The following is a 72,089-nucleotide window of genomic DNA, read 5'->3' as shown; positions in this document are numbered from 1 at the left end:
TTTTCCAAACTGAGTTTCGGAAAAAGTATATCAGTCAGAGATTTGTTGATCAAAAACGGAAGGAATTTCTTGAGCTTAAGCAAGGCTCCATGTCGGTTACTGATTACGAGCGAAAATTTGTTAGACTTAGCAAATACGCTCGGGAATGTGTTTCGTCCGAAGCTATTATGTGTAAACGCTTCGAGGATGGGCTGAATGAAGATATAAAAATGTTCGTTGGCGTTCTTGAAATACGAGAGTTCGTGGTACTTGTTGAACGAGCTTGTAAAGCCGAAGAGCTTAGAAAAGAAAAGCAAAGAGTTGATGAGGGAACTGGAGAGTTTCGTAAAAGATCCTCGGGAAGGTCTCTTCAACAGACATCGAAGAGATTTCGAGATGATGCGGGCCAGTTTAGAGGCACTTCGGGCCTTTTTAGACGAGATCGTGATCGACCCCCTGTGGGTACACGAGGCACTTCGGTCGCCAGTGTTGGGAATGAACGTCGAGATAGAACGAAATGTCGATATTGCGGTAAATGGCATTCGGGGAGTTGTAGATTCCCTGACCGCTCCTGTTACAAGTGCGGATCAGTTGACCACTTCATTAAAGATTGCCCGAGGTTGTTTGAACAGAATGAAAATCAGAGTGGGAAACCGGGTGCTACCACTGCTCGAGGTAGACCATCTGGAAATACGGGCAATGCTAGTGGTGGTCAGAGAGGATCTAGAGATGATATAACCAGATCCGAAGCTCGTGCGCCTGCTAGAGCTTATGCTATACGTGCCCGCGAGGATGCTTCTTCGCCTGATGTTATTACCGGTACATTCACTCTCTTTGATACTAATGTAATTGCTTTGATTGACCCCGGTTCTACTCATTCTTACATATGTGAAACCTTAGCATCCAGTAAGACTTTACCTATTGAGTCTACTGAGTTTGTAATTCGGGTGTCAAATCCCTTGGGTCATTACGTGCTTGTCGACAAAGTGTGTAGAAATGTCCCTGGAAATTCGAGGTTCCTGTTTTCCGGCGGACTTGATGCTTTTGCCGTTTGATGAATTTGATGTTATCCTTGGTTTGGATTGGTTGACCGCGCATGATGCGATTGTGAATTGCAAGAGCAAGACTATTGATTTGAGGTGCGCAAATAACGAAGTAGTCCGAATTGAGTCTGCGGACTTGGAGGGGATGCCAGCTGTAATATCAGCAATGTTGGCACAGAAATATGTAAGAAAGGGTGCGAAGCATACCTTGCGTATGTACTTGATGACAAAGAATTAGAAAAGAAACCCGAATCTGTGCCGGTGGTTTGTGAATACCGGATGTTTTTCCGGAAGAATTGCCGGGTTTACCACCTGTTCGGGAGATAGAGTTTGGTATTGAGCTTGACCTAGGACTACGCCGATTTCGATAGCCCATATCGTATGGCACCAACCGAGTTAAAGAGTTAAAAGCTCAGTTGCAAGAATGACGGATAGAGGTTTGCTCGACCAAGCTTCTCACCTTGGGGTGCACCAGTATTGTTCGTGAAGAAGAAGGACGGAACCATGAGGTTGTGTATTGACTATCGTCAACTGAATAAAGTGACGATAAAGAATAAATATCCGTTGCCGCGCATCGATGATTTGTTCGACCAACTGAAGGGAGCCACAGTGTTCTCAAAATAGATTTGAGATCGGGCTATTATCAGTTGCGAATTCGAGAATCGGACATACCAAAAACTGCCTTCAGAACGAGATATGGTCACTATGAATTCTTAGTGATGCCGTTTGGGCTCACTAATGCCCTGCGGTATTTATGGATTTGATGAATCGGATCTTCAGACCATATTTGGATCGGTTCGTAGTTGTGTTCATTGATGACATTTTGGTCTATTCAAGAGATGAGACCGAACATGCTGAGCATCTGAGGCTAGTGCTGCAAATTTTGCGGGAAAAGCAGTTATATGCTAAGTTCAGTAAGTGTGAGTTCTGGTTAAGAGAGGTTAGCTTCTTGGGTCATGTGGTATCCGCGTCGGGTATTCGAGTTGACCCGAACAAAATTTCAGCCATACTTGACTGGAAACCTCCGAGAAATATTACTGAAGTTCGGAGCTTTTTGGGGCTCGCCGGTTATTACCGACGATTTGTGAAAGGTTTCTCGATGATAGCCACACCAATGACGAAGCTACTTCAAAAGGATGTTAAGTTCGAGTGGACGGAGAAATGTCAGAAAAGTTTCGACCAACTGAAAACTCATTTGACTGAAGCTCCAATTTTGGTGCAACCCGAATCAGGTAAAGAGTTTGTCATTTATAGTGACGCATCCCTACTTGGGTTGGGTTGCGTATTGATGCAAGAAGGTCGAGTCGTGGCCTATGCGTCGAGACAATTGAAGCCACACGAGAGGAATTATCCGACCCATGATCTCGAACTAGCTGCCATCGTGTTTGCTTTAAAAATATGGCGACATTATCTGTTTGGTGAGAAGTGCCATGTATTTTCGGATCACAAAAGTCTCAAATATTTGATGACTCAACGAGACTTGAATCTGCGACAAAGACGTTGGCTTGAGTTGTTGAAAGATTACGAGCTTGTCATTGATTACCACCCGGGAAAGGCTAACGTGGTTGCGGACGCCTTAAGCCGGAAGTCATTGTTTGCTTTACGAGCGATGAACGTGCATTTGTCTGTTCTACCAGACAATGTGTTAGTAGCTGAATTAAAAGCTAAACCATTATTGACTCACCAAATTCTGAAGCTCAGAAAGTCGATGATGAATTGGTTGCAAAACGGGCTAAGTGTTTTCCGAACGAGGAATCGGAGTTTCAAATTGATGATGATGATTGTTTGAGGTTCAGAAATCGTTTGTGTGTTCCAAGGAATTCGGAACTCATTTCGATGATTCTGAACGAAGCCCATTGTAGCCGAATGTCAATTCACCCGGGGAGTACGAAAATGTACAACGATTTGAAACGTCAATTTTGGTGGCATGGTATGAAACGGGACATCTCCGACTTTGTTTCGAGATGTTTAATATGTCAACAAGTGAAAGCGGAACATCAAGTGCCTTCAGGATTACTCCAGCCGATCATGATACCCGAGTGGAAATGGGATCGAGTCACAATGGACTTTGTGTCCGGACTGCCCTTGTCAGCAAGTAAGAAGGATGCGATATGGGTTGTTGTTGATAGACTGACTAAGTCGGCTCATTTCATCCCCGTACGTACGGATTTTTCATTGGATAAACTAGCTGAATTGTACGTTTATCAAATTGTGAGATTACACGGGGTACCTGTTTCTATCGTGTCGGATAGAGATCCGAGATTCACCTCACGATTTTGGAAGAAATTGCAAGAAGCTCTGGGTACCAAGCTGCATTTTAGCACTGCTTTTCACCCCCAAACCGATGGTCAATCCGAGCGGATAATTCAGATACTTGAGGATATGTTGAGATGTTGCATCCTCGAGTTCAGTAGTTCATGGGAACGTATTTACCTTTGATTGAATTCGCTTACAACAATAGTTTTCAATCAAGTATTAAGATGGCACCTTACGAGGCTTTGTACGGTCGTAAATGCCGTACACCATTGTTTTGGACCGAGCTCGGTGAAAGTAAAATTTTCGGAGTTGATTTGATTAAAGATGCTGAACAGAAAGTAAAGGTAATCCGTGAAAGTCTGAAGGTAGCCACGGATCGTCAGAAGTCGTACGCAGATTTGAAACGAAAAGACATCGAGTATCAGGTGGGAGACAAAGTGTTCCTTAAGGTTTCACCTTGGAAAAAGATACTCAGGTTCGGCCGTAAGGGCAAGTTGAGCCCAAGATTCATTGGGCCGTACGAAATCTCCGAACGAGTTGGTCCGGTTGCGTATAGATTGATTTTGCCCCCGGAGCTTGAAAAGATTCATGACGTCTTTCATGTTTCGATGCTTCGACGCTATCGATCTGATCCATCGCATATAATTAGCCCATCAGAGGTTGAAATTCAAGTCGACATGAGCTATGAAGAAGAACCGATGCGTATCCTAGCTCGTGAAGTGAAGGAGTTGCGAAACAAAAGAGTTCCGCTAGTAAAGGTGTTATGGCTCAAACACGGGATCGAGGAAGCTACTTGGGAGACCGAGAGCTCGATGAAAGAACGATACCCAAACCTATTTACCGGTAAGATTTTCGGGGACGAAAATTTCTTAAGTGGGGGAGAGTTGTGACAGCCCAAAGTTGACCCTAGTCGGGAAGTGGTTTCGGGACCGCTAAACCGAGTCACCGAAATGTTTGAATGTGATACTTATTGTCTAGAATATGTAATTATGAATGTGTGAAAATTTCAAGCTTCAATTTGGTTGATTTCATGTGAATTTAGTCAATAGGACTTATGTGAGAAAATTCTAAAATGTGATAGGTCAATGTGTGAGGACCTATTAGTGCATGTGGACAAAGGGGGGACTTGCATGTCAAATTCCCCCCTACTAGTAGTGGCCGGCCATGACAAGCATGGTAGACCAAGTTTGATGGCCAAGACATGTCATAGACATGTTTTGTTGGTGCATCATGGGTGGAAAAAATAAAATAATAGGCATGGAAATTAAATAATGAAAAGGAGTATGATGAATACACAAAAAAAAAGTGTGTAGTTGATTTTTTCCCCCCCATTGCCGTGAGCTAAAGAAAAGAGAGGAGAAGATCTTTGTTCATCCTTTTCTCACCTTCATTTAGCCTAAATTAGAAAGAAAAACAAAGAAAAAAATTTTCTCATCCTTTGGTTCATCCTTGGCCAAAAATTTTAAGGAGGAAAGAAGAAGAAAGGTGAAGAGATTCGGCCATGCATGTAGCTAGGCTAAGGTATGTTTGATGATGTTCCATGAGATGCATGCATGTTTTAGTTGTTAGCTTGAGTTCTACCTAGCCCATGGTCTAAATCTTGCTATGTGATGGAAATGGCACTTGACCATGGATGCATCATTCTTGGTTGGTGTTTGATGTTGTGGTGATGAGGCATGAGGATGAGTTAAGATTCGGCCTAGGTGGAGGTTGTGTTAATGCCATTGCATGCAAAATATGAAGCTTGTTAATGATGCATGTGATGATGGCTTGATGATTCTTGAACCTCCTTTTTAGCATTTTTGTGTGAGCACATATGTGCATTGGTTGCTAAATGGAGAAGAATCGGCTAGCAAGATGTGTGCTAAGGCCGAATGTAACTTTGCATGTTAATGAGCAATGCATGTGTTAAATTGATGAAAAGGGGGAGGATGCTTTACTAGTGTGTATATGTGTGTATTAAGTGTTGAAATCGACCCCAAAAATAGACATGCATATTCGGCCAAGGGGAAAGAAATTAGCTAATATGTTGTGTTGATGCATGATTTTTGCATGTATGAGACTTTAATGTCTAATGTATAAATATGGGCTAAGTGCCTTGTGTTCATCTTTTTGATGCCTAAATGATGAAATCAATTTATTTGTTTAATTAAGCTCAAGAGCAAAGGGGAAATAAATCCGATAAAGGGAAGGAAAAAGTGGTTGAATAGCTAGCGGAATCGTTCGACAACACCCGAGGTAAGTTCTTGAGTAAGAGAGCTTAAATTACGATGTGATTAAATCATGCTCTATGTGTGGCTATTGAGCCGAATGTGCAAGGACGATATGTGCCTTGTGTTTGAGTTTCGCAAATGAAAATGAAATATGAATGTGCCATGAATTATTGTAGATGTGCATTATTAATTGAATGCTGTCCGGGCTAAGTCCCGAAGGCTTTGTGCTAAGTGAATATATCCGGACTAAGATCCGAAGGCATTTGTGCGAGATACAAATTCCGGGTTAAGCCCCGAAGGCCTTTGTGCGAGATACTAAATCCGGGTTAAGTCCCGAAGGCATTCGTGCGAGTTATTAAATCCGGGTTAAGTCCCGAAGGCATTGTGTGAGTTACTAAAACCGGGCTATGTCCCGAAGGCATTTGAACGAGGAGCTATATCCGGTTAAATCCCGAAGGTACGTGATTTGGTAATGAATGAGCTTGCTGTAAAATTCCAGCGAATACTCGAAAAACATCCCAATATGGGGATATGTTACGTATGTGTTGAATTTAATCGAGCCCTTACAAATAAATGTTCGCTCAGTTGATAAACGAGCTACCGGCCTTCGGCTAAGTTAGTCTATTGTGTATGTACATAAGGGTTGTTAATGTTGTGAAGCAAGTTTGATATCGGTAAATTGCGTATTATGAAATATTCCGTTTAGCTAAATGTGTGTTATTCTTTGTTTATGCTGGAATTCCTTGCTCAAAACTTACTAAGCATAAATTGCTTACTCGTTACACTGCTCCTCTGTTTTATAGATTTTTGGTTCTCCAGCTATCGGACTCGGGATCTTGAAGTCGAAGTCGCCCACACTATCAAAGGCTCTTTTGGGTACTATTTTGGTTGAATTTTGATATGGCATGTATAGGACTACCCATTGTTGTTTTTCGAGTACTTTATGAAATGTATAAGTGTACAGCCATGCGAAAATGGCTTGTAGAAGTGGAGTATGGCATTAGACCATTCGTGTTTATGAATGTATAGATGGTTTCATGATGTAACTATAGTTGGAATGGAAGTGTTGAGCAAATGATCAGCCATTGGAATGGCTAAGTATGATCATATGTGGGCATATGTATGACAAGGCCCTAGTTGGTCCATGAAACCCCGAAAATAGGTAAGGTTTACTTTGAAAACAGAGGCTGACGCAGCAGTGGTGTGGATTGGAAAAATCACAAGAATTCGTAGGAGTGGAATTAAATAGTGAATAAATTATGTAATCGAACCTTGATGAATCTACTTTCATATGAAAGTAACGAAACAATCATATGAACAGTACAGTAAGAGATATTCGGGTTCTTGTGGACAGGGCCAGGACAGTTTCTGGATTCCCTGTTCCGACTTTGGAAATTCACTATAAATTGACCAGAGATAATTAGGAGTCATACATATATGTATGGATTCCTCTCTGAGTCTAGTTTCCATAGAAATAAACGGCATCAGTATTGAAGCTCTGTGCAGAGAGATATCCAAGTCGTAATGGGAAAAGGTCAGTGTAGTCGACCCCTGTAACATGGGAGACTTTGACTAATAAACTGTACTAATTGGCCCGACCAAAAATTCTAGAAAAAAATACATAGGTGGGGAAATGAGTCTAGTTTCAGGGAAAAATCACAAAACTGATTTTCGAGTTGTGAAACTCAACATATGATTTTTGAAGCGACTAGTACTCAGACTGGGCAGTGTCTGGAAAAATTTTTCAAAGTTTGTAAACATCTCGTGTCCGACTCCGGTGTCGGTCTCGGGTTCGGGGTGTTACATTAAATTGGTATCAGAGCTACGTTTAGTCGATTCTAGGACTACCGTAATGTGTTGGGTCTAGCTATACATGCCATTTTATGTGATTACTTGATAGTGTGGTGATTTCTGACAATTGTAAATGTGTTTATAGTAATGGATCCCGATCGTGACCGAGAGGTAGCTGATGATCTTGAGAGTGTAGCGCCTGCTCCCGCAAAGGGACAGTGCCGCAGACTCTCAACCTAATGCTAGTAATCCGAATGATGAAGCTAGACAAGCATTCTATAGCGTGATGAATGATTGGTTCAACCAATACATTCGAACTAATATGGCTGTTCCACAACCTCCATTCCCGACAAATACTACCCCGCACCTACAATACCACCGGTAACGGACCAAATAAGGTCAAATAAGCCCCCAGTTGACAGAATCTGAAAACATGGGGCTACTGAATTTAAGGCTATGGATAGCGATGATGCCGAGCAAGCTGAATTTTGGCTGGACAACACTATCCGGGTACTCGATGAGCTATCTTGTACACCCGATGAATGCCTAAAGTGTGCTATCTCCTTGCTACGTGATTCTGCCTACTATTGGTGGAGTACTCTGACTTCTGTTGTGCCCCGAGAGCAAGTAACTTGGGAGTTTTTCCAAACTGAGTTTCGGAAAAAGTATATCAGTCAGAGATTTGTTGATCAAAAACGGAAGGAATTTCTTGAGCTTAAGCAAGGCTCCATGTCGGTTACTGATTACGAGCGAAAATTTGTTAGACTTAGCAAATACGCTCGGGAATGTGTTTCGTCCGAAGCTATTATGTGTAAACGCTTCGAGGATGGGCTGAATGAAGATATAAAAATGTTCGTTGGCGTTCTTGAAATACGAGAGTTTGTGGTACTTGTTGAACGAGCTTGTAAAGCCGAAGAGCTTAGAAAAGAAAAGCAAAGAGTTGATGAGGGAACTGGAGAGTTTCGTAAAAGATCCTCGGGAAGGTCTCTTCAACAAGCATCGAAGAGATTTCGAGATGATGCGGGCCAGTTTAGAGGCACTTCGGGCCTTTTTAGACGAGATCGTGATCGACCCCCTGTGGGTACACGAGGCACTTCGGTCGCCAGTGTTGGGAATGAACGTCGAGATAGAACGAAATGTCGATATTGCGGTAAATGGCATTCGGGGAGTTGTAGATTCCCTGACCGCTCCTGTTACAAGTGCGGATCAGTTGACCACTTCATTAAAGATTGCCCGAGGTTGTTTGAACAGAATGAAAATCAGAGTGGGAAACCGGGTGCTACCACTGCTCGAGGTAGACCATCTGGAAATACGGGCAATGCTAGTGGTGGTCAGAGAGGATCTAGAGATGATATAACCAGATCCGAAGCTCGTGCGCCTGCTAGAGCTTATGCTATACGTGCCCGCGAGGATGCTTCCTCGCCTGATGTTATTACCGGTACATTCACTCTCTTTGATACTAATGTAATTGCTTTGATTGACCCCGGTTCTACTCATTCTTACATATGTGAAACCTTAGCCTCCAGTAAGACTTTACCCATTGAGTCTACTGAGTTCGTAATTCGGGTGTCAAATCCCTTGGGTCGTTACGTGCTTGTCGACAAAGTGTGTAAGAAATGTCCCTTGGAAATTCGAGGTTCCTGTTTCCCGGCGAACTTGATGCTTTTGCCGTTTGATGAATTTGATGTTATCCTTGGTTTGGATTGGTTGACCGCGCATGATGCGGTTGTGAATTGCAAGAGCAAGACTATTGATTTGAGGTGCGCAAATAACGAAGTAATCCGAGTTGAATCTGCGGACTTGGAGGGGATGCCAGCTGTAATATCAGCAATGTTGGCACAGAAATATGTAAGAAGAGGGTGCGAAGCATACCTTGCGTATGTACTTGATGACAAAGAATTAGAAAAGAAACCCGAATCTGTGCCGGTGGTTTGTGAATACCTGGATGTTTTTCCGGAAGAATTACCGGGTTTACCACCTGTTCGGGAGGTAGAGTTTGGTATTGAGCTTGTACCTGGGACTACGCCGATTTCGATAGCTCCGTATCGTATGGCACCAACCGAGTTAAAGGAGTTGAAAGCTCAGTTGCAAGAACTGACGGATAGAGGTTTCGCTCGACCAAGTTTCTCACCTTGGGGTGCACCAGTATTGTTCGTGAAGAAGAAGGACGGAACCATGAGGTTGTGTATTGACTATCGTCAACTGAATAAAGTGACGATAAAGAATAAATATTCGTTGCCGCGCATCGATGATTTGTTCGACCAACTGAAGGGAGCCACAGTGTTCTCAAAAATAGATTTGAGATCGGGCTATTATCAGTTGCGAATTCGAGAATCGGACATACCAAAAACTGCCTTCAGAACGAGATATGGTCACTATGAATTCTTAGTGATGCCGTTTGGGCTCACTAATGCCCCTGCGGTATTTATGGATTTGATGAATCGGATCTTCAGACCATATTTGGATCGGTTCGTAGTTGTGTTCATTGATGACATTTTGGTCTATTCAAGAGATGAGACCGAACATGCTGAGCATCTGAGGCTAGTGCTGCAAATTTTGCGGGAAAAGCAGTTATATGCTAAGTTCAGTAAGTGTGAGTTCTGGTTAAGAGAGGTTAGCTTCTTGGGTCATGTGGTATCCGCGTCGGGTATTCGAGTTGACCCGAACAAAATTTCAGCCATACTTGACTGGAAACCTCCGAGAAATATTACTGAGGTTCGGAGCTTTTTGGGGGCTCGCCGGTTATTACCGACGATTTGTCAAAGGTTTCTCGATGATAGCCACACCAATGACGAAGCTACTTCAAAAGGACGTTAAGTTCAAATGGACGGAGAAGTGTCAGAAAAGTTTTGATCAACTGAAAACTCACTTGACTGAAGCTCCAATTTTAGTGCAACCCGAATCGGGTAAAGAGTTTGTCATTTATAGTGACGCATCCCTACTTGGGTTGGGTTGCGTATTGATGCAAGACGGTCGAGTTGTGGCCTATGCGTCGAGACAATTGAAGCCACACGAGAGAAATTATCCGACCCATGATCTCGAACTAGCCGCCATCGTATTTGCTTTAAAAATATGGCGACATTATCTGTTTGGTGAGAAGTGCCATGTATTTTCGGATCACAAAAGTCTCAAATATTTGATGACTCAACGAGACTTGAATTTGCGACAAAGACGTTGGTTTGAGTTGTTGAAAGATTACGAGCTTGTCATTGATTACCACCCGGGAAAGGCTAACGTGGTTGCAGACGCCTTAAGCCGGAAGTCATTGTTTGCTTTACGAGCGATGAACGTGCATTTGTCTGTTCTACCAGACAATGTGTTAGTAGCTGAATTAAAAGCTAAACCATTATTGACTCACCAAATTCATGAAGCTCAGAAAGTCGATGATGAATTGGTTGCAAAACGGGCTAAGTGTTTTCCGAACGAGGAATCGGAGTTTCAAATTGATGATGATGATTGTTTGAGGTTCAGAAATCGTTTGTGTGTTCCAAGGAATTCGGAACTCATTTCGATGATTCTGAACGAAGCCCATTGTAGCCGAATGTCAATTCACCCGGGGAGTACGAAAATGTACAACGATTTGAAACGTCAATTTTGGTGGCATGGTATGAAACGGGACATCTCCGACTTTGTTTCGAGATGTTTAATATGTCAACAAGTGAAAGCGGAACATCAAGTGCCTCCAGGATTACTCCAGCCGATCATGATACCCGAGTGGAAATGGGATCGAGTCACAATGGACTTTGTGTCCGGACTGCCCTTGTCAGCAAGTAAGAAGGATGCGGTATGGGTTGTTGTTGATAGACTGACTAAGTCGGCTCATTTCATCCCCGTACGTACGGATTTTTCATTGGATAAACTAGCTGAATTGTACGTTTATCAAATTGTGAGATTACACGGGGTACCTGTTTCTATCGTGTCGGATAGAGATCCGAGATTCACCTCACGATTTTGGAAGAAATTGCAAGAAGCTCTGGGTACCAAGCTGCATTTTAGCACTGCTTTTCACCCCCCAAACCGATGGTCAATCCGAGCGGATAATTCAGATACTTGAGGATATGTTGAGATGTTGCATCCTCGAGTTCAGTAGTTCATGGGAACAGTATTTACCTTTGATTGAATTCGCTTACAACAATAGTTTTCAATCAAGTATTAAGATGGCACCTTACGAGGCTTTGTACGGTCGTAAATGCCGTACACCATTGTTTTGGACCGAGCTCGGTGAAAGTAAAATTTTCGGAGTTGATTTGATTAAAGATGCTGAACAGAAAGTAAAGGTAATCCGTGAAAGTCTGAAGGTAGCCACGGATCGTCAGAAGTCGTACGCAGATTTGAAACGAAAAGACATCGAGTATCAGGTGGGAGACAAAGTGTTCCTTAAGGTTTCACCTTGGAAAAAGATACTCAGGTTCGGCCGTAAGGGCAAGTTGAGCCCAAGATTCATTGGGCCGTACGAAATCTCCGAACGAGTTGGTCCGGTTGCGTATAGATTGATTTTGCCCCCGGAGCTTGAAAGAATTCATGACGTCTTTCATGTTTCGATGCTTCGACGCTATCGATCTGATCCATCGCATATAATTAGCCCATCAGAGGTTGAAATTCAAGTCGACATGAGCTATGAAGAAGAACCGATGCGTATCCTAGCTCGTGAAGTGAAGGAGTTGCGAAACAAAAGAGTTCCGCTAGTAAAGGTGTTATGGCTCAAACACGGGATCGAGGAAGCTACTTGGGAGACCGAGAGCTCGATGAAAGAACGATACCCAAACCTATTTACCGGTAAGATTTTCGGGGACGAAAATTTCTTAAGTGGGGGAGAGTTGTGACAGCCCAAAGTTGACCCTAGTCGGGAAGTGGTTTCGGGACCGCTAAACCGAGTCACCGAAATGTTTGAATGTGATACTTATTGTCTAGAATATGTAATTATGAATGTGTGAAAATTTCAAGCTTCAATTTGGTTGATTTCATGTGAATTTAGTCAATAGGACTTATGTGAGAAAATTCTAAAATGTGATAGGTCAATGTGTGAGGACCTATTAGTGCATGTGGACAAAGGGGGGACTTGCATGTCAAATTCCCCCCTACTAGTAGTGGCCGGCCATGACAAGCATGGTAGACCAAGTTTGATGGCCAAGACATGTCATAGACATGTTTTGTTGGTGCATCATGGGTGGAAAAAAAAATAATAGGCATGGAAATTAAATAATGAAAAGGAGTATGATGAATACACAAAAAAAAAGTGTGTAGTTGATTGTTTTCCCCCCCATTGCCGTGAGCTAAAGAAAAGAGAGGAGAAGATCTTTGTTCATCCTTTTCTCACCTTCATTTAGCCTAAATTAGAAAGAAAAACAAAGAAAAAAATTTTCTCATCCTTTGGTTCATCCTTGGCCAAAAATTTTAAGGAGGAAAGAAGAAGAAAGGTGAAGAGATTCGGCCATGCATGTAGCTAGGCTAAGGTATGTTTGATGATGTTCCATGAGATGCATGCATGTTTTAGTTGTTAGCTTGAGTTCTACCTAGCCCATGGTCTAAATCTTGCTATGTGATGGAAATGGCACTTGACCATGGATGCATCATTCTTGGTTGATGTTTGATGTTGTGGTGATGAGGCATGAGGATGAGTTAAGATTCGGCCTAGGTGGAGGTTGTGTTAATGCCATTGCATGCAAAATATGAAGCTTGTTAATGATGCATGTGATGATGGCTTGATGATTCTTGAACCTCCTTTTTAGCATTTTTGTGTGAGCACATATGTGCATTGGTTGCTAAATGGAGAAGAATCGGCTAGCAAGATGTGTGCTAAGGCCGAATGTAACTTTGCATGTTAATGAGCAATGCATGTGTTAAATTGATGAAAAGGGGGAGGATGCTTTACTAGTGTGTATATGTGTGTATTAAGTGTTGAAATCGACCCCAAAAATAGACATGCATATTAGGCCAAGGGGAAAGAAATTAGCTAATATGTTGTGTTGATGCATGATTTTTGCATGTATGAGACTTTAATGTCTAATGTATAAATATGGGCTAAGTGCCTTGTGTTCATCTTTTTGATGCCTAAATGATGAAATCAATTTATTTGTTTAATTAAGCTCAAGAGCAAAGGGGAAATAAATCCGATAAAGGGAAGGAAAAGTGGTTGAATAGCTAGCGGAATCGTTCGACAACACCCGAGGTAAGTTCTTGAGTAAGAGAGCTTAAATTACGATGTGATTAAATCATGCTCTATGTGTGGCTATTGAGCCGAATGTGCAAGGACGATATGTGCCTTGTGTTTGAGTTTCGCAAATGAAAATGAAATATGAATGTGCCATGAATTATTGTTAGATGTGCATGATTAATTGAATGCTGTCCGGGCTAAGTCCCGAAGGCTTTGTGCTAAGTGAATATATCCGGACTAAGATCCGAAGGCATTTGTGCGAGATACAAATTCCGGGTTAAGCCCCGAAGGCCTTTGTGCGAGATACTAAATCCGGGTTAAGTCCCGAAGGCATTCGTGCGAGTTATTAAATCCGGGTTAAGTCCCGAAGGCATTGTGTGAGTTACTAAAACCGGGCTATGTCCCGAAGGCATTTGAACGAGGAGCTATATCCGGTTAAATCCCGAAGGTACGTGATTTGGTAATGAATGAGCTTGCTGTAAAATTCCAGCGAATACTCGAAAAACATCCCAATATGGGGATATGTTACGTATGTGTTGAATTTAATCGAGCCCTTACAAATAAATGTTCGCTCAGTTGATAAACGAGCTACCGGCCTTCGGCTAAGTTAGTCTATTGTGTATGTACATAAGGGTTGTTAATGTTGTGAAGCAAGTTTGATATCGGTAAATTGCGTATTATGAAATATTCCGTTTAGCTAAATGTGTGTTATTCTTTGTTTATGCTGGAATTCCTTGCTCAAAACTTACTAAGCATAAATTGCTTACTCGTTACACTGCTCCTCTGTTTTATAGATTTTTTGGTTCTCCAGCTATCGGACTCGGGATCTTGAAGTCGAAGTCGCCCACACTATCAAAGGCTCTTTTGGGTACTATTTTGGTTGAATTTTGATATGGCATGTATAGGACTACCCATTGTTGTTTTTCGAGTACTTTATGAAATGTATAAGTGTACAGCCATGCGAAAATGGCTTGTAGAAGTGGAGTATGGCATTAGACCATTCGTGTTTATGAATGTATAGATGGTTTCATGATGTAACTATAGTTGGAATGGAAGTGTTGAGCAAATGATCAGCCATTGGAATGGCTAAGTATGATCATATGTGGGCATATGTATGACAAGGCCCTAGTTGGTCCATGAAACCCCGAAAATAGGTAAGGTTTACTTTGAAAACAGAGGCTGACTGCAGCAGTGGTGTGGATTGGAAAAATCACAAGAATTCGTAGGAGTGGAATTAAATAGTGAATAAATTATGTAATCGAACCTTGATGAATCTACTTTCATATGAAAGTAACGAAACAATCATATGAACAGTACAGTAAGAGATATTCGGGTTCTTGTGGGACAGGGCCAGGACAGTTTCTGGATTCCCTGTTCCGACTTTGGAAATTCACTATAAATTGACCAGAGATAATTAGGAGTCATACTATATATGTATGGATTCCTCTCTGAGTCTAGTTTCCATAGAAACAAACGGCATCAGTATTGAAGCTCTGTGCAGAGAGATATCCAAGTCGTAATGGGAAAAGGTCAGTGTAGTCGACCCCTGTAACATGGGAGACTTTGACTAATAAAATGTACTAATTGGCCCGACCAAAAATTCTAGAGAAAAATACATAGGTGGGGACATGAGTCTAGTTTCAGGGAAAAATCACAAAACTGATTTTCGAGTTGTGAAACTCAAGATATGATTTTTGAAGCGACTAGTACTCAGACTGGGCAGTGTCTGGAAAAATTTTTCAAAGTTTGTAAACATCTCGTGTCCGACTCCGGTGTCGGTCTCGGGTTCGGGGTGTTACATAGCAAGTTTGTACAGTTTCAATATGTTAATAGCAAGTGACATGTACCTATGTTGAGTTGGTCTTTAGTTTGAGTTGTTATTTTGGTATTTATGTTTAGAAATGTTATACTTAAGTATGATCACATGAGTGTTAATCTAATTGTATAATGATATGCTTTCTTATCCAAGTTATGTGATACTATGATTTGAATTTAAAAACTTACTTGTATGCCAAGTGAATTATTGTGATGCTAGACTTTAGAACGAATAGGTATGTACTTGAGATCATACACTTATAAGGGATTGATATGTTGAGAATGATGAATTGACATTTGAATTAATGCCTAAAATGCTATGTGATGAGTTTTTGGGTCATTTTGACCATTTAGTATTAGTGCTTGATAGTGTCGTGAATCGAGCCTCTATTCTTGTAGTCACGACTCTCCCTTGCTGAGATCGCGACATTGAGCCTCATGTCCTCAAGGTCACGATGTTTCTCTATTGAAGTTGTGACGTCAAATTCTTGTTTTCAAGGTCGCAACTTACCTCAGTTGAAGTTGCGACATCATGCTTCCGCCCTCAATGTGACGACATTCATCCTTCAATGTCGTGACTTAATCCCTGAATTGGTAAATGTTATATTTTAGTCCTTCATTTGTTACCGATGTTTTATAAGAGCTTTCATAAGCTCACTGATAACTCAGATTTGAATAAATAATGTGTTTTTATTAAGATTAGAAACTTGATTACTTGTATGACTTGTCTATTTGATATTAAAATACAATCATAGTTGCTTCGATAATGAATGTGGCATTTCACATCTCGGATCTGACAATCTGGTCGGGGGTAGGGTGTTACATAGTCTATTAATAAGCGTAAATAAAAAAAAGCTATTAGCTCCTTCTCTTTTCCTACTACTTGTTTTTCTCTACTACTCCAACAGATTTTTCGCGAGTATTTTTTATGCATGATTTTTTAAATTTATTCCAAAACAAGTTAAATATATATATGATTTTATATGTGCATTATTATATTTAGAAATATATGTAAAACAATTTTGAAACAATTAAAATTATAAATTAAAAAAATAATATAGAAATTATCAATTAAATTCTATTATTAATATTTAATCTAAATATTTGTTAAGAATAAAGTTTATTATAAAAATTAAAGACATGATATAAGGGTAATTTCATAAATTATCATTATATTCCTAGGAAGATGCTTAGTGAGTCAAATGTGATAATATAATTTTTCTAGTGTTATACAAGATGCCTCTTTTTATTTACTTCAAACTTTTAAAATACCAATTCACCTCCTCTTGAAGTTTTTTTATTGTCAGATGTTTATTGTTTTGTGGTGGGTACAAAGATTCTTTTAATTTTTTTTCTTCTTTTTGCGATGTACTAATTTATAAATTTGTCGTAGTATTTACAGGGAGAAAAGAATATGCATTTAGTGTTTCTTTCTAATTATGATTTGTTTTTTTTTATTATAACTTTTCTAATTTTTTATTTGAAAATTTTTAATTAAGTTTGAAGAAATTCTAAAAATCGGTAAAAATATTGGAAACAGGTTTCCACTTTCTACTAATTGTTTTGAAAAAATTACTCTTTATTTCAATATTTTTAATTAAATAAAATCCTAATTAGAATCTAACAGTATATTTGGTTCATATGAATGGCAATGTCATTCAAGCCATATTCGACGCGATCTCTCCATTCAGTAGTTTAGTTGTAGATAATATCATTGAGACGAATAGGTGATTACAACCCACTTCAATAAAAATGCTGAATAGCCATTCAGGGCATCACCCTCCAAATGACTATTCGGTGTTTCTAGGAATGCAACAAAAAAAAAATATTCCCGTTTTACCCAACTCAACACATCTTGTAGCAACATAACTCGCAAATTAAAAAGAAAAAATAATAAAAGAAAATAACTTTAAAAAAGAGAGGATATAAGAGCTTGGATTTAGTTTACAAAGACAAATCCGAACAAACCTGTCTAGAGATTGGCTATATCAAGGCTTGAATTCCTTATTCACAAGTTGATGGAATTTAAATTGATGACCAACAAATGATGACCAACAAAGCTTGTGATCTCGCTTCCATTTATGTTCTTTCTTTTCCTACAAAGTTCGTTTTTCTCCTTAACGATTTATGTTTGTTTGGCCAAAAAATATGATTATGAATTTGAGTATTTTCAGTGAACTTTAAAACTTGAAACCTTAGGGGAAAGGAAGATAATAGAAAGAAAAATAACATATCAAAAAATGGAAAATGACGGTGAGTTTTGGGCCAACATTTGATAAATAGTGAGCCGGTGACAGTGGGAAACAATGCTTAATGGTGGCAAGTTGCAGGTTTTTGGAAAATTGTAGAAGGGGACTCATGAGGTAAAGGTAGAGGGAGAAGAAAATGGGAAAAAAAAAAGGGAGAGAAAATTTGTTACAAATAATCATGTTTTAATATAATTTAATACGTCAGTAACTATGAAGTTTGATAAAAATAAATATTGATATAAATAAATATATTGAAACATGATTAAATTATATATTATTTTATTAAATTATATTTAATAATAATTATGTTAAAATTAGATGTGCTCATAGGCCTGGTTGGGTTTGGGCCGAGCTTAACTAAAAATTTAGGCCCATTTACTAGGCCCGGGCTTGGCCTAACCCAAAAAATAGGCTTAAAATTTTGCCCAAGCTCGACTCAGATAAAAATGATAAAACTCGGGCCCGAGCCGACCCGACAATATTAATTTTTTATATTATTTTTATATAAATTTTAAATATATATAATACAAAAAAAACTAAAAATATCAAAATAATTATTTCCCAACAAATTAAAAATAAATTTTAAAAAATATGTAGAATTAAATAAGACTAAGATAAATACAACTTAACAAGCAAATGTCTCTAAAATAATAACAAAATTAACAAATATCTTTAAAATAATAACAAAATTAACAATAAAATAAGTTTTATACGATATTCAAACAAAAACAATAAAATAGTAACAACATAATAGTAAAATGGTAGCAAAATATGGAGAAAACAACAAGAAAATAACATTCAAAAAATAAAAAAAAAAACATATTTTTTTGTCTTTTAGTGAATTCGGGTCGGGCCCGAGCAAAAAAAATATTACCCGAGGCCCAGTCCTTTTTTAAACAAGCCTTATTTTTTTATCCAAGCCAATTTTTCGGGCCTATATTTTTGTCCAAACCCTACCACATTTCGAGCGGGGCTTTGGGTCGGGAGGTCTAGTTAAAATATAATTAAATTATTTATTTTTATTAAATTATATTTAATAAATTTTTTTAAAATTTAATAATAATAACAATAATCATCTAACTACAAAAATATTTTAATAGTACTCTGATCATTTAAATCTTTTTATATTATTACAAAATCTATTTTATTTAGTTAAAATACTATTACAACTCTATTTTATTTTATTGAACTAAACAATTAAATTACTAATTACAATTCTATTTCATATCTCAATTCTATTATAACCTTATTTCGTCCTTTCAACTAAATATGCCGTGAGAAATAATTAGGGAAATTATTATTCATATTACTATAATATTTATTGAAAGAATCTATTAAAATTTTCAAAACTTTGATTAGTAATAAATTCTTTTTGGCACTACACCAGTGGTTGCGGGCGTAATGTATAGGGGGAATTACAACAACGACCGCTAACGTGCGCCTCTCACTCTCCTCGACAAATTCCATTAACGCCACCGTTTGCACTGCTCGTCGTCCCTCTGGTAGGTCTGTTTTATTTTCCAATCTCTCTATCTCTACCTATTTCTTGAGGTATTTTTAGTTATTTTGGAAACCCTAGATTTTTGTTATTTCTTTTTCATTTATTCTTTTCGAAATCTTATTTCCCCATTGGGTTACGTGCAGTAGAGGGAGAGTAGGACCTAGGCATTGACGATAATTTGTGAAAATTCTTTAATCGGAAGAAACTCTATCCATATTTAGCTGTAAGTAGAATTTTTGTGAACATTTCAGGATTGGTTGAGGCTTAGAACTTTTGGCTTATGGCTTTAGTTGCTTATATGAAGGATTCGAAATTATGAGCTTTGCGTTTTTGGTTGTAGAGAGATGGAAAGTGATGATGGTTCAAACTTGAAGGCAGGTCCACCGTTTGCAATTTGATTTGGGAATAATGTTGAGCTAGGGTTAGGAAAGGTTTCATTACAGAATTCCTTTGAAAGTTAGGGACTAGAAAATGGATGGTGGTGGGGGCTCTAAGAAAAGATTAAAGGTCACAGCGGCGGAGGTTGGTGTTGATTCAGATGATGATGAGCCCATTTTGTCTTTGTTGAAGTTAAGGAAACCTAAGAATCCTAAAAAGGATAAGGCTGGATTGGAAGGCAGTGCCGGGAAGTGCCAGAAGGTTGAAGTTAAAGCAGGTAAAACTGTGGATAAAGATGAGGAGGATTTTGGGGGAATGAATGATACATTGGCCAGCTTCAGAAAGAAGTTAAAGGATCCTAAAAAAGATATTGATCCAGGAGCAATGAGGGTAAGGAGTTATTCTTTGAATAAGTCTGTGGAGGGTGGTGGAATTTTGGATGGGAAATCTGTGTCGAACACTGATGTGAAAGGTCAGGATATTGGTGAAGACAGGTCTGATGTGGCTAATGATAAAGTTGTTGGAAAAAAGCGTACAGGGAAAGTAAGGAGAACCAAGTCAGATTCAAAAGCCACGCCTAGTGAGGTTGATGATGAATCTGGAGCTAAACTTGAGGAAGATCAGAATGAGGGAGGTTTGTTGCCTGGGGAAGGTTCGTATCAGTGTTCTCACAAGGCACAATCTGGTTCAGTAGGGAAATCTTGCGCAATTTTGAGTTTGAAACATAATTGCGAGGCTGCTCATCATGCTTCTGATTCAAAGAATCCTAGCAGAAATTATGGTGATAGTTCTCATTCAGTTTCTAGCTCAAGCTTCTCACATTCATCCTCCAAAGAATGCAACACAGCTGAGAATCAAGGATTTGACCATAGTTTGTGTCAACAAGAAAGCATTTTGGAACCAGGTGACGTAACTGTTCAAAAGGATCCTACAGAGCATCCATGTAGGTCATCTAAATTTTGTGACAAGGAAAGATATTGTCATTCCAACATTGAGCTCAGGGACAATTTCTCAGCAATTGACCAGAGGAGTAGACCAGGAAGTGAAAGTTCACAACAAAATAAACATAATCTGTCACTGTCTGTTGTTGATTCACTGAATATGGAAGAAACTTGCACTGATGTTCCAAATTCTTGCGCTGAGGAATACTCTTTAGAAACTTCCATTCATCCCAATGAACTTGTTGCCTCCATTCAGAGGTGCAACTCTGCTCTGGATCAACCTTCTGAAGACGCAAGCCATGGTGCTTGTGGTCCCAGCCATGATACTGTTTTCATCAGCAAAGAGGCCAATGTTGACTCTCCCATTTCAACACCTGATGAAAATGAAAGTTTCCATGAAGATGCAGTCTCTCTCCCTAGTTCAGAAATAAGAAACAGCAAGTCATCAGCTGTCCAGCGAGGTGGGCGCAATATTAAAAAGCGTAGACACGGAGATATGGCTTATGAAGGGGATGCTGATTGGGAAAATTTGCTAACCGAGCAAGGTTTTTTTGGAAATCAACAGTTTGTAGACAGTGATCATTCCTTTAGAGCAAGAGAGAAGTTTGATGAGGCAGCAGTATCATCTGGACTGAAAGCTCGTGCTGTGGGGCCAGTTGAGAAGATCAAATTTAAGGAGGTGTTGAAGTGTAGAGGTGGGCTACAGGAATACTTGGAATGCAGGTTTGTGAATATGTATATAGTTTTATTTGCTGTTTATAATTGTTATGAATGTTTATAAGTATTGGTTCCTTTTTATGTTCTTATTCTGTTTTTGTTTTAAACGATAAACTATAGCTATTAATTACACTGAGACCTTGGGTGCCAGCTTGCCAGGTAGCATCTTTTGTAGTAATTTTTACTTTTATGATCTGTGGTTTGGCATCTAGAGTCATTCATAAAATTTAAGGATTTGTACTTAGTCACTTCCTTTGATAGGAGTTGATATGATTGCTAATTTCCAATGTGCTGCCTTTGAATTTTCTATTTTATAAATTATGTTTTCTTCAATGGAATTTAATTCCTTGGTGCTGCAGGAATCATATTTTAGGTCTTTGGAGCAAAGATGTTAACCGCATTTTGCCTCTTGTTGACTGTGGTGTTAGTGACACTCCTTCAGAGGGTGAACCATCCCGAGCTTCTCTAATTAGGAAGATATATGCATTTCTTGATCAGGGTGTAAGTGTTTGCTCTGAAATGAGTGAAAATTTATCTAGGTGTTAGTTGATGGATATTTTTTTGGATCATATTTTAGTACCTTCGGATTTTATGTTGAAGTTTGGATAACCTCTCTTTGCAGGGTTACATAAACTTTGGAATTTCTTCAAAGAAAGAGAAGGCTGAGCTTAGTGTTAAGGACAACTACAAACTTCTTGAGGGAAGAAGAAGTGATGGTAATTCTGTTGCCTCTGTTGCTGATTCAGAGGATGGAGTTGCCTTTATCCTGGGTCAGGTCAAGAATTCTAAAGCTTCTATGGATGCAAAGACTGGTGTTAGAGTTGTTGATGAAAACCAGGCATCTGAAGCCACAATAGCAATAGCTGAAGTATTGGTTGATTCGATCACACCAAAATTACCTTATATATGCCAGCAAAATAGCAGCGTTAGTGCAAAATTAAACACTGGATTGATTAGTTCGCAGGTTTCAAGTACTGATCTATCTTGTGATGCAATTGATGTTGGAGTAGCCCCTGTAGTAACTCCAGAAGAAAGGAATGACTCACAGTATGTTCAATCTGCAACTTATGATAAACCTGACGGGAATCATCAGCTGCTGAATGATTCAGAGGTCAGAAAGAACATCATAGTTATTGGAGCTGGTCCTGCTGGATTGACTGCTGCACGCCACTTGAAACGTCAGGGATTTTCTGTAGTTGTACTTGAGGCTAGGGATAGGATAGGAGGTCGTGTTTATACTGATTGCTCCTCTCTTTCAGTACCTGTGGATCTTGGGGCTAGCATTATTACTGGAGTTGAGGCTGATGTGTCAACTAATAGAAGACCAGATCCATCCTCATTGATTTGTGCACAGTTGGGGCTAGAGTTAACTGTGTTGAATAGTTCCTGTCCTCTTTATGACATTGTATCTGGTCAAAAGGTTCCTGCTGATCTGGATGATGCTCTGGAAGCTGAATACAATAGTCTTCTTGACGATATGGTGTTTCTTTTTGCTCAAAAAGGTAAAAAAGCAATGACAATTTCTCTTGAGGATGGTTTAGAATATGCCCTAAAAAGGCATCGGATGGAAGAAATAGGAGTAGATATTGAAGAAACAGAATCACATTCTTCAGTGGATGCTTTCTATGACTCAAAAGAAAGCAATATCTTTGGATTTCCTGGAAAAAAACGTTCTGAAGAGGAGATTTTGAGTCCTCTTGAGAGAAGGGTCATGAATTGGCACTATGCTCACTTGGAGTATGGCTGTGCTGCTTCGCTTAAGGAAGTTTCTCTTCCCAACTGGAATCAGGATGATGTTTATGGCGGCTTTGGAGGAGCCCATTGTATGATTAAAGGGGGTTACAGTACGGTGGTTGAGTCTCTTGGAGAAGGGCTTCTGATCCACTTGAACCACGTAGTCACAAATATTTCATACAGCCCAAAGGGCCCGGGGGTTGATAATAGTCATCATAGGCAGGTCAAAGTTTCCACATCAAATGGCAGTGAGTTTTCAGGAGATGCTGTGCTTATCACTGTGCCACTTGGTTGCTTGAAAGCAGGAGCCATAAAGTTTTCTCCTCTGTTGCCCCAATGGAAACATTCTTCCATACAGCAGCTTGGTTTTGGAGTACTTAATAAAGTCGTCTTGGAATTCCCAGAAGTTTTTTGGGATGATACTGTGGATTACTTTGGAGTGACTGCTGAGGAAACAGATAGTAGAGGCCATTGTTTTATGTTTTGGAATGTCCGAAAAACTGTTGGGGCTCCTGTTCTTATAGCCTTAGTGGCTGGTAAGGCAGCTATTGATGGTCAAAATATGAGCGCATCAGATCATGTAAACCATGCTGTAATTATTCTCCGTAAACTTTTTGGAGAGGCTTCAGTTCCTGATCCTGTTGCCTCAGTTGTTACTGATTGGGGAAGGGATCCTTTCAGTTATGGCGCTTACTCCTATGTTGCCATAGGAGCATCTGGAGAAGACTATGATATGTTGGCCAGGCCTGTTGAGAACTGCTTGTTTTTTGCTGGAGAAGCTACCTGCAAGGAGCATCCTGACACAGTTGGTGGTGCAATGTTGAGTGGGCTTCGGGAGGCTGTGCGATTAATTGACATATTTACCACTGGAAATGATTATACAGCCGAAGTAGAGGCAATGGAGGCTGCCCAGAGACATTCAGAATCAGGAAGGGATGAAGTTAGGGACATAATTAAGAGACTTGAAGCAGTTGAACTTTCTAATGTCTTGTACAAAAACTCTTTGGATCGTGCTCGGGTTTTAAGCAGGGAAGCTTTACTGCGGGACATGTTCTTTAATGTGAAAACCACTGCAGGACGATTGCATCTAGCCAAGAAGTTGTTAGGTCTCCCAGTTGAATCCTTGAAATCCTTTGCTGGGACAAAGGAAGGGCTTAGCACACTCAACTCATGGATGCTGGTATTATTGCTTTTAACTATTTATTATCCGTCCTTGATTCCTAATATGTGGCTTCGTTCTACTAATGCATGTATTTAATGGCATTAAATAATGACTCTGATATTTATTGTGTTCACATTGAAATTTATAGGATTCAATGGGGAAAGATGGGACGCAACTGTTGCGCCATTGTGTTCGTCTTCTTGTGCTTGTCTCAACTGATCTACTTGCAGTTCGTTCATCAGGTATTTGTTTATATTGTGCTATGTAAGTATTTTTTTCATAATGTACTTGCATGGTATGTGTGAAGTTTTTGTTTGTACATTAATTTTATGATGGCTTTTCCATGTAGTAGTATATGAAGATCAAAAGTAGCTACAATAACATTATTATTATTAACTTCTTTCAGGCATAGGGAAAACTGTGAAGGAAAAAATTTGTGTGCATACAAGTCGTGATATACGTGCTATAGCAAGCCAGCTGGTTAATGTTTGGCTTGAAGTCTTCCGTAAGGCAAAAGTTTCTTCAAAGAGAAAATCCCTTAAAGATCCAGCTTCAGGAAAGCCACCTCTGCACTCACAGCATGGTGCTTTTGAGAGTAAAGAAAGCTTGCAGGATCCATTTTCTGCTGGAAAGCAGTATCCTTTAAACATAAAGGAGAATGGCAAATCACTTGATATTGAGGTGGAAGCTGTCGACCAAGGAATGTCAGAGGAAGAGCAGGCTGCCTTTGCTGCTGAAGCAGCTGCCCGAGCTGCAGCAAAAGCAGCTGCAGAGGTATGTCTTTCTTTTACCCTTTCAACGGTGGCATATTAATATGGATGCATTGTCCTTTCTGTGCTTTTGGATGTTTGGCTTTATCTTGTTTCCTTTAAACACCAAAAGATTTATAGAGCTTGTACCCTGTTTTGGTGTTAACTCTTTCAGCATCAGCCTTCTCGTACAATCATTAAGGCTTTGTATTGTGAAAGAATTGAATGAATGCCTCTTTTTTGCTTTTGATCAAGTTGATTGACTGGTCGAATTTGGGATAACTTATGATAGTATTTGACATTAATTTAAAAATGCAAAGAGTTGCCTAACATTGCAGTAATCATATTAGTCATGTACATTTTGTTTTTCATCTTCAATAAAAAAATATTTCCTTCTTTCTTTTCTGCTGTGATCATGGACTTGTGTTCAAAAAGAGTAACTATTGTTCTTCGCAGGCACTTGCATCCACAGAAGCCAATTGCAACAAATTACTGCAGCTTCCTAAGATTCCTTCTTTTCACAAATTTGCCAGAAGGGAGCAATACGCACAAATGGATGAAGGGAAATGGCCTGGTAGTGTTTTTGGAAGACAAGATTGTATATCAGAAATTGACTCTAGGAACTGCAGAGTCAGGGACTGGTCTGTTGATTTCTCTGCTGCTTGTGTTAACCTTGACAATTCCGGAATGTCAGTAGATAACCTGTCTCAGAGGAGCCACTTGAAGCTCAGAGAACATTCTGGAGAAAGTTTGGCTGTGGATAGCAGTATCTTCACGAAAGCATGGATTGATACTGCTGGTAATGGGGGGATCAAGGATTATCATGCCATTGAGAGATGGCAGTCTCAAGCAGCTGCTGCTGATCCAGATTTCTTCCATCCTACAAATTTCAAGGATGAGGAAGATTCAAATACGAGTTCAAGGCAACCAACCTGGAAGAATGATGGACGAGCAAATGAGAGCTCCGTCTCCCAAGTTTCTGTAAACAAGGAGCGATTTGAAAATCATCCCTGTGGAGCTGATCGTATTAAACAGGCTGTCGTTGATTATGTTGCATCATTGCTAATGCCCCTTTATAAGGCAAGAAAAATTGATAAGGAGGGATACAAATCGATAATGAAAAAAACTGCAACAAAGGTTTTTCTTTTCTTTCACGCATTAGCTCTCAATTTTTTTGCTGCCTCTATTTCCAGTCTGGTCTTAGGCTTTTGTTCTTGTACCAGGTAATGGAGCAGGCAACAGATGCAGAGAAAAACATGGCTGTTTTTGAATTTCTTGATTTCAAGCGCAAAAACAAGGTATGCATATGCATTTTAAATGTCCTGTATTAGCTTATATTATTTACCCTGGCTACCTATAGACCTGTTGGTTTTTCTTTCTTCCTTTTTTTATCCCCAATTTTAAATATTCTCTGACACAGACTACTGGCTTTGTAATTGCTGTTGAGATGTTAAAGCCAGGGATTTATTGCTTTTGTTAGGCTTCATTTGTACATTAACTTTTATTTATGATTCTTATTATTATAGTTTTCTTCTTCACAATCATTTTAGCAGACTTTCATTGCTAAACTGATTAGTTCTTGCTTTCCCTTTTACTATGAAGAGGACAACTGCTTGTTTTATTAGATAGCTAACCTTGATGCATCATTCTTACAGATGTGTTATATTCCTTTGTGAAAATGGATACTTAATGGTAGTATATGATTTGGTTTTGTAACTAAACTTAATTTGGATGCTTTTAACATGCAGATTCGTCCCTTTGTAGACAAATTGATTGAGAGGCACATGGCAATGAAGCCAACCATGAATCTATGATGTTGTTAAGGATTGACTAGTTATGCTTTATTGGTTGCTTCTCTGCAAGATGTATAAATGCCTCTCCCTGCTTGAGTTCACTGCCTTAAGTTATAGTGATGCTGGAAAGAGTTATACAATCTGCAGTTCATGATCCAGGTGTCCATAGAACAGAAAAAACATGGTTCTGTGGTTTGCAGTCTTGATTGACCCTCAAAGAGGAAAGCAAAAGTTGCTCAAATTGAAGCCTTATTGCATATTTGATCAGAACTGGTACCGGAATGTGGTAGAAGCTTTTTGGATGCTGAATTAGTTTCTTTATTATAAATGAGATCAATGAAAGTATTGTGGCTATGCATCTCTTGGGAAACTGATTGGCATTGAAGATGACATCAAGATCCTTGTATTATTGGCACAAAGGCAATACTTTAAAGGGTGGTAGTTAAGATCCAATATTTTATTCTTGGATTCCCACAGATTAGACATTACTTGTCTTTTCTTTCTCCTTTTTATTTTGATGTGTACAGCTTAGAATTCTTTTAGTGATGACAAGCATACAGAGATCGTCTATCTGGAAATACTTCAACATTATCCTGATTTTTTAACTGAGCATCAATTGCTAACTTCAATTTCTTTCTTCAATTCATTGTTGAAGCAATGATGTTTACATGCATGAAATAAATCCAAGGGGCAATAACTACATTTTTTGTAGTGGGGACGGGTTGAACTGCATGCCATCAGAACACATGAAATATTGTTTTCATCATTCCATGATAAAAACCTTTTGAGCTATTTCCCATATGACATTTACATTGAAATTATTAGATGAGTTGCTTGCCCGTTGGTATTTGTTTAGATGGTATTGAAGTTGTAGGACACATATTAATATTGTATATCACATCTGCTGGGTAAGTTAGAGGAATGCACTATGGAATACTAGGTGGCCATTTCATTTTATATACTTAGTTATACTGAATGTCAATGGAATATACTTGTCATTTCTCGGTTACTAGTTCATTGCTAACACCTCATTTTGGAATTCCAGATTGGCAAAACGTTGCGGCTGGCCAGTGGCCGATGTGAGGTATGAGCTCTTTTGCCTCTTAAACCTGCTAAATTCTCAAGTCCCTGGAAAGTGGAAACTATTGTGCGACCACAGGTTGGGTTATATTATTGCAAAACTCCAATTAATATAGCTGGACCTCGAATATATTTGTGCGTGTGTGTTTTTAAACATTGACTTCGTAAGCAATAGAACAAACTAGATGCAACTGCTTTAGCATGATGGCTTTGGTCCCCATCAAACATTAAGGTAGAGATGTTCACTGGTACTCTATGGAACTTTGGTTGCTTCTGAAGATTTAGCCCCTTATCGCCAGGTTAATGGAGCTATGGTAGGTTTGTGCTGTGACGCTGTATTTTGTTTACCGTTGACACCTGAATGAATTTAGGGTCATTCAGTTACAAATTAATCTATTTACCTGAAAATTTGCTTTGCATTATATACATATACATTGTACAAAGGAGGCGACAGCCTACAGATGAAGTATACAGATTTGAAGGCCAAATGAGTTGAAGGTTTCTTTTTAATGATGATTATCTGAATTTGGGTTAAAAATTTGTATCATTTTGTTTGTATAAAACTTAATGCTTGTGAAAGTTCACCCATAAGGAAGAGGGGATGTTTGAAGCCATATTTGTATAGTGTTGGGTGTCTTCGTTATTTTCAGGGGGAAATGTGTTGCTCACATGGAGATTAAGCTTCCAGAAATGTCTTATGCTAAAAATTGGATAAAAGATTGCTCTTTTCTCTCCTTAAAGAATAAATCCATATGCCCATAAACATTTCCTAACTCTTAAATAAGAGAAGAAATGCGTTTTAATGCATTTGATTTTTCTTTTGCGATTTTACTTTCAATATTTAATAAATGGCTTGTACTTTTCTCGTTGTTTTAAGTTAATAAATTTAATGAAAAAAAAGGCCGAATAATCATGTATTCGTGACCTGTTTGTCTGGCTGGGCCAACAAACCGCCAGTTCAACTTTTTTATTTAATGCTAACATGAAAAGAACAAAAAATGCCACCTATGTTTTTTATTTTTGGGAGCAATTAATAAGAAATGAAGGGCTTGTGATGGAAATGAAAACTCTACGTTAAATTCAGTGATTTGCAGTGTAAATTACCCAAGGATGTAACTATTGAATATGATTCTCCTTCATTACTTATTAATTTATAATTTTCAATCAATATTTGGTTTGGATAATGTTTGATTAGCAATAAAATTATTTATTTTAATTTACTTAGAATATTATCAATATAATGTAAGATTATTGTGTTTGATTCAAGTATTTTGAATGCAAGATTTTGTTATTTAGTCGATACAATAAAATATAATATTGAAAATATTGTTTACTAGATCATCCTTCCTATTTTTTTTCTAGTGTTTAAACTAAGGTTGTCAATTTTGTATGGATATCGCTTGTAGTGGTTGGAATGCCTCGTTCAGATGGTAAGCTAACAAATTTTAGGTTTTACTTACGTCTAAATTTTGATTAATATCAAATGTATCAATTGATTTCACATGTAGGTGGTTGATACAGTTTTTTTTTCCATTTATTTTGGATTTGTTGAATAATAGATTGTTATATGTTGATTGTTCAAGGATTTTTATTGTTTAATGTATAGAATAAATTTTTTTCTTGTTTTTTTTAATTTATTTAGATTTTACTTGATAGAGTAGAAAGAAAATTAAAAGATGAAAAATTGAAGGGGTAGAAAAATAGAAAAATGAGAAATATAAAGTTTTTTTTCCATATGTGTGTTTGGTATGAGAGATGAAAAGATGGTTGTTCTTCTCATCTATTGCTTGGTAGAATTGGAAATTGGAAAGAAAGAAAATAAAACATTTGAAAAATGTGTAATTTTGATCTGATACGCACATCTCTCTCATCATTTCAATTTGATAAAAATTGTTTTTTATGTATTAGGATAGAAATGATTACTCCTCCTATTTTCTTTTCTCTCACTTTTCTTCTCAACCAAACACTCAAATTTTATTTTCTTTCCACTTTTGCTTTCCTGTTTCTCATCCCTCCGTTATTCCACCCAACAAAGTATACCCTAAGTGATGGATTGTATTTGTGAATTTTATTAAAGATTTTTATTAATTTGATGAATATTTTATATTTGAAATTTATTTAATCTCATTTTTCTATATTTGTAAATAGTTTTTTAATATTTGTAAATAGTTTTTTAAGCATATCAAATATTTTGAAAAAGTAGCGTTAAATACAAAAGGGTACACCAAAACAGTAGTGCTAATAGAAAAATGATATGTTCGGTACAATATCGACTACCTCAGTTTAAATGCAAAAAATTCAATCTCCTATCACGCCATTTTTTTCTATATTTTAATTTGAGGTGTTCATGAGTCGGCTTGATCAAGTTCGAGCCAAGTCTATGTATGGTATTAATATCATATTATAGTTGTCTAAGTTAACCCGCCTAAAAAAAAAGTGTCAAATTTTGCTTAAGCTTGCCATATTTATATATGGTTAACTCAAGTCTGTTTAGAACTACTCATATTATATTTTAATTTATTTTAAAAATATATCATGTTTTAAATATTTATAGGAAAATTATTTGACACATTTAGGATGTGTTTGGTTGGATGAAAAAGAAAAAGGATGGGATGAGGGAGTGGAAAAGTGAAAAGAAAAAAATTTAAGTGTGCTTAGTAGAGAAGAAAAGCGAGAAGAAAGAAATTATAAGAGATTGTCATTTTTCATCCTGATGTATAAAAGCTAAATTTTCTAAATTGGAATGATAAGAGAAGTGAAAATAAGAGACATGCATGTTAATTCAAAATTATATATTTTTCAAATGTTTTATTTTCATTCTTTTTATTTTTCAATTTTACGGATGGAAATAATTTTTTTCTTTCCAAATTTCTATTTTTCCTACTAAACCAGTCCAAGGATTTGAGTAGCCCAGTAGGCTCGACTTGACTTGGGCCAAACTTGGATAGAGATTTTTGCACATCAGGTCGAGCAATTTAACTTAAATAATAATTTTTTAATATTTTATAAATGTTTAAATAGTAAAACGGGCTCCTGGACTAGGTTGGCTTGACAAACAAGTTTGGGCATGAAATCTTTTTTGGGATCAGCCCTACCCAACTTATGTGTACCTCTATTTTCCTACTTAGCACAACTATGGAAATAAAAGAAAATTTATCTTTTTCCATCTTTCTATTTTTTTATCCTTTCAAGTTTTCATATTTTCAAATTTTTTCTACTCTATCGAGCAAAGTTTTAATAGAGTTTGAGCAAAGTTTTAATAGAGTTTTTAGACTCCATAAGTTAAGTTCAAAGAATGACATACATCTTATTTAGAATGAAGTAAAAAAAAGTTAAATATTAAAAATAGAACTTGTGGAAATATTTGAAGCTTATATGTGGAGTTAAAATATTTCATTTAAATATTAACCCATATTTATATATATATACACGTATACATACATTTCTTTTATTATTATATTTACATATTTCTTTTTATTAAAAAAATAAATATAAGCAATGTTTTTTTTAACATTTACATTATATTTATAACATTTTTAATTTTTATAATATAAATTACATACTAGGGAAAAAATGTATGTATTATAAATTAAAAAACAAGTTGGGGTCATATGGCTTAAATTCAAAAATTTGGGGCAACTCTTGAAATGTGGGATGTTATAGGGTCCATAACAGGTGTAATCACGTCACGTGATATATGAGGTTGCAGTAGCCGTTTCATTCGTCCCCGGGAAATCGCTGCGCACTCTTGAAAAAGTCAGGCAATAATAGCCTCTCGACTTTCATGGTTAAAACAAGCGAAGACCTCCAAATTCGTTCTCACTTTTCTCAATGGAAATATCATTACTTTCATCAACACAGAAATACGCTGCCTCAGCTCTCTTCGCTTTGGCTCTTCATCATTCTCAGCTTCATCAAACACGCCCAACCACTCGTCTCCTTTCTCTTGAAGAAGAGCCTATTGGTGAAGGGGCTAGCAACAGCAGCACCATTTCCGTTTCTGATTTCCCCCACCTTTGGATCCATGACAACTCCGGTTTACTTTTGCCTGTCTTCAGGTTTACTTTACATGTTTCATATTAGTCCCCTCCTTTCGCTTTCTCTATCTAATTTCTTTCCAACAAATTTTCCACGGATTAGGTTTATGGAAGTGGAGGATCAAGCTTGGGAGGGGCTCAAAGAAACCGCCGGAGTATCTACTCAAGCAAGGCATCACGTTGGATCAGTATGCCCCCCGTTTTAATCTTCATATCCAAATATTTGGATTATGGAACATTTTGATTCTTTTTTTTTTTGTTGTATTGAGAATGGTTTTGATTTTGGCACAGTTCATGACCTTACTGTCAGAGACAAATGACGAGGTTTCTTCAGGAATCCGAGAAAAGGAACTTGCTTTACTTAAGGCTGTGGATGCTACAATGCTTAGCATGGAAAGCTCTCTCGTTCTCTCTGAGGATAGCGATAAGAATTGTGACTATGAAACTCATTGCCGCCAGAGGTGCGCTTATCCAGACACAACTACAGCTACGGATCCTAATGGAAGAATCCCAAGGACTGCTCCCAATATATCCAATAATGAAGATGTGGATGGATCAGGCTTTAGATTTTTCGAGAAACCAATTGAAGAGCGAAAATTGCTTTCAGAGGAGAGGAAATTAACGGTTCTTTATGAGCTTCTTTCATCTTGTGTAGCCGATTATGTGACTGATGGCGGATCAAAGGGCTATGATGCTCGGCACCGAGTGGCTCTTCGTTTGCTAGCTACTTGGCTCAATGTAAAATGGACAAAAATGGTTTGTGTGCTTAAACTACTCATTATTTGATGCAAAAACCCTTTTGCTTTGTAGGTATGAATTGTTAATGGAATTTGGTTTTTAACAATCCAAATCCTGTTAGCAGTAATTTACTACATTTGACCCTTTCTATCATTTTTAAGGAAATTCCATTTTCTAGGAGGCTATGGAGATAATTGTTGCTTGCAATCTCATTGTTCGGCTGAAGAACGAAGATGCAGAGCAATTTGGAAAGATTAAGAACGATAAATGGAAACGGGCAGGCATTATTGGTGCTTCTGCTTTAACAGGAGGATCCTTGGTGGCCCTTACTGGTGGTATGGGATCCCTCAGTTTGTACATACAGATATATTTTTTCCTCAAGGATCCAACCCCCCCGCCCCCATTTTTTTAGGGCATAAGCGAAGTTATAAAGTCACCATCGAATAATTTCATAATAGGTGATGTGGTTAGGTGAGAAAGCAGTAGTAAAAGAAGAAATTAGGGCTGAAAAATTTAGTATGAAGGAAGATGGAACTTTAGAGAACTTAGGGTTCCTCTAGGTTTCTTTATTAAATTCAAAGATGATAATAATAATAATAATAATAATAATAATAATAATAATAATAATAATAATAATAAAAGTCCTGCAGCTGGAAAGCTGTTACAGGATATAGACTTTCTTGCAAGCAAAGTTTCTATACTTTCTTGCAAATAAAGTTTTATTAATAATCTTAAACTTAATTCTCAACTAATAATAATCCTAGCTGTCCAAAAAAAATCTGATACTTTGAATGAAATAAAATAAAATATATCTTAAGCTCCTGCGTCAATAGGCCTAGCTGCCCCAGTTGTTGGACACGGATTAGGTGCCCTTGCTGCTATATTAGGCAGCATTGTTCCTGCAGTTGGAGTAGGTGATTTGCTTTAGCCGCTAGTGCTACAGGACCAATTTCCGGTTCAGTTGCTGTTGCTGCATCATTTGGAGGTATTGATTGGTGGGGCGTTCTACGTGATCTTTTGTTTAAGTTTGGTGCTATTCCTTCAGAACTTTGTAGAGCTATCTGGTACTCGTAGTTATAACTGAACCATATAATGCTGGATATTAGGTGATCTATAAGCACTTTGATTATACTCCAACCCTTCAACGATACTGAGCAGTATAATTGTAAAACAAAATGTTGTTAGTCTCCTGACTGAATTGTCAATAAACCAAGCTTATATATATATATATCATAGGAACCTTAGCTTAACACGATAAAGCTGAGTTAACAGCTAAAAACTTCTACGGGCTAAAACCGTAGGGAACTTAACAATTAAAGGCTGTAAAATACAACCTGTTTGCTCCTAAAGTACAGATTTAGTTGTGATGATTGTTATCTAACTTAATCTCTTTATTTGTTTTAACTGAAGCAGTGTCGTCTCTAGAGCCACTAACTTATCCTTTATGCATCCCAGCTGCTGGAGCTGGTCTTGCAGGAAGTAGAACGGTTATAAGAATTGAAGACCTTGATGAATTCGAATTCATACAAACTGGGTTATATCATAACCAAGGCGTTAGTTTTCATTAATTTATTTAAATCTTTAGCTTTGTAGTTGGCTTGAGTAGGCTACATTATGAATTACTAATTATTGGTTCTTCAATGATGTCTGTTTTCTTACTGGCTCATTTCATGAATTTACTTACCGGTTTTAAATAACTGCAATTTTTCAGCGGCTAGCAGTTGGAATCTTGATTTCTGGAATTGCATTTGAAGAAGAAGATTTCTTAAGGCCTTGGGAAAATTATAATGATAACTTGGAGAGGTAAGATGTTAAACAAGGCTGAATCTTGCATTTCTGCTTTTGTGTTTACTTCCTTTCCTTCTATTCTCATGCTTCAACGTTCAGACTGTTTCGAGTTTCTTTGTAATCTAAAACCAACAACTTATTTGGTTCTCAAACATTCTGTGTCTCGGGGGTGCAATCCATTTGGTTTTTGAACTTAACTGGTATTGCTGTTGATCTCTCTGAGATGAAAAAGTTCCATCCTTAAGGGCAATGGAAATGGGTTCTGTTATGTTCATGGAATTTCAAATTAGTTGCATATTAGATGTAAATTGTAATTTGTTTTTTCTTGATCCTTGTTCTGCCTGCCATGTGATGTAGGCTTCAATTTTCTTGAAGCTACTTCCCCCTTTCTTGATAGTTAATTAGTCATTATTATTGTTCCAAATATGCAGGTATGTGCTAAAGTGGGAGTCCAAGAATCTGATTGCATTGAACGCTGGGATAACGGAGTGGATTACTTCGAGTACTACTTCAACATTATCCATCAAATTTAGCTAACTGGCACAATATATTGATTGAAAACTAGCGGTATTTTGCAGAAGTTGCATCAAACTTATTGCAAGGAGGAGCCATGCTGACTGTATTAAGTACATTACTTGCAGAAGAACCTCTGCCAGCAGCTTTGCTTGCTGCATCTGATCTTATCGACAGTGCATGGGCAATTGCCGTTGACAGGTTATATTTACTTTATTGGAAATGATAACCTTAGATGTATAATTCTAGAAACTGTTCTACATATTTTTAGACGTAGATACCGTGTGGCATGCACCTTCTGCACTTTTTGTCAACAACATTTTGACCAACATCTTAGTTCCCTTAGTCTTTAGAAAACGCCACTGGTTTCTCTCCTATTTCTCCCTTGGGCATTCTTGGACACTTTTTGCATCATAGTTGTCCATTCCTTGACACTTTGCGAATATTGACTCAGATCTGATAAAGCTGGAAAGCTGCTAGCTGAATTGTTAATAAGTGGATTGCAGGGACACAGGTAGCCACATATGATCAAAGCGAAAATCTGATCTTTTTGCACGATGAAATTAGTTGAGTGATCACCTTGGTTTATATATATTCTTGTTTCAGACCCGTGACACTCATCGGTTTCTCATTGGGTGCCAGAGTAATCTTGAAATGTCTCCAGTGTCTGGCTGAAACACAAGGAGATAATGGTGAGATGACCAACCACAATTTTTTCATCATTTTTAATAGGTCAGGTTGACAGTTTGATAGGCTTTCTTCAACCATATTTGTGCAGCTGGACTTGTTGAAAGAGTTATTCTTCTTGGAGCTCCCATTCCAATAAAAGATGAAAAATGGGAAGATGCCAGGAAGGTATTCTTGATTGCTTTCAAGCTGTAATGTTATTTGCACATATTTTTGATGGAAACCATGAAGTATCTGCTCCATCTATTGCTGGTTTGCAGATGGTGGCAGGAAGATTTGTCAATGTTTACCATACTAATGATTGGACACTTGGAATCATTTTTCGTGCCAGGCAAGAGATTGGTCTATACTTAATGATAACTTATACTCTGCAATAGTCAGTGTTATAACCCTACTCTGATTGGGACACTAGGCAACGTTAGAACCGACCAGAGAGACACCCGCAAGCGGCCCTCCATTCTGTACCGTCCGGATGGTCACTCAGTGACTGACTACCCATGTGCCTTGTACCCCCAACGGGAGGGACCATCCATCCTTTACCACCCAGTGGGACCTTCTGTTAAGCCATCAGATATTAACGGATACCCTCTCCTCAAGGGGAACCACTTGGGAATCACGACTTTCCTATAAAGACCCTGAGGTATCAACATTGTAGGGGGACTCTTCTCCTCTTCCAAAAACCCTAAGCGATCAACCTTCTCTACCTGAGTCCCTCTACTTTTTTGGCTCTCAACTCTAGAGTGGGTGAATCGGCCTTTCTTGACATCGGCCCCTCACCTTCTCCACCTCTGTTGATACTGTGTGTCAACAATCAGTGAAAGAGGATTTCTTCCACGGATGATCACCCACCCTAATATTTAAAACCTATGTTACTCCGACACTAATATGATATGGTTATATTTGATTTATTTTATTTTATTTCATGTATTTGGAGTAACATTGGAGTGTCAAATCCTTATGTCCATAGCTGCATATGAGATAATATTGGTATCGAACACGGTTACTTGAAAAAAATAACAAGGCCGAAGCACATAATTCAAACTGAATCTACTACTAGTCAGGCTTCGGGTCTCTGTATCCTCCATTATTATTATTATTTTTACTTTGTCAATTTTCCTGTCAGCAGCGTACTTTCCACGGGATTGGCCGGAATTCAACCTGTTCAACTTCGAGGGATTGAAAATGTAAGTAGTGAGTTCTTGCTAGTTCCTTTTCAATTTGGATGGTAAAAAGAAAATGAAATTTCAATCAAATTTGCAGGTTGATGCAACTGAATATGTGGAGGGACACTCTTCTTATCTTTGGATGACAAAGGAAATCTTGAGACAGCTTGATGTAGACAACTATAGGCTATTTTTAGGACTACCCAGCAGGCTAAACCCCTGCAAGACCAAACCAAACAAACAAACATAGTTTTCATCTAAACAAAGAACAAAAAGGAAATCTTGACTGTTTATATAGAATTTAATAATATATATATAATATAATTAAACGCTTCGCTTCAATTGTTGTCTTAAGGTTTTTATCTAAAAGGATATGCCATTTGCTAAATTCCAATCTCCAATTGAAGGTGAAAAACCATTACAAGGTAAAAGCAACATTGATAACTTTTCATTGATATTCAGTTAGTTACAAAAGTAGTATTGACCGGTGTCTGTTGAGTTGAGTGGCAAAGAGCTCGATACCCTTTAAGTAAGTTTTTGGGTTTGAGTCTTGTGAAAAGAAAAGCATTGTTAGGAGCTTATTCCCTGTTTAGGGGTCTGACTCAGCTTGATTTCGAATTTAGTTGAGAGCCATCGTGACTGCCAAACATAGGAAGATATGATGTTATGAAAGAGGCCTAAATATCTTGGAGGCAGTGGAGGGAGGGGTTATTTCTGGAACCGTAAAAAGAATCATCCGTCCTTCTCCTGTTAGCTTTGATGCCTATAGTTTCCTTGAACCACCCAGTTTGCCCTCCTATTTGTGAAGAATTATGGGGAGTACACAAGGAAGATGGTGAGTGCTGTGGAACCCAAAGCCCTGAACTTTCTGGTGAGAAAGTAGTCGTATTCCTCTCAAGATCAGCGTCGACAAACCGCAACAGACCATCATCACTGACAAATTCAGACCCAAAATCAAACAATTATTCAGATCCCAAAGAAAATCATATTTGTATACAGTGCCATGAGCTTTTTAGAATAGATGAGTGATGGATTGAATGCCAATCTTAAGAAACCGGAATCAAGGAAATCTTCGACGTGTCACCCTGGAAGCATCTCTTACAAGTAGTCAGATATGCTGCTCACTGAAGCACATGTTTCACTTCGTGACATGTTATTATCTCCACTGTTCTTGTTAATGACTGCTGCTGTTGCTGTTGTAGTCATAGCCGCTGAAGATGGATTGAAACTCGCTGGAGAAACAGAGAAGGGATCGTTGACCAATGTTTGAGAATTGAACTGAGGAAGGGAATCACCATCGTAGAGAGCCGAGGTAGCAGAGAGCTTAACCCCTGTAAGAAGAAACCTGTCATGCTTCTGGGTATATTGGTTTGCTAAGTGAATTGGAACATCACAATACATAGAATTGCCCTGTCTTGTACACAAAACACGAATCCTCGTTTCTCCTATAAAAAGACCCTACATCAGAATCAATCAACCAGAAACACCATCTTCCACACAATTCTACACACAAAAAGATGCCTGACAGATGTCACAGAGAGGGACTTGTTTAGAAGAGGAAGGATGGAGAAGGGAAAAACGTTGGTGTTTAGAAGCAAGCTTGTTGGCATGGTGGACGCGGTGATCACAGGCGCGCAGAGGGTGGCCTCGTCAGAGGTGCAAAACACGGAGGCGGCCTCTTTCTCACACACGTCACACTGAATCTTCATCTGTTTCTCGATCTTCAGCTCCAATTCCTGAAAGAGAGGATTATCAATCAAAGAAGATTGCAAGAGTAAGGTACTGTGTCAATGCTTAAGGATGGCACCTTGCTTTATTATATATATATATTCTAGTCTTACGTAACAATGACAATCTTAGAAAGTTGAAAATACGACCAATTTGAGTGTGATAAAGGTTTTTAAATGACTTCTATTAATATTTTAGAAAGGGCGTTAAGATAATAGAAGATTCAAATTCTGAGCAATGATGTGAAAAAGCAGCACCATTTTGATCACACTGACTTGATTATAGGGAGTTAAGTCTGTTGGAACGTCTCATTCTAATATTAAATTAAAACAAATTTTTATTTATTTATTTTGGATATCTAAGCATTTTGGTTCGATTCAGTCCGTGCGATGCTTACCAACTCATCTCCATTGCTAAAAACTAATTTTTAATATTTTCAATACTAACTATTTTTATTTTTCATAATTACATATAAAAATAAAATATTATCATAATTACATATAAAAAAATATTATCGTTTAATTAACTTATAATTTTAATGGCATATGATTCTTGAAGATTGAAAGCATAAGGATTATAAGAATTTATTCTCAATTTTTATTTTTATTTTATTTCCGACAGTGGGTTTTAAGTTGCTAGTAAAGTTTAATTTTGAGGGGACAATGATCAACTAAAAGACTCAGTTTTAATTTGATAATGCAATGGTAGATGCCTATTAATAAATCATTCTATGATTTGTATGCCTGTTAGTTTTTTCCTTTCTTTTATTCTTTGGCAAATGACTGGTATGGTTGTTAGTTGTTTCTTAGAAATTAATTATTTTTTGGTAATTTTTTATATTAATTTTATGTGCATTTGTTTGTTATTAATTGTTTCTTATTATAATATTATCTTTAAGATTTCAACATATGTTCTTTTTTTGAGGATGTAATCTGACTTAACACTTAGATAGCGTTCGGCTCTTTTTCATGTTATGATTCTAATGGAATGTGATTCTTGAGAATACAATTGCTAGAAAAGTTACTACTATACATGAGAAGGTATTGATTAAAATATGGGAAAAGTTATATTATCATGTTTAATTTATTAAGTACTTTCCTAGGAATGTAATGATAATTTATGAATTTACTCTTATTAAACAAAATATAATATTCATGTATTTAATTTTATAATAAAATTAATTCTTAAAAAATATTTGAATTAAAAATTTAATTGATAATTTTTACGTTAATTTTTCAAAACCCCCATGTAACATAATTTACTTAGGATATTGAAAAACACATAATTTACTTGAATATAATACATAATTGCTTTGAATTTGGTTGATTATTTGTTGAAAAAATCGGCTTAAAAATAATATTTTTAATTAAAATTTTTCTTTGAAATCGAGTCATATGATATCTATAGCAATAAATATTAATCAAAATTATATACTTTGTATGTAACAGCCCGATTTAGGGCCTAGTCGGAATAGTGGTCTCGGGACCACAAATTCGGAGTCGAATAAATTATTTTACTATTACTTTGGAGTCATTGCAGTTTATATTAGTGTATGAAAAATTTGGTGAGTTAATTTTGACGTTTGTGAGCGCGGAAAAAGGACTAAATCTCATAAAGTGCAAAAGTCCTTAATTAATAGCTAGAATTGTCAACTAGTTAAAGTTTATAAATTAGGGGTCTTTATTGGGAAATTAGACCCAATAGAGATAGCTTGGCCGGCCATAGGAGACAAATTGATGAGAAAGTCAAATTAGGTAAGTTTTGGTCACCAATTTTGACTAGTTTTAATATTAAAATAAAACAAAGGCCAAACCCTCTTTATTATTCTTCTTCACCGATTTTTACCAGCCATATGAGGGTTTTCAAGCTTGAAATTTGCAGCAACTTATCATCTCTAGAAGTAAGTGACTTTCATGTCCTTTGTTGAAGATTTTTACATTTTTGAGACCCTTGAAGCATAAGCTTTCAAATGAGGGGACTATTTTGCAAATGGTTGAAGGTATAGGGTCTTGCCATGAGAACATTTAGGGTGTTTTCTGAAATTTTATGGAAGAATATGAAGCTTAGTGGTGTGATAAACAACTTTTGTGAAAGGATTTTCATGAAAATACCTAAAAAGGACTAGTTTGCATAAGTTGTAAAGTAGATGATAAATGTGTAATATAGTGGGAATTTGGAGTTTCTATAAGAGTAAAAAGGGTTTGGCTAGGCTTAAGATGCGAAGAAATTAGATAAAAATCGAATTTCGAACCTAGGGGTAAAATGGTCATTTTGTCAAAGTCTAGGGGCAAATTGATCATTTTACCCAAGTATGAATTATTGAATGCTTAGATCAATAAAGTGACTAAATAAGTGCATTTTGTTATTATAGATCAAGAATTACCGAATCCGAACCTAGATCGGGGGAAAACCAAGCAATTAGATTAAACCGACTAGTCGCTTACTTTTTGTAATCCAATGTAAGTTGTATATAAATAATACAACTACAATGTTAATGTATGTGTTGAATTGTACTTGAAATTTAATATAGCATGATGGTAATAAAGATAGTAGAGTTCTCGTTTGAACCTAGGAAACAAATTAGATATCCATGCCATGGGTTATTGTGGGCTAGTGTAAGACATGTCTGAGACATGCATCAGCCACATTATGAGAGCCAGTGTAAGACCATGTCTAGGACGTGGCATCAACATTGAGACGAGTGCTAGTGTAAGACATGTTTGGGACATGCATCGGCTACGAGATGTGTCGGTGTAAGACCATGTCCGGGACATGGCATCGGCACAGATATGCTAGAGCTTATATAAAACCATGTCTGGGACATGGCATCAGCACCTTACCTACGTTTGAGGCTTAATGAATATCTGGTAGTGTTCCGAATGGTTCAACGATGAAAGTTGTGAACTTAAGTTATTGAGAAAAGTATAACTGTGTTGCGAGTGGTATAGGTACCTAATTGGTATGTATAAAATGTGAGCTCAACGTATAAAATGTGACCTCAATGTATATGCTATGTGATTTGTATGGATAGTGATGAGTAAGTTGTGCTTATGCCCTCTTTTGTATCATGGGTTTGTTGATAATTGGCAAAGTTGTTGTATATTTATTTATGTGCAACTTACTAAGCTATATGCTTACTCCCTTTTCATTCTATTTTCTTATAGTGTCGCTTACCTAACTCGAGGATCATTAGAAGTCAGAGATAGCGATCACACTATCAATCGAAGCATTCAGTATAGTTTGATTTATATTTTTGAAATGGCATGTATAGGGGATTAGACTTGTGTTTTGTGTTATTAGTAATTTGGCTAAATGTGTTGGCTTGGGATAAATCCCCCTATTTTGTATTAAGCGTCGAATGATGGCTAATATTCATTTTGATTTATATACAAAGATGTTATATTCATAGTTGAGTAAAATGCATACATGGAACATTGTTTATTGTGGCTGATTTGGTTGCATAAGATAGCCTTGTATTGGTTTTGGTTGCTAATGTGTAGGTTGTGTAAGTAAGGGTGGCATAGAGGCTTGGTAAATAACCTTATATTGTCCACACGGGTAGACACACGGGTGTGTGTCTAGGCCGTGTATGACACATGGTCTGCCCCATGGGCGTGTGGTCTGGCCGTGTGTTCCCTGCACGTAAAAAAATTTCAAGTCAGTATGCATGGTAGTAAACACACGGGTAGAGACACGGTCGCGTGTCTCAGCCGTGTGATAGACACGGCCTAGCACACGGGCGTATGCCTTGGCCGTGTGAAATTTTAGGGATGCTGATGTCAGAAACAGAATGTCCATGTTTTTGCACACGGGCTAGGACATGGGCATGTCATGGCCGTGTGAAGGACACGGGCCAGAGACACCGGCCAGGGACACGAGCGTGTGCCAGACCGCGTAAAAACCCATTAGGTGTGCATTTAGAGTTAATTTCACACGAGTGGAGGACACGGGCGTGTCCCTATATTGCTTAGGTCGTGTGAGCCACACGGGCCATCAGCACGACCATGTCGAAATGACCACACAGGCGTGTTACCCTTCCACATGGGTGTGTGTCCTGTTTCAATGGTAAAATTTCAATAAATGAATTAAGGACCCGGAATGGTCCCGAATAGTTTTAATGGTCGATTAAGGGCTTGTAGGCCCATAATAAGAAGTTTAAAGTAGAAATTGAAAAAGTTTTGAATTGGGTTGAGTCTTGGTGACTTGGGAACGTTTGTGTGCATGAGATCGAGTTAGGTAATGCCTCGTACTCCGCTCCGGCGTGGATTGCGCGTATGGGGTGTTACATTGTATGAGACGGTTTAAAGTCTACCCAACTTTCTATTGAATGGTCTCTCCGCAATTCTCAAATCCTGAACTGCTTTAAGTGTAGGTTCAATGTATATTGAACCAATCACACAAAATAAAAAAAATTATTAACTTTTAATAGAAATGTTAATTCTCTCTATAATCATAATCATACATTTTTCTCATAAAATAGAATTTATTCTGTAAAATAAATTACTATTATTTTTTGACAGAATAACAATGTATGTGAAGTGTGTAAATATTTCAACACATAGTTTTTATATATAGAGAACTAGTACAAAATTTCTTTTCAAATAATGTTTAATTAAATAATAATATTCTAATAGAAAAACACAACTTCTACTCTGAGTAGAAGACTAAGGGATAGCGACATGCCCATAATTCACTAGAGCTTGTTGCCCCTTGCATGTGGTAAGGCTTTATTGGACTTTCATATATTAGGTACAATTATATGTGATATTTGAATCTTTATTCAACTACTATAATTTATTCAACTCAATATTTATTTTATATTTTCAAAAATATTAATTAATTAATTAATTTAATTAAAAAAAATTAATTTCTCAAATAAATTATTTTTTCACCCCAATTTTAATTCCATTAAAGCATGACAACTTTACCGTATTAGAATATTTGAGGAAAATATAATTAATTACATTATTTAATAAATTCGTGATGACTAATTAATTTAATTCACACTTTAGACTTTAATTATTTAATTAATTAAGTAATAATTCAAAGTAATAATTCAAAGTAATAATTCAAAGTAATAATTCAAAGAACTTAAATTAATTTTTAAGTTATCTGTTGTACTTAGCAAAAAAATGCATTCACTGCGGATAGTGATCTATTTCTATTACTTCGTCGTTTTCATTCATTTCATATTATTGGTTTTGCTTGTAATTTGTTTCTAATTATCTCAAGCTAGCCAGGAAGGGACCGAATGGACATATATAATTAAGGTTAAAATAATTTGTAATTAAGTTATGGACTCTTCGCCTATTAATTGCAACATTATTTAGTCCTAAAGTCATTCGAGTAAAGTATCATGATTGAGCTCTCCCTTATTATATACTATTATGAAAGCTACTTCTCAAGTGCTTGTCCAATGACCTTATTGTAAGTGTGTTACCCTTATAGGGTATCCTTAATCTCTTCGAGATGAATCTGTTCTTTTAGTATGATTTTAATTTATCTCATGGTGAGCATTAAATCTTCCTTCATGAAAAGCCAATTACTATCAAATAGTAATTCAATCATTTATCATTAAGACAAATAACCTGTGACCACGTTACTTTTCATCTATCATGTAATACCGAAGAGAGGACATCATTTACCCTTTATCGGGCTATGAATTCCACTGTTGTGGAATGATGCTACATACTGTAGAAGTTGTATACCCAACTTACTAGCTTTCGGTTCCTTATTTATTTAAACTCATGCTTTCATTTACATTAAAATATACGAGTCACACATACATAGTCAACCATCCACTTAGGATTAAGGTATGTCACACTGTAAACGTCACAAGTGAATAAATCTATAAATGGATCTAAGATCTATTCTACTTGGGTCCTGTCTGATGTATTGTTAGTCTAATCAGTCTCATTTATTTCTCTATCTTTTGGGAGTCATCTGCTCCGATACCCAAGACAATGTATCTCCCCAATTGGACTTGATATGTGACATATTAGTCATTCACTCAATTTTCTCAATTTCGATTAGGCTAAGGACATGTTTAGATAATCTACTAATATAAGTTATCTTTTCATATTACGATTCGACCATGTAATACCATTTAATATTAGTTAAACGTTAGATAATCAAAGAGCCAATATTTGCTTTCATCTTTTTTTGTGTGAATAAAACCATTAAAGACAATATACGAAGATATTAATGATATTGGTGAATATTTTATTAAACCAATTTGTTCGAAAAATTACAAGAATATATGGACGAAATCACTACACTAAGGACATTAGATCCTAATAGAGGTGACTAAGGAAAGACAACTTGAGGACTACATGAGGGTGTCTTCATTAAAAAAAAGGACTATTTGATACTTTTGATTTTCTCCAAACTAAGAATGGAAACAATAGCTTAGATTATGGGAACATGAAATCTTCACCACAAAATATTGTTGGAAAAAATCTTGTTCAAAAATGGTTTTCTTACACAACGGATTTTTTTTTAAAACCGACATGGTTTGTCATATTTATAGCAATAAACCCTATACAGAAATCGTACCTATATTTTCGGATAGACGGATCCTTATCGTTCCTGACTTTCAACCAAATGATCTTCTCCACTATCTTCATACCACAAATTGTTTCGAGTGTGAGCTTGAATGATTTGAATCAAACACAAAATTAGAAATAGTTTTCTTTTCTTTTAGGGTGAAAACGAAAATTCTCTTCTCAAATAAAAAATTATTTCAAAAAATATATTTAATTCTTAGAGAATAAAAGTTTGTCTATTTTCAGGCAGAATAACGATGTTTGAAAGTTGTGTAAATAACCCTATCGATACCATCTATTTATAGGGAGAGATGATAGAACCCTTGTTGAATTGTAGAATTTTATTTCAACTAGAAAAAATGAAATCCTAGTTCAACTAGGATGTAGGGGGCTACAACCTTAGTTAATTATACTAGGGTTTGTCGCTCCCTTTTATTACATAAATGGCTTTTGGGCCTAATCCATATCGGGTCGAATTACAAGTTATGAGGCACACGGCCGTGTCCCAGCCCGTATCCATACCCGTGTAACTCTCTGACTTGAGTTACACGACCAGCCATACGCCTGTGTGCTAGACCGCGTGGACAATTTAATTTTCAAAAATTAGGTGCAGGAGTCACAAAGCCAAGACACAGACCCGTGTGCTAGGCCGTGTGTCACACACGGCTGAGAAACATGTCCGTGTCTCTACCCATGTGAACAATTTGAAGCTTTCTATTTCTAAATTTTTAAGATGCAGGGGGCACACAGCCAAACTACATGCCTGTGCACATGGCTGTGTGTCACACACAGTGGGGACACAAGCCCGTGTGGACAAAAATAGGCCATTTTCTTGGCCATTTTTCTCACCCAAATTGTCTTCAACCTACATTAATACTTGCATACATATACCAATCAATTCAAGATATTAAAACCAAACCAACATTAACATTATACATGATATATCATCACATGTATTCAAACTTACCTTTTTAAAGACATATATGTTTACCATATTTCAATCTAACCATACTAACCATACATATATTAACCATACTATAACCTTATATATATGTTCACCAAAAATATCATTACTAGTTGTTCCAATGGCTAGATTACAAACAACCATTTATATGCCAACATTGGCCTAGTTATCCTATACATGCCATTATACCAAAATAAGTTTTCTATTTATACCAAAACGAGTTGAAGGATAGTGTGATGATGCTCCGACCGATTCCAACCTTTATAAGCTTCTGAGCACTATAAAAAGGAGAAAAGAAAATTGAGTAAGCATCTCAAATGCTTAGTAAGTTTGTATAACAAGAATTTAACTTACAAATCATGTACATTCAAAATAAATATACAAACATGCATCCAAATCATTATGGCCATTTGCCTAAACACATATTATCTCAAGAAACTTAATAGTCATGTATATCATGTAAACATAAAAAATCAAGGATGAGCTCATCATGTAATAACTTTCATAAACACGTGCTTTTCATATCATACTTCCATATTACATGTACATTTCCATGACAAATCATTTCAAGATCAATTTAGCCATGTTAGAACTTAACCCGTTGAATTTACTTGAAATATCAATGGATACGCTTATGTAGTACACTTAAAGTGTACAAAACTGAAAATCTGTCAATTCATATCCAAGGGTACCTATTAGGGCACATTATCAGGAAGTACTCTCTTGAGCCATATAACAAGATGCTCATGTTAGCCATGTAACAAGAAGCTTATCCGAGCTATAACAGGAAACTCATAAAAAGTTTAAAACAGGAATCTCATTAAGCTTAACAGGTAACTCCGAAGTGCTATTATCAGGGAGCTCCGGATAGCTATATAACAGGAAGTTCAAGCGAGCCATGTCAAGAAGCTCACAAAGAGCCTATATCAGGAAGCTCATAAAGAGCTGCATTTGTGTCCACAATATACGTAGGATCACAACCAATCGTATAACAGGACACTTACAAAGAGCTGCGGTAGTCCGCAACATATGCAGGATTACTACCAATCAGGATGCTTGCAGGAACCATGTAACAGGAAGCTCGAGATGGCTTATAACAGGATGCTTATAAGAGCTATGGTGTGTCTACAACATATGCAAGACCACAACCAATCGGTAAATCCTGCATCCATCAAATTCCATCTATTCAAACGAGATTTATTATTTTTTGAGCAATATCATGCATGTAATTAATTTCATACATTAAAAATTTATACAATTCACATATATTCAACATTTCATTTCAAACTTATTAATACACATAATTTAGTTCCACGAACTTACCTCGTCACTTGTTCGTATACGGAAATCTACTAATCTGACACCTTTTCTTTTCCTCGATCTAACTTCATATTTGAGTTTTTTAGATCTATATAAATGAATTTAACATCAATTTAATCCATTTCATACTCAATTTAATTCAATTCACGTCCTAGGAAAAATTATCATTTTGCCCCTATACTTTCTATAAATGACAATTTTGTCTCTAAGCTCGGAAGATGAAATTCATGCAATTTAATCCTTATTCCAAGCCTAGCCAAAATTTTCATATAACATTTACAGCACATATATTTCATAAAAATAAAAAATTTTCCATGAATTTTATATCTTTACGATTTAGTCCCTAAATCACAATTTCATGAAAATTCACTTTACAAAAGTTGTTTATCTATCAACAACCTTTCAATTTCTACCACAAATTTCAAAATTTCAGCATATTCATTCATGGAAAAATTTTGATACTTTGGTAACTTTGCAAATTAATCCCCAAAATAGATAGATTAAGTTGTTATGATCTCGAAATATACAAATTACTAAAAACGAGACAAGATTACTTACCCAATTAGGCTTGCTTAATTTTATTTCTTTTTCCTAGGGTTTCCATAGAAAATATTTGGGGAAGATGATGAAATAAGATGATATTAAGTTATTATCATCTTTATTTTTTTCTTATTCCAATTTAATCATTTTCTTTTTCTAATTTTCAATGGATGAATCATCAAAAATATCTACTAACTTCCTTTAATGGTCTAATTGCTATATAAGGACCTCAAGTTTTGAATTACATAGCTATTTAATGCTTCTAGCTACTAGAATTCAACTTTTGCACTTTATGCGATTTGGTTCTAATTAAACACAAAATCGGTAAAATTTTCTTATTGAAATTTTCATACGTCTTTCCTACCATGATGCAGACCATGCAATAATATTAAAATAAATTTTCTTTCTAACTCGGATTTGTAGTCCCGAAACCACTATTCGGATTTCATTAAAAATGGGCAGTTACAACTCTCCCCCTTAAAGAATTTTCGTCCTCGAAAATCTTACCAGTAAAGAGGTTCGGGTATTGCTTTCTCATGGTATCTTTCAGTTCCTAGGTAGCTTCTTCAATCTCATGTCGTTGCCAAAGAAGTTTTACTAAAGCTACGTTTTTATTTATTAACTCTTTTGTCTCACGTACTAAAATTTTGATCGGTTCTTCACTGTAAGTCATGTCAGGTTGAATCTCCACTTCTGTCGGAGAGATAATATGTGAAGGATTTGACCGATACTGTCGCAACATGGACATGTGGAAAACATTGTAAATTTTATCAAGTTTCGATGGTAATGCCAATCTGTATACAACAAGTCTGATTCTTTCAATGATTCCATATGGTCCGATAAATCGTAGGCTCAGTTTTATTTTATGATGAAATCGAAGAACTTTCTTCCAGGGTGATACTTTCAAGAATACCTTATCACCAACCTGAAATTCTATCTCTTTTCGTTTAAGATCGACATAAGAATTTTGGCAATCAGAGGCTGCTTTCAAGCTATTTTGAATCACTTTCACCTTTTCTTTAGTTTCACGGATCAAATCAACTCCATGTATCTTATTCTCATTGAGCTCTGTCCAATACAACGAAGTTCTAAATTTACAACCATACTATGGCAACCCGATTTAGACCCTAATCAGAACGGTGGTTTTAGGACCTCGAATTCGATTCAGAAAAATATTTAAAAATTACTTTTAGTGTTTATTATGTGTGAATTAATATCTGTGAAATTTTCGTGATTTAATTTTGTCGTTTGAGTGTCCGATTAAATAAAAGGACTTAATCGCGTAAATTAAAAATTTGATGGTTAATTGTAAAAGGGCCAAATTGTAGTTGTTCTTTTAATATGGAGGTTTTATGTTGCAAATAGACCATAATATTGGTGGTGGATGGTTGTAGACGACCATTATAAAGAATCCATATTATTTATTAAAGGTTAAATAAGTAATTAAATAATATGATAATATAATTATAATATAACATAATTAAAAAGCCATGGTTCATACTTTTCTCTTTGACCGAATATGAAAATAGAAAGAAAAAGAAAAAGAAGTTAGGTTTTGGTTGTATTCAAGCTTGATTAAGGTATGAGTTTAGCTCAGTTTTTGATAGTTTTTACATTTTTGAGATCGTTGCTTCGAATACTATCTGACCCATGCTAGAATTTCTGATTTTGATGCATATTTTGAGTTATGCCATTGATGAATATTTGTGTTTTGTGATGTTTGATGATAAATTATGAAAGATATGTTTTGGATTAATATGTTTTGTATTGTAATTTTTGATGAATTTAAGTAATTAGGGCTAAATTGCAAAAATAATAAATTGAAGAACTAGAATGCAAAATAAACGAAATGTGAGGACTTGTTTGGGTATGAGGAGTATTATGGTTGATAAGTATGCGCATGGTCAATACAAAAATAAGTCTAATAATCCAATAATGAAATTATTGTTGTATACATGTTATGTATTGTATAAATTGTTTTGATATATTTTGGATTTTGTTAAATTAAGTTGTGTTGTGATTAATATGATTATTTAAGATTTGATATTTGATTATGTTATAAGCATTGATGTGATAAAAACTTTGAGTTGTAATTTATAACATGTATTTATTTAAATCATAAAATAGTCGGTAATGCCTCATAACCCTAATTCGGAGACGGATATGGATTAGGGGTGTTACATTTTATTGGTATCAGAGCTACAGTTTAGTCGATTCTAGGACTAACGTTGCGTGTGTGAGTCTAGCTATACCTGCCATAATATATACTGTGATAGTGTGATGACTTCTGACATTTGAAAATGTATTTTCGTATAGTAAATGGATCTCGAGAGCTGTAGCTGATGATCTTGAGAGTGTAGCGCCTGCTCCCACGCATGGGACAACACCAGTTGAATCTCGACCGATCTTGAGTAGTCATTAGGGGAAGGCTAAACAAGCCTTTTATCAAATGATGAATGATTGGTTTACTCAATTTATCCAAACTAAACCGGGTACACAACAACCTCCACCCCCGGATAATCCATCTCCGATACCTGTGGTATCTCCGATGATTGATCCGATGAGATTTAACAAGCCTCCTATTGATAAAATAAGAAAACACGAGGCTGAAGAATTCAGAGCTACTGATGATGATGATGCTGAGCGAGCTGAATTCTAGCTTGATAATACTATCCATGTATTTGATAAGTTATCTTGTACCCCAGATGAGTGCTTAAAGTGTGCCATAGCCTTGCTACGAGACACTGCATGTCACTGGTGGAATACACTAGTATTAGTGGTTTCGAAAGAACGGGTGACCTGAGACTTCTTTCAGACTGAGTTCCATAAGAAATACATCAGCTAGAGATTTATTGATCAGAAACACAAAGAATTTCTAGAGCTAAAGCAGGGTCGTATGACTGTGACAAAATATGAGCGAAAATTTGTGAGACTCAGTCGATATGTCTGTGAGTGTGTTTCAACTGCCATGTGTAAAATATTCGAAGACAATTTGAACGAAGACATTAAATTTCTGGTTGGTATACTTGAAATCAAAGAGTTTGTGGCACTTGTTGAGCGAGCTTGCAAAGTCGAAGAGTTCGTAAAAGAGAAAAGAAAAGCTGATTTTGAAGCCAGAGATTCCCGTAAAAGATCATTGGGTAAGACTTTTCACTCAGCATTGAAGAAGTTTCGAGATGATTCTAGTCGATCTAAAGATACTGCATGCTTTTCTAAACAAGATCGAGACTGACCCCCTGTGAGTTCACGAGCCACTTCGATAGCTAGTGTTGGCAATGTTTGGCAGAACAGAGTCGAGTGCGAGCATTCTGGTAAATGGCATTCTAGAAATTGCAGATTGCATGACTGGTCTTGTTTTAAATGTGGATTGATGGATCATTTTATCCGAGATTGCTCGATGTTAACCGAGCAAAACATTGTTCAGAACGCGAGACTGAGTAATATGTCAGTGCGAGGCAGACCACCCAGGCATTCGGGTAATGTAGGTGGCAGTTAGAGAGGGACAAAAGATACAGCAGTTCGATTTGAGGCTCGTGCACCTGCCAGAGCATATGCTATATGCGCTCCCGAGGATGCTTCTTCCCCAGATGTTATTACCGGTACTTTCACTCTTTATGATACTAGTGTTATTGCATTGATTGATCCTGGTTTGACTCATTCTTATGTGTTTGAAACATTAGTGTCCAGTAAGACTTTTCCTGTTGAGTCTACTAAGTTTGTGATTCGAGTATCGAACCCCCTGGGCCAGTGTGTTCTGGTTGATAAAGTATGTAAAAATTTCCCGTTGATGATTCGAGATTCATGCTTTCCAGCCGATTTGATGTTGTTACCTTTTGACGAGTTCGATATAATTTTGGGTATGGATTGGCTGACTTTGCACGATGCTGTTGTTAATTGCAAAAGAAAGACCATTGATTTGAGATGTTAGAACAACAAGATTATTCGGATTGAATCTAATGATTTGAGTAGTTTACCAGCAATAATATCTTTGGTGTTAGCTCGGAAGTATGTGAGAAAAGGTTGTGAAGCTTACTTTGCTTATGTGCTTGATAGTAAAGTGACTAAAAAGAAGATTGAATCCGTACCAATTGTGTGTGAGTATCTGGACGTGTTTCCTGAAGAATTGTCAGGTTTGCCACCTGTCCGAGAGGTAGAGTTTGGTATTGAGTTAGTACCGGGGACGACTCCAATTTTAATAGCTCCGTACCGGATGACACCTACTGAATTAAAAGAGTTGAAAACACAGTTGCAAGAGTTAATTGATAGAGGTTTTGCACGATTGAGTTTCTCTCCCTGGGGTGCGCCAGTTCTATTTGTGAAAAAGAAAGACGGAACTATGAGAATGTGCATCGATTATAGACAACTCAATAAGGTGACCATAAAGAATAAATATCCATTGCCACGGATTGATGATTTGTTTGATCAGTTGAAAGGGGCTACAGTGTTTTCAAAGTTAGATTTAAGATTCGGCTACTATCAGTTGCGAGCTAAAGACTCCGATGTGCCGAAAACTGCCTTCGAACGAGGTACGAACATTATAAGTTTCTGGTTATGCCTTTTGGACTTACTAATGGACCTACTATTTTTATGGATTTGATGAATCGGATCTTCAGACAGTATTTGGATCGGTTTGTGGTTGTGTTCATTGATGATATATTGACCTACGCTGGTAATGAAACCGAACATGCCGAGCATTTGAGACTTGTGTTACAGACTTTGAGAGAAAAATAGTTGTATGCGAAGTTTAGTAAATGGGAGTTCTGGTTACACGAAGTTAGTTTTTTAGGACATGTTTCAGCATCAGGTATTCGGGTTGATCTGAGTAAGATTTCAGCAATACTTGACTAGAAACCTTTGAGAAATATTTCTGAAGTCTAAAGTTTTCTAGGTCTTTCTGGTTACAATAGACGATTTGTGAAAGGGTTCTCAATGATTGCAACCCCGATGACAAAGCTACTGCAAAAAGATGCTAAGTTTGAGTGGTTAGAAAAGTGCCAGAAAAGTTTTAATTAGTTGAAAGCCCTTTTGATCGAAGCTCCAGTGCTAGTTCAGCTAGAATCGGGTAAAGAATTTGTTATTTATAGCAATTCATATTTAAATGGTTTGGGCTGTGTTTTGATGCAAGAAGGCAGAGTTATAGCTTATGCCTCGAGATAGTTAAAGCCGCATAAAAAGAACTATCTAACGTACAATTTAGAGTTGGCAGCTATTGTGTTTGCATTGAAAATATGGCACCACTATCTGTTCGGTGAAAAATGTCATGTTTATTCTGATCATAAAAGCCTGAAGTATTTGATGACTTAGAAGGATCTGAATTTGAGACAACGTCGATGGTTAGGATTGTTAAAAGATTATGAGCTAGTGATTGACTATCATCCAGGAAAGGCTAATGTTGTTGCTGATGCTCTAAGTAAAAAATTCCTATTTGCTTTGCGTGCAATGAATGCACATATGGTTATGTCAGATGATGGTATGATAATAACCGTGTTAGAAGCAAGACCATTATTTATTCATCAGATTTGCGAAGCTCAGAAGGTCGATAATGATTTGATAGTAAAGCGGGCTTAATGTGATTTAAACGTTGATTCAAAATTTCAAGTGGATGCCGAGGGATGTTTGTGATTCAAAAATCAAATATGCATTTCGAGAAATAAATATTTGATTAAGATGATTTTGAACGAAGCTCATAATAGTCGGCTATCTGTTCACCCGGGGAGTACGAAGATGTATAATGATCTGAAATAGCACTATTGGTGGCAAGGTATGAAACGAAACATTTCTGACTTTGTATCGAAATGTTTAGTCTGTCAGTAAGTAAAAGCTGAGCATCAAGTACCTTCTAGATTGCTTTAACCGATCATGATACCTGAATGGAAATGGGACAGAATCACGATGGATTTTCTATTCGGTTTATCGTTGTCACCGAGCAAGAAGGATGCAATCTGGGTTATTGTTGATAGATTGACTAAATCTGCACACTTTGTTTCGGTTCAAACAGATTATTCGCTCGATAAACTTGCTAAGTTATATATTTCCCAGATTGTGAGATTACACAGAGTACCTATTTCTATTGTGTCGGATACAGATCTGAGGTTTACATCTCGGTTTTGGAAGAAATTGCAAGATGCACTAGGTACTAAATTGCATTTTAGCACTTCTTTTCATCCCCAGACAGATGGTCAGTCTGAATGAATCATTCAAATACTTGAGGATATGTTGAGATGTTGTATTATCGAGTTTGAAGATACATGAGAATGATATCTACCTCTGATTGAATTTGCGTATAATAATATCTTTCAATCGAGTATTAAAATGACACCCTACGAGGCTTTGTACAGTCATAAATGTCATACACCATTGTTTTGGACTGAGCTCAGTGAAAATAAGATACACGAGGTCGATTTGATCAGAGAAACCGAATAGAAAGTGAAAGTGATCCGTGAAAGTCTGAAAGCAGCATCAGATCGTCAGAAATTGTATGTAGACTTGAAACGTAAAGACATAAAGTTTCAGATCAGGGATAGAGTGTTTTTGAAAGTCTCATCGTGGAAGAAAATTCTCAAATTCGGTTGTAAAGGCAAATTGAGTCCGAAATTTATTGGGCTGTATGAGATTATAGAGGGGATTGGGCCGGTTGCGTTTAGACTGTTGTTGCCACCTGAGCTAGAAAAGATCCACAATTTATTCCATGTTTCAATGCTTCGTAGATATCGATCTAATCCTTCACACGTAATTAGTCCGTCTGAGATTGAGATTAAACCCGATATGACATACGAGCAAGAACCGATTCGTATTCTGGCTCGTGAGATTAAAGAGTTGCGAAATAAGAAAATTCTGTTGGTTAAAGTACTGTGGCATAAAAACGAAGTTGAGGAAGCAATGTGGGAGCCAGAGGATGCAATGAAAGAGCGTTAGCTGAACCTATTCACTGGTAAGATTTTCGGGGACGAAAATCCTTAAGGGGGGAGAGTTGTGACAGCTTGATTTAGATCCTAATTGGAACGGTGGTTTTGGGACCACGAATCTGAGTCAGAAAAATATTTAAAAATTACTTTCAGTGTTTATTATGTGTGAATTAATATCTGTGAAATTTTCGTGATTTAATTTTGTCGTTTGAGTGTCCGATTAAATAAAAAGACTTAATCGCGTAAAATGAAAATTTGATGGTTAATTGTAAAAGGGCCAAATTGTTGTTATTCTTTTAATATGGAGGTTTTATGTTGCAAATAGACCATAATATTGGTTTTGGATGGTTGTAGAAAACCATTATAAAGAATCCATATTATTTATTAAAGGTTAAATAAGTAATTAAATAATATGATAATATAAGTTATAATATAACATAATTAAAAAGCCATGGTTCATACTTTTCTCTTTGATCGAATATGAAAATAGAAAGAAAAAGAAAAAGAATCTAGGTTTTTGTTGTATTCAAGCTTGGTTAAGGTATGAGTTTAGCTCGATTTTTGATAATTTTTACGTTTTTGAGATCGTTGCTTCGTATACTATCCGACCCATGCTAGAATTTTTGATTTTGATGCATATTTTGAGTTATGCCATTGATGAATATTTGTGTTTTGTGATGTTTGATGATAAATTATGAAAGATATGTTTTGGATTAATATGTTTTGTATTGGAATTTTTGATGAATTTGAGTAATTAGGGCTAAATTGCAAAATAAATGAAATGTGAGGACTTGTTTGGGTATGAGGAGTATTCAGCCTAAGTATAGTATGAGAAAATTATGCTTGTTTTGTGTTTTATGCAATTAGGACTAATTTGTAAAAATATGAAATATCAGGGGTAAAATGATAATTTGCCCATTTATGTGTTGTTGGATTAAATTGAATGAAATTGTTTTTGAATGAGATTAATTAGAAATTGTATAGATCAAGAACAAAAAAAATCAGACTTGGATCGGGGAAAAGCAAAAATAGTCGAATAGTCGATTTACATCATTCATCGATATCCGAGGTAAGTCTTTAAGCAATTAAACATCATTACTTTTAAATAAATATGATTTCTATATGTTGAAATGAATTATTTGAGTATATATTCATGTAAGCTGAATGTAAATAAGCTTGGGAGTTGTGTTAACGAATTTGTTACGACTGAGTTATATCATTTGAAAGTCAGTATGAATTATATGGAATATCTGGAATTTTCGATATAAGAATTTTTTATGAGAAACTTTATAATAGTGACATTCGGGCTTTCAACCTAGCAAGCCTTGTGCTGGTGAATTAAATCGGGCTTTATGCCTAGCAGGCTTATTGCCGGTGTATAAAATCAGACTTTGAGTCTAGCAGGCCTTGTGCCGGTGTGTGATATAGGCTTAGGCCTAGCAGGCTTTATGCCGGTGAACTATTATAAGTTTATGCCTAAAAGACTTTATGCTGATGTGGTAATTGAATACGTTAAATGAGCTAAAACGATCAGGTATGTGATAATTGGTTATCTATTTGTAAATAAGGTGAATTCATTTTTTTGATATGTGATGAAAAAGGATACATAAGGTTGAGGCAGTATATGTGGTAATATGAAAAACATATTTGGTCTTATAGTTGTATATGGATGTAATGTTAAACTTTGAGTGATGAATATATGGCTTTAAATATATATGTATATTCGAATATATAAGATAATGTGGCTTCGAAATTTGAAAATATATTGATGTTATATACATGTATATTCAGCCATAGAGAATTTGTCTTATAAAAGTATATGCTGTACATGTATATATGGAATTAAAATTTTGGAAATAAATGTGATTATAAATGCATAAGTTAATTTATTTATTGAAATGATTAGTAATTGAGATGTTATTATGCATTAATTGTTTAATTTGCTTAAGGCTTACTAAGCTAAGTTAGCTTACTCTAGGTGTATTTGTTTACTCTATTTTATAGATTTTGAAGCAAGTTACAAGCTCTGGGATCGTCAGAAAAGTTCACCACACTATCCACAGCTTTGGTATTTAAATCATCGAACTTAAATTAAGGCATGTATAGGTTGAATTGTGTTTTGATGTGATGAACTTTGGTTTTGTATAAACGCCATGCGAAAATGGCTTATTTAAATGTTTGAATTCGGTTTTGGTTTGATCATGGCATAAGTCCACTTTAGTTATTATGATATGTGACATGAATGAATGATGTTTGTGATGTTTATTTAGTACGTATAAGTTGGTTGGTGATTTCGGTTATATGCATATAATTGATTTTATTATGTCTTAATTTTGTTTTGAAATGTTTGTTACATGGCACGAGAGATTTATGTTTTAAATATGTCCATAGGTGGTTAATGTCTTGTAATGATAGATATAATCTCATTTAATTGATAAATATTTTTGGTTATATGTTAGAATGAGATAAAGAATATGGTTGTTCAATGGTTCGACATTTGTACACATGTTCATGAGATTTATGGTTGGGTATAATATTTATGGTTGTGCATATGTGTGATTTTGAATATATGATGTATGTATAGTTGCTATGTGTTTTGGCCTTATGATGTATGATAGTTGTTAATTATGCTTAAGTAGATCATGTATTAGTTAGGTAAGAATCAGGACATATGCATGGTGAGTATTCGGTGTTCACTTGTAGACCAAATTGATGATGTGAATGACATTTGATTTGGTTATCATGGTAATTTAATTAAATTGGGTATTAGATTCATATGAGAGAATTGAATTGATGAAAAAGAACATGTGTACCTAAAATTCGGTTATGACATGTTAGTTGAGCTTTTATAAGTTGTTATATATATATTATGGTTGATAAGTATGCGCATGGTCAATACAAAATAAGTCTAATAATCCAATAATGAAATTATTATTGTATACATGTTATATATTGTATAAATTGTTTTGATATATTTTGGATTATGTTAAATTAAGCTGTGTTGTGATTGATATGATTATTTAAGATTTGGTATTTGATTATGTTATAAGCATTGATGTGATAAAAACTTTGAGTTGTAATTTATAACGCGTATTTATTTGAATCGTAAAATAGTCAGTGATGCTTCATAACCCTAATTCAGAGACGGATATGGGTTAGGGGTGTTACACATACAAAGCCTTATACGACGCCATTTGAATGCTGGACTGATAGCTATTGTTGTATGCAACTTCAACTAAAGGTAAATACTTTTCCCAGTTACCTTTGAATTTCAACATACAACACAGAAGTATATCTTCTAAAATCTATATCACATGTTCGGATTGTCCATTAGTCTGAGGATGGAAAGCAGTTCTAAAATGTAACGGTGTACCTAGAGCTTCTTGCAACTTATTCCAGAATCGAGATGTAAACCGAGGATCTCTATCGAAAATAACAGAGACTGGCACTCCATGCAGTTTGACAATCTCAGAAACATATTACTCAGCCAACTTGTTCTAGGAGAAATCCATAGTACCAAGAAAAGTGTGCAGACTTCATCAAATGATCGACTATTACCCAAATGGCATCTTTCTTTTCCGGAGACAGGGGTAACGCTAATATAAAGTCCATGGTAACTTTTTCCCATTTCCATTTCGGTATTGTAACTGGTTGTAACAATCCCGAAGGCACCTGGTGTTCAGCTTTAACTTGATGACATACCAAACATTTAGATACAAATTCAAAAATGTCACTTTTCATTCCCGGCCACCAGTACATGTTTTTCAAATCATTATACATTTTGTTACTCCCTGGATGTACAGACATAATACCATTATGAGCTTTCTTCAAAATCTTCTGTACAAGATCTGAATTCTTCGATACACATTTCTACCTCTGAATAACAGACAACCATCAGACCAAATCTAAAATTTTGAATTGGAATTTGATTTTAGCTTGTAATTCATCATCACTCTTCTGAGCTTCATAAATCTATTGCAGGAATATTGGTTTTACTTTTAAATCAACTATAATTGAACCATCATCAGACAAAGATAACAGGGTATTCATTGGTCGTAAAGAAAACAGGGATTTTCTGCTCAGAGCATCTGTAACCATATTGGCTTTTCTCGAATGATAATCAATAACCAGATCATAATCTTTTAATAACTCAAGCCACCTGCGCTGTCTCAAGTTTAAGTCTTTTTGCGGCATCAGATACTTCAAACTTTTATGATCGGTGAATATGGGACATTCTTCACCAAACAGATAGTGTCGCCAAATGTTCAATGCAAACACAATTCCTGGCAACTCTAGATCATATATCAGATAGTTCCTTTCCTATGGTTTTAGTTGTCTAGAAGCATAAGTTATTACTGTAAATTACAAATTCCTTACCTGATTCAGGCAGAACTAGTACAGGTGCTTCAGTTAATAAGGTTTTCAATTTGTCAAAAATCTGTTGCCATTTATCAGTCCATTCAAATTTCACATCTTTTTGTAGCAGACGGGTCATCGGAGAGGCTATCATTGAGCAACCTTTTACAAACCTCCGATATATCCAGTTAGTCCCAGAAAGCTTCTGACTATAGGTACATTTTTTGGTGGTTTCCAGTTAAGAATAACTGAAATTTTATTCAGGTCAACTCTGATGCCTTCAGCAGATGCTATATGTCCAAGAAAACCAACTTCCCAGAGCCAAAATTCACATTTACTGAATTTCGCATATAGTTGTTTTTCACCCGGGGTTTGTAACACAATTATCAGATGGTCAGCATGTTCATTTTCATCTCGGGAGTATACTAAAATATCGTCAATAAACACCAAAACAAATCTGTCCAGATACGGTCTGAAAATTCTATTCATTAAATCCATAAATACTACATGTGTATTAGTCAAGATGAATGACATTACAAGAAACTCATAATGCCCATACCTAGTTCTGAAGGCTGTCTTCGGTACATCTGAGTCTTTTACTCGTAAGTGATAATAGCCAGAATGGAGATCAATCTTTGAAAATACAGTGGCACCTTTTAATTGATCAAACAAGTGATCAATACGAGGCAATGGATACTTATTATTGATTGTAACCTTACTGAGCTGTTTGTAATCAATACATAATCTCAATAATCCATCTTTCTTTTTAACAAACAGAACTGGCACACCCCAAGTTGAAGAACTAGGTCAAGCAAAAACTCTGTCAGTTAATTCTTGCAACTAAGCTTTTAAATTTTTTAATTCAGTAGGAGCCATTCTGTAGGGTACTATAGATATTGATGTTGTCCTCGGAACAAGATCTATAGAAAATTCTACTTCCCTAACTAGTGGTAATCCGAGTAATTTTTTCGAGTACACATCAGGAAACTCACAAACAACCGGCACTAACTTAATCTTTGCCTCAGATGCTTTAGTGTCTAACACATAAGCAAGGTAAACATCATACCCTTCTGATATATTTCTGTACTGATATAGATGAAATTACATTTGACAACCCATTCAGTACATCAGATTCAACTCGGAGCAATTCACCATTTTGACATTTTAACACAATGTACTTCTGTTTACAATTTACTACTCCATCATGTTGGGTTAGCCAGTCCATACCCAGAACTACATCAAATTCATCAAATGGCAGTGACATCAAATCAATTGAGAAACAATAACCTTTTACCATCAACGGATAGTTTTTACAAATTTTATCTACCATCACATACTGGCCTAGGGGGTTCAAAACTTTAACCATGAATTCAGTGGATTCAATAGATTAATTTTTAACAGTTACTAAGTTTGTGCATATATATGAATGTGTTGATCCAGGATCAATCAAAGCAGTAATATCAGTATCAAGAAGAGAAAATGTACCAGTAATAACACCAGGTGTAGAAGCATCTTCTCGTACACATATAACATATGTTCTGGCTAGTGCTCGTGCTTCAGATTTAGCAGTTGAATCTTTTCTTGTATTTCGACTGTCACTCATATTACCAAGGGTACGAGGTGGCCTACCTCTCAAGGCAGGATTGTTCAGCCTTAAATTCTGAACAGTATCTTTTTCAATCCTTTTCGGACAATATTTGAGATAGTGGTTGGGAGAACCACATCTATAGCAGGCTTCGTTTCTCATACGACATTCTCTAAAGTGAAGTTTATTACAATGCTTGCATTTAGGTTTGAAATTCCTGACACTTCCAGCACTTGCTATTGATGGGGCCGGAGATCTCGGATTAGAGTGTTGAGAACCTCAATCTTTCCCAGAATACCCCACAGATGAGATAGAATGATCATGGTATTTCTTTAATTTCTTTGAAGCTAATGATTGTGGCTTGCCCATAAATATTTTACTTGAAGTTCGGGCTTCCATCTCTGCCTGCCTATTTTCTTTATTTAGTTCTTCAGCTTTATGTGCTCGGTCAGCCAATACAACAAATTCTTTTAATTTTAAGATCCCAACTAACAAATTAATGTCTTCGTTTAATCCCTCTTGAAAACATTTACACATGGAAGCTTTAGTCGGGATACATTCTCTTGCATATTTGCTTAATCTGACAAATTCTCATTCATACTCAGATACTATCATATTCCCCTATTTAAGCTCTATAAATTCCTTCTTTTTCTGATCAAGGAATCTCTGACTAATGTACTCATTTTTGAATTCTGTTTGGAAAAATTCCCATGTAACATTTTCCCTTGGTACAACAAAAATCAAAGTATTCCACCACTGATAGGCTGAGTATTTTAATAGAGATACATCACATTTCAAACATTCTTCAGGTGTACAAGACAATTCATCTAGAACCCTTATACTATTTTCTAACAAAAATTAAGCCTTTTCCAGATCATCATCGGTAGTAGTTCTGAATTCTTTTACCCCATATTTACGAATTTTATCTACCGGAGGCTTACCAATTCTAACAGGTTTAGCATCCTGTGGTATCTCTAGAACCGATTGAGGAACAGGAGGGGGAGGTTGTTATACAGTAGGATTTGTTCTTAAGAATTCTATGAACAACTCATTCATCATTTGAAAGAAGTCTACTTCAGCCGCATCACCTTGGCCCTCAGATACGAGCCTTCTACTACTACTAGATGTAGCTTTTTGAACTAAAGCTGGAACATTACTCCTAGCTTCTTTAGATTCAGCTGTAGCTCGGTTGGACGATATTACTCTATGAAAAACACATTTAAAATGGTTAGGAGATATCACACTATCACAAATTATATAATGACATGTATCGCTAAACTCATACTTGCTATGTTAGTTTGAGAATCAGCTAAACCATAGCTCTGATACCAATAAATATAACACCCCTAACCCATATCCGTCACCGAAATAAGGTTAGAAAGCATTACTAGAGTTTAAAGAATAAAGACAATTAAATTATGCCATTCACTATTCATATTTGTAACCAATCATATTCAATTGTATTATCCTTTAAGTGGACCATTGAGGCCCAATTTATACATTAGAAACAAGTCGGGACTAAATCGGGATCTCAGTGAATTTTTTGCAAAATTTCAAAAAATTTCCTAGATGTAGGGGACACACTCCCGTATGTTACGCTGTGTGGACAATCGATGTGAGGTACACGGCTGTGTCCCAATCCATGTCCACACCCATGTAACTTTCTGACTTTAGTCACACGACCAGCCATACGCCGGTGTGCTAAACTTAGGTCCAGGAGTCACACGGTCAAGACACATGCCCATGTGCTAGGCTGTGTGTCACACACGACTGAGACACACACCTGTGTCTCTGCCCATGTGAACAATTCGAAGCTTTCTATTTCTAAATTTTTAGGATGTAGGGGACACACGGCCAAACCACAAGCTTGTGGACATGGCCGTGTGTCATACACGGTTGGGACAAATGCTAGTGTGTCTACCCGTGTGGACAAAAATTGACCATTTTTCTAACCCAAATTGTCTTCAACCTAAATTAATACGTGCATACATATACCAATCAATTCAAGACAATAAAACCAAGCCAACATTAACATTATACATGATATATCATCAAATGTATTCAAACTTACCTTTTTAAAGACATATATGTTTACCATCTTTTAATCTAACCATACCAAGCATTTAATAGTCCAGTTTAGACCTAGTCAGAATAGTGGTTTCAGGACCAAACATTAGAGTTAGAAAAATATTTTAATATTATTTTCTGTGCTTATTATATGTGAATTAATATGTGTGAAAATTTCGTACGAAAATTGAATCGTTTGTGTGCTCAATTTGATAAATGGACCTAATCGCGTAAAATGTAAAAGTTGACTGCTATTGGTTAAAGTGCTTATTTGATATTTCTTTATAAATGAAAGGTCCTTATGTTGAAATTGGACTATTAACAAGATTAATGGACATTAATGGCCGTAATATATGTGATTTTGTATGTTAATTTATAAAGGGAAAATTTGTAAATGAAGAATTAAATGATTTATAATAAAAAAGGCATGAAAATGGATCATTTGTGTTCATCCATAAGCGAAAATGCAAAGGAAAAGAAAATAAAACACAAGCTAGGGTTCGGCTACTTATTTTGGTTATTAATGTATGAAATTTGATCGGTTTTTGATGATATCTACATTTTTGTAATCATTGCCTAGTAATCTATCAAGCCCATGCCCTAATTTCTGATTTTGTTGATGATTTTGAGCTATGTCATTGATGAAAATATGAGTTTTATGAAGTTTGATGATAGTATATTAAAGATATGTGTTGGGTTAGTATATTTCGACTTTGAAATTTTGATGAATTTGAATAATTTGGACTAAATTGAGAAATTTGTAAATTGAGGGACTAAAATGTGAAATAAATTAAATATGTGGGCTTGAATAAGCTATATTAAAATTCAACTAGATATGTGTATAAAGAAATTATGTGTATTTTGTGATATTGTGAAATGAGGACTAAAGTGTCAAAATGTGAAAATGTGAGGGCTAGTCTGTAAAGTGCCCTAAATATGTGTTTTTGGATTGAGTTGAATGAATGTGAAAGTGAATAACTTAAATTTAAATTGATATAGATCAAGAACCAGATAAAACATAATTAGATTGGGGAAAGTTGAAAGTCGTTGAGTAGCCGATTCTGTTTATTTGAATCCGTACGAGGTAAGTCGATATACAAATAAATGTGTTTAAATTGATTTATTCATGTATATATGTCATTGTATTGTTATGAATGATAATATAAGAGCTGAATATGAGATATACGAGAAAGTATCGACAAAGTTCTGACATCCAAAAGTCCCGTACGAACCTTAGGAATAGTATAGGATACAAATGTCATGACATAGGATCCGATATGTGCTATCGTGTAAGACCACGTCTGGGATGTTGGCATCGTATTTGATTTCATGTAAGACCCTGTTTGGGATAGTGGCATCGATATTGATTACATGTAAGACCACATCTGGGACGTTGGCATTGTACGAGCTTTTTGAGTTATCTGCGTATCCTTATAATTCCAAACGGTTCAATGGGCATACTGAGAAAATGAATTATGATGTGAACATGTATCTGATTCAGGTACGTTTGGAATGAGTATCATATGTGATGTAAAAAGGTAAGTATATGTAGTTTAGTGATCAATTGATGATATGTGATAAAAGCATGAGAAAATATGCTATATGTGCTAAAGAATTTTGGAATATACGAAATGTATATGAATATTAAGGTTTGTGATAGTATTTGGCTATGAATTATACGCAAATTGATGATGATTATATGATTTAAATGGTAAGTTTATTTGTATATGGCTTACTAAGCTTTTGAAAGCTTACTTTGTGTGTGTTTGTATTGTTTTATAAATATCGTGGCTATCGGGAGCTCAGGGATCGTCGAGGATTGTCACCACACTATCAAACTTTAATTTGGTACATTTTGAAAATGTATATATTAAAGTATGACATGTATAGGCTAGAAGTACGTTGAGGTATGTTTTATAATGTGTAAATCATGCCATGAGATATGGCTAAATTATGTTTGAACTTATGGTTTGATTTTGGTATATGATATGTGATGCAATTGTGGTATGTTTGATGTGTTCTTGAATAGCCAAGAGAAATGGTAAGTTTGGTAAGTTTTGGTGTGTGTTTATTTGATGATTTTGTATGATTTTGGCTTAGGAATTGGTACGTTTTGGTTTGTATATTGAGTATGTAATTTATGAATAATGTTATGGCATGAAAGATGTATGTTTTGGTTGTAAAATAGTTGAGAATTTGGTATAAAATGATGTGGTTTTGATGATTGTAGGGAGGACCCCTAATGGGTGGCAAATTGGCCTTGTAAATGGCCTATTTTTTACCACACGGGCAGAGACACGGGCGTGTGTCTCAGCCGTGTTGCTCGAGAGACATTTCAAAATGAGTCTGAGCAGACTACACGGTTGGACAAACGAGCGTGTGCTAGGCCTTGTGGCCAAGTCAGTTTCGAGCACGGGCTAGACACACGGGCGTGTGACTGACCACGTGATCCAAGTCAGTAGCCTCCGTAATTTTCACACGGCTTGGTACACGGGCGTGTCTTGTGGTCATGTGGACAAGTCAGTATGTATGCCCTATGTTGACACGGCCTAGACACACGGGCGTGTCTAAAGCAGTGTGAGGCAGATGGCCTGTTCACACGGGCGTGTGGCCTGTACAACTTTGAAAAAAATGTTTAAATTTCAAAAAATTTTGTATGAGCTCGATTTAGTCCTGACCCCTTTCTAAAGCATGATTAAGGTCTCGATGACCTATATAAGGGACTGTATTATGATGTATGACTATGATTATGGATAATGCAAATGAATTGTTTGTAAAATGTTTTGACTCGTTTGGTAACCCCTTTAACTCTAGTCCGGCAATGAATACGAGTTAGGGGTGTTACATTTTATTGGTATCAGAGTTTCGATTTAGTCGATTCTAGGATTAACATAGCGTATGTGAGTCTAGCTATACATGCCATATTTATGAATTGCGATAGTGTGATGAATCCTAACAATGAAAATGTGTTTTTATATAGCAAATGGATTCCGAACGAGCCGTACCTGACGATGTCGAAAGTAATGTGCCTGCTCCCGCACAAGGGACAGCGCCATCCAATTCTAGATCGGTTATTAGTAGCCATGATGGAGAGGCTAGACAAACCTTCTATCAAATGACGAATGATTGGTTCAGTCAATACATTAGAACTAATCTGGCTGTTCAACAACCCCTAACCCCAGCTAATCCTCCACACGTCCCTGCTATGTCACAAGTTAATCTGAATTAGTTGAATAAGCCTCCAGTTGATAAAATTAGAAAATATGGGGCTGAAGAGTTCCGTGCTACAACTAGTGATGATGTAGAGAGAGTCGAGTTCTGGTTAGAAAATGTAATACGAGTATTCGATGAATTGTCTTTGAATCCGGATGAATGCATAAAATATGCCGTTTCACTTTTGAGAGATACGGTGTATCACTGGTGGAAGACTTTGATATTCAAGGTTCCGAGAGAGCAAGTCACCTGGGATTTCTTTCAAGCTGAATTTTGAAAAAAATACATCAGTTAGAGATTTATCAACCAGAAACATAAAGAGTTTCTTGAGCTGAAACAATGCCGTATGTCTATTACAGAATACGAGTGAGAATTTGAAAAGTCGAGTTAATATGCACGAGAATGTGTTTCAAATGAAGCTATAATGTGCAAGAGATTCGAGGATGGCTTGAACGAGGATATCTGTTTGTTAGTTGGGATTCTTGAGATCAAAGAATTTTTAGTGCTTGTTGAACGAGCATGTAAAGCTGAAGAACTCGGGAAAAAGAAAAGAAAAGCTAATCCAGAAGCTAGAGAAGTGCGAAAGAGATCATCGAGCAAGCCGTTTCAGTCTGTGTCAAAGAAATTCCAAGATGATTATAGCCGTTCAAAGGCTAATGTGGGACATTTGAGTAGAGATCTTGCTAGATAACATTTGAGATTCAGAGTTCCAGCTGCTTCCGTTGCTAGTGTTGGAAATGTTAGATCTAATCGCCCTGAGTGCAAACATTATGGTAAAAGACATCCTAGCGATTTTAGATTATATGATTGAGCTTGCTTCAAATGTGGATCTTTAGATCATTTTATCTGCGATTGCTCTGAATCTTTCGAGCAAGAGATTGTACAAAATTTGAGGCCAAGTGGCAATACATCTCGTGGTAGACCTCCCAGAAATATGGGAAATGTGAGTGGCAGTCAAAGGGGAACAAAAGACACTACTGTTAGATCTTGGGCTCGTGCACCTGCAGAGTCTATGCCATTTGATCTTGTGAGAAAGCTTCGTCTCCAGATGTGATTACGGGTACTTTGACACTTTACGATACTTCTGTGATTGCTTTGATAGATCCTGGATCAACGCATTCGTATATATGCATGAATCTAGTGTCCAGTAAGACCTTGCCTGTAGAGTTTACTAAATTTATGATTAAAGTATCGAACCCCCTAGGTAAAAGTGTCTTAGTTGACAAGGTGTGTAAGAATTGTCCGTTAATGTTCTCAGACATCGTTTTCCAGCCGATTTGATGTTATTACCCTCTGATGATTTTGATATAATTCTGAGTATGGATTGGCTAACTTTTTATGATGCTATTGTGAATTGCAAACGAAAAACTATTGTTTTGAGATAAAAGAATGATGAAATAGATCAAATTGAATCTAGTGATTTGAATGGATTGCCTGCTGTGATATCTTCAATGAAAGCTTTGAGTATTGTGAGAAATGATTGTGAAGCTTACTTTTCCTATGTGATTGATTCGAAAGTGTTAGAAAAGAAAGTTGAATCAGTGCCTGTTGTCTGTGAATTCCCTGATGTGGTTCTTGAAGAACTTCCAGGATTACCTCCGATATGGGAAGTAGAACTTGGCATTGAGTTAGTACCGGGAACTACTCCGATTTTTATAGCTCCGTATAGAATGGCTCCGACTGAACTAAAAGAATTAAAGTCTCAGTTGCAAGAGTTGACTGATAAAGGGTTTGCTAGACCGAGTTTTTCACCTTAGGGTGCTCTTGTTTTGTTTGTGAAAAAAAAGACGACACGATGAGAATGTGCATAAAGTATCGTTAGTTGAACAAGGTGACTGTCAAGAGCAAGTATCCTTTGCCTCGAATTGATGATTTGTTTGACCAGTTGAAAGGAGCTACTGTGTTTTCGAAGATAGATTTGAGATCGGGTTATTATCAGTTGCGAGTAAAAGACTCAAACATTCCGAAAATTGCATTCAGAACGAGGTACGACCACTATGAGTTTTTAGTTATGCCTTTCAGATTAACTAATGCACTTGCTATCTTTATGGATTTGATGAATAGAATTTTTAGATCGTATTTAGATCAATTTGTTGTCGTATTCATTGATGACATATTGATATATTCATGTGATGAAACCGAGCATGCTGAACAGCTGAGGATAGTGCTACAAACTTTGCGAGATAAGCAATTATATGTGAAGTTTAGCAAATGTGAATTTTAGTTATGAGAAGTCAGTTTTCTGGGCCATATAGTGTCAGCATCAGGTATCCGAGTTGGCCCAAGCAAAATTTCAGCTATTTTGGATTGGGAGCCTCCGAGAAATGTCTCTGAAGTCTGCAATTTTCTGGGACTTGCTGGCTATTATAGACGGTTCATAAAAGGCTTCTCTATGATTGCAACTCCGTTAACAAAATTTCTTCAGAAAGATGTGAAATTTGATTGGTCTGAAAAGTGTCAGAAAAGCATTTATCAATTGAAAGCTCTATTGACTGAAGCTCCAGTGTTAGTATAACCTAAATCGGGTAAATAATTTGTGATCTATAGTGATGCTTCATTGAACGGTCTGGGATGTGTTTTGATGCAGGAAGGCAAAGTCGTTTCTTGCTCTTCGAGAAAGTTAAAGCCGCATGAAAAGAACTATCCGACGCACGACCTTGAGTTAGCTGCGATTGTGTTTGCTTTGAAAATATGGCGCCATTATCTGTTTGGTGAGAAATGTCACGTATATTCTGATCATAAGAGTTTGAAATATCTGATGACTCAGAAAGATTTGAATCTACGACAGAAAAGATGGTTAGAACTGTTAAAAGACTACGAACTTGTGATTGATTATCATCTGGGAAAAGCAAATATTGTTGCTGATGCTTTAAGTCAAAAATCACTGTTTGCTTTTGTGTGCGATGAATGCTAATTTGGCTATGTCTAATGATGGTTCAGTTTTAGATAAATTAAAAGCAAGACCGTTATTCATTCAATAAGATTATCGAAGTTCATAAGATTGATAATGAGATTTTAGCAAAACGAGCTCAGTGTGAATTGCATTCTGATTCTGAATTTCAAATTGATAATGATGATTTTTTGAGATTCCGAGATCTAATTTCTGTTCCAAGAAATCCAGAATTGATTCATATGATTTTGAATGAAGCTCACAATAGTTGTTTATCTGTTCATCCGGGTAGTACAAAAATGTATAATGATCTGAAACAGCTTTATTGGTGGATTGGTATGAAGCATGATATCTCTGAATTTGTTGCGAAATGCTTAATCTGTTAGCAAGTTAAACCTGAACATCAGGGGCCATCTGATTTGTTACAACTGGTTATGATTCTGGAATGGAAATTGTATAGAGTGACAATAGATTTTGTTTCGGGTTTGCCCCTATCTCCGAGAAAGAAAGATGCAATTTGGGTTGTAGTTGATCGATTGATGAAATCAACCCATTTTATTTTGGTACAATTCGATTACTCACTTGATAATTTAGCTGAGTTATACATTTTCGATATTTTGAGATTGCATGGTGTGCCATTATTTATTGTGTCAGATTGAGATCCGAGATTCACATTACGATTTTGGGAGAAATTGCAAGATGCTTTGGGTATGAAATTACACTTCAGTACTGCTTTTCGCCTACAAACGGATGGTCAATCTGAGCGGATTATTTAGATACTCTAGGATATGTTGAGATATTGCATTCTTGAGTTTGAAGGTACGTGGTAACAATATTTGCCTTTGATTGAATTCACTTACAGTAATAGTTTGCAACCGAGTATTAAAATGGCCCCGTACAAAGCCTTATATGGTTGCAAATGCCGTACACCTTTGTATTGGACTAAACTAAGTGAGAATAAGATACATGGGGTCGATTTGATAAAAGAGACTGAACAGAAAGTATAAATGATTCGAGAGAGTCTAAAAACAACTTCCGATTGTCCAAAATCTTATGCTGATTTGAAATGGAAAGATATTGAATTTGGGATTGGTGACAAAGTGTTTTTAAAAGTATCCCCGTGAAAGAAAGTACTTCGGCTCGGTTGAAAAGGCAAATTGAGTTCGAGGTTTATCGGATCATATGAGATTATTGAGCGTATCAAACCGGTTGCATATAGATTATTGTTGCCATCTGAGTTAGAAAAGATTCACAATGTGTTTCACGTATCAATGGTTTGACGATACAGATCTGATCCCTCACATGTAATTCCTCCGTCTGAGATTGAGATTCAGTTTGATATGACCTATGAAGAAGAACCGATCAGTATCTTAACTCGTGAGATTAAAGAATTGAGAAATAAGAGAATTCTGTTAGAAAAAGTATTGTGGCATTGACATGGTGTCGAAGAGACTATGTTGGAACCTAAAGATGCTATGAGACGAAAGTATCCGAACCTATTCGACGGTAAGATTTTCGGGGACGAAAATCCCTAAAGGGGAGAATTGTAACAGTTTGATTTAGACCCTAGTCGGAATAGTGGTTTTGGGACCACAAATCTGAGTAAAAAATATTTTAATATTATTTTTTGTTCTTATTATATGTGAATTAGTATGTGTGAAAATTTTGTACTAAAATTTAATCGTTTGTGTGTTTAATTTGATTAAAGGACCTAATCGCGTAAAATGTAAAAGTTGCATTCTGTTAGTTAAAGTGCTTATTTGATTTCTAAATGAAAGGTCCTTATGTTGCAATTGGACCATTAACAAGGTTAACGGACATTAATGGCCTTAATATATGTGATTTTATATGTTAATTTATAAAGGTCAAATTTGTAAATGAAGAATTAAATGATTTATAATAAAATAAAGGTATGAAAATGGATCATTTGTGTTCATCCATAACCTAAAATACAAAGGAAAAGAAAAGAAAATACAAGCTAGGGTTCGGCTACTTATTTTGGTGATTAAGGTATGAAATTTGGTCGATTTTTGATGAAAATATGAAAATATGAGTTTTATGAAGTTTGATGATAATATATCAAAGATATGTGTTGGGTTAGTATATTTTGTCTTTGAAATTTTGATGAATTTGAGTAATTTAGACTAAATTGAGAAATTTGTAAATTGAGGGACTAAAATGTGAAGTAAATGAAATATGTGGGCTTGAATAAGCTATATCAAAATTCGGCTAGATATGTGTATAAAGAAATTATGTGTATTTTGTGATATTGTGAAATGGGGACTAAAGTGTCAAAATGTGAAAATGTGAGGGCTAGTTTGTAAAGTTCCCTAAATATGTGTTTTTGGATTGATTTGAATGAATGTGAAAGTGAGTAAGTTAAATTTGAATTGATATAGATCAAGAACTAGAAAAAACATAAATAGATTGGGAGGAAAGTCAAAAGTCGTTGGGTAGCCGATTCTGTTTATTTGAATCCGTACGAGGTAAGTCGATATACAAATAAATGTGTTTAAATTTATTTATTCATGTATTTATGTCATTGTATTGTAATGAATGATAATATGAGAGCTGAATATGAGATATCTGAGAAAGTATTGACAAAGTTCCGACATCCGAAAGTCTCGTACGAACCTTAGGAATAGTATAGGATACATATGTCATGACATAGGATCCGATATGTGTTATCGTGTAAGACCACATCTGGGACGTTGGCATCAACTTATGATTTACATGTAAGACCACGTCTGGGCGTTGGCATCATACTTGATTTCGTGTAAGACCTTGTCTGGGACAGTGGCATCGATATTTGATTACATGTAAGACCACGTCTAGTACATTGGCATTGTACGAGCTTTTTGAGTTATCCACGTATCCTTAAGATTCTGAATGGTCAATGGAAATTCTGAGAAAATGAATTATGATGTGAACATGTATCTGATTCAGGTACGTTTGGAATGGGTATCATATGTGATGTAAAAAGGTAAGTATATGTAGTTTAGTGATAAATTGATGATATGTGGTAAAAGTATGAGAAAATATGCTATATGTGCTAAAGAATTTTGGAATATATGAATTGTATATGAACATTGAGGTTTGTGATAGTATTTGGCTATGAATTTTATGCAAATTGATGATGATTATATGATTTAAATGATAAGTTTATTTGTATATGGCTTACTAAGCTTTTAAAAGCTTACTTTGTGTGTGTTTGTATTGTTTTATAGATATCGTAGCTATTGGGAGCTCGGGAATCATCAAGGATTGTCACCATACTATCAAGCTTTAATTTGGTACATTTTGAAAATGTATATATTAAAGTATGGCATGTATAGGCTAGAAGTACTTTGAGGTATGTTTTATAATGTGTATATCATGCCATGAGATATGGCAAAATTATTTTTGAACTTATGGTTTGATTTTGGTATATGATATGTGATGCAATTGTGGTATGTTTAATGTGTTCTTGAGTAGCCAAGAGAAATGGTAAGTTTG

The 72,089-nt window shown here is 36.3% G+C and overlaps 2 protein-coding genes and 1 pseudogene across 9 annotated transcripts; 2 read left to right on the top strand and 1 right to left on the bottom strand.

Annotated features, from left to right (window-relative positions):
* Positions 1-18,704: 18,704 nt before the first annotated feature.
* LOC107887278 (lysine-specific histone demethylase 1 homolog 3) lies at positions 18,705-27,117 on the top strand. 8 transcript variants are annotated; one of them, XM_041097569.1, is made up of 10 exons: positions 18,851-19,002; positions 19,145-19,224; positions 19,342-21,043; positions 21,397-21,538; positions 21,660-23,951; positions 24,082-24,175; positions 24,340-24,707; positions 25,139-25,819; positions 25,906-25,980; positions 26,431-27,117. In XM_041097569.1, exons 3-10 carry the CDS (start codon positions 19,473-19,475, stop codon positions 26,494-26,496), a joined length of 5,289 nt encoding a protein of 1,762 aa, XP_040953503.1. In that variant the 5' UTR covers positions 18,851-19,002; positions 19,145-19,224; positions 19,342-19,472; the 3' UTR covers positions 26,497-27,117. The 8 variants fall into 8 exon arrangements, with proteins under 8 accessions (XP_040953512.1, XP_040953516.1, XP_040953499.1 ...); XM_041097573.1 differs by having other exon boundaries at positions 18,868-19,006; XM_041097580.1 differs by having other exon boundaries at positions 18,869-19,002; positions 19,148-19,224.
* A 4,155-nt stretch (positions 27,118-31,272) lies between these two features.
* LOC107887279 (transmembrane and coiled-coil domain-containing protein 4-like) lies at positions 31,273-36,869 on the top strand (annotated as a pseudogene).
* Positions 36,870-37,158: 289 nt separating this feature from the next.
* LOC121217895 (B-box zinc finger protein 21-like) lies at positions 37,159-46,787 on the bottom strand. Its single transcript, XM_041094481.1, has 5 exons — positions 46,723-46,787; positions 46,529-46,589; positions 37,993-38,217; positions 37,584-37,939; positions 37,159-37,414 (listed from the first exon to the last, which is right to left on the bottom strand). Exons 1-5 carry the CDS (start codon positions 46,785-46,787, stop codon positions 37,159-37,161), a joined length of 963 nt encoding a protein of 320 aa, XP_040950415.1.
* Between the last annotated feature and the right edge of the window lie 25,302 nt (positions 46,788-72,089).

This window comes from Gossypium hirsutum, chromosome A03 (genome assembly GCF_007990345.1).
Source record: "Gossypium hirsutum isolate 1008001.06 chromosome A03, Gossypium_hirsutum_v2.1, whole genome shotgun sequence".
Lineage (NCBI taxonomy): Eukaryota > Viridiplantae > Streptophyta > Magnoliopsida > Malvales > Malvaceae > Gossypium > Gossypium hirsutum.
The sequence above is the reverse complement of the archived record's forward strand: the minus strand, read 5'-3'. Positions and strand labels throughout refer to the sequence as shown.

Bases quoted from the DNA above. Each gene is read 5' to 3' on its own strand.
- LOC107887278 (XM_041097578.1), top strand. From the start codon at position 19,473: ATGGATGGTGGTGGGGGCTCTAAGAAAAGATTAAAGGTCACAGCGGCG. The intron at 23,952-24,081 runs GTATTATTGCTT...TGAAATTTATAG, and splicing joins CACTCAACTCATGGATGCTG to GATTCAATGGGGAAAGATGG. The intron at 25,820-25,905 runs GTTTTTCTTTTC...TTCTTGTACCAG, and splicing joins TGAAAAAAACTGCAACAAAG to GTAATGGAGCAGGCAACAGA.
- LOC121217895 (XM_041094481.1), bottom strand. From the start codon at position 46,787: ATGGTTCCTGCAAGCATCCTGATTGGTAGTAATCCTGCATATGTTGCG. The intron at 38,218-46,528 runs GTTTTAAACTTT...CCTCTCTTTCAG, and splicing joins TTAAGCTTAATGAGATTCCT to GAATTGGAGCTGAAGATCGA. The intron at 37,415-37,583 runs GTAAGAGATGCT...TGAATTTGTCAG, and splicing joins AGCAGCATATCTGACTACTT to TGATGATGGTCTGTTGCGGT.